Genomic DNA, 72,089 nt, shown 5'->3' on the forward strand with positions numbered 1-72,089 from the left:
ATGCCCAGTATAAGTTTGAGAAAGTAGAATATTGCTTATACCTTTGTGGCATAGTTTAGAAAGCTTGTCAGATTTACTATTAACTAAATTGGGCTGAAATACAGGTCAGTTCAAGAAATGAAGTCTTTCCTAACCCCTTTTTTTCGAATTTTATGAATATAAATAATTTCAACCTATGAAGGCATAAGGATTATTTGGAAAAAAAATTATAAATACCAAGTCCTTTTACCCTATGGTAAGTTATTATTAGGTTGGAGTTCTTTCAGCAATATTTAAACAAAACCAAACAAAAATAAATAAAAAAATAAAAATTACTACTAGTAATCTTCACCTCAGTCCGCCCACAGAATGTCCTGATTGGAAAGGGGATTAACTGATCTATCCTGTATATGAGACAAAGGGTGTAGCCTCCCATTAAATTCTCATATTTTGTTGTTGGTTTGGAAATTTAGAAAATCTCCTCCAGTAAAAGACCCCAAATCATACCTGTCTTGAGCAATTTAGCATTATTTGGCAAATATTTGAATATCAGGTGATAACATTGTTTTCACTGAAATGAAAATGTATATTCTTCCAAGGCTTACTGATGATTTTCTGTTTAGAAGAGAAAAATGAATTCCCAGAAGAGCCTGTAGATTGTGGTTGAAGAATTTGCCTCCAAAACTAATGTTCTTCTAATTCAAAGCAGGAATATGAAGCACATCAACAATGATTACCATGAGAAAATGGTTTCTTAGGATTGCCCAAGATTTAAAACCTGATTTATATTACTAACTATGAATTTAACTAGAATATCTGAACAAAACAAATTGTTCAGATGGACACAGACACATCTAGAATGCTCATCTATCTTTCTGTCTGTTTTTGTGGACTCCGGGGTATTTCCCATTCTTTATTGCCTTCTTACAAATGGAAATGGGAAAGATTTCATTCAAGCATAGAAAGATCAATATTAGAATAAACATAATCAATAACATAAAATGGATTTGAAAGCACAAAAAGTAGATTAATTTTTTAAAAAATTAAAAAATAAATACAATTTTCTAAAGAGTCCATGTTTGCCCTTCCATCCATGCTCCTAAGCTGTTCAAGAAAGTATTGTTTACATAAACTAAGAATAATTTTCTTATTTAACTGTTCAGTGCAATGGCTCCTTCTGATTGTACTTTTAATGTACTCATTGAAAAATTTCGTAAGAAAAAATAATGCAAATTAAGATACTGAACTATAGTTCACCAACAAAACTTTAAAAATCCAAACAAACAAACAAAAACAAAACAACAACAAAAAAGGAAATTATCCTATTTAAAAGCAAAGACACATTACTCTCTTTGCCACCACATTTTCTGGGTCTGACACAGCACTTAAACCTCTTGGGGAAATTCAATACATAGCAGCATGCACATGAGAGCACAGCCATCAGGATGGATACCGTGCTTCACTTTTTATGTAACTTACTCTGGATCTGCCGAAGCAATTCTCATTATCTAATAGTGGTATCTGGATTGTGACTATTCAAAGAATGTAAGAAAATTTGATTCATAATATTTTATATAAGTATGTACATACAAGTCAACCCCCTGAATAGTTCTGAAGCAGCTTAAAACTTCAATATTTGCTTGTGAAAAATTAACATTAAATTATCAGAAAGGGTTTATTCCAAGAAAATTAATTTAATTATTATCTAATGATGTAAATGTAGCAACAGACTCATATTGCCTCCAGTGAATTTCTACAGCAGGAGATGGAGCAGAGTTACATATCAGGACTTTCTAGATTTTGAGGAAAAACACAATTCTCATTTTGCTTCAATACTAATAAAAGCTGAACTAAGATTAAATTAGAAAATAATATAATAGAGTATTATACTTACAAGTTTTGCATAAAACATATTTCCACTTAATGGAATGAATGCACTACAGAATCAACCTTGGCCTTACTTTCTAAAAAGTTATGATCAAAGATTGTGCAGCAAAAAATAAGGGCCAGATTCCTCTGGATAAAATACACAAATATAAATTAACAATAATAGCTTGGTTTGTGATTCTTACTGATTTATGTTAAGCAGATTATTCCATCTGAAGGCCAGAACAGACATCTGGTCCATCTGATTTAAAACAACTACACTAATCAACATAAACAGAATATTAAATAATACATTCTTGAAAGCAAAGGAGTGTGTCTAAATCCCCCTTGTGCAAAGGAGGAGCTGTCACATCCCTTGCACAGGTTTCTTCTAAGTGTAATGAGGAAGCAATGGGTTACACCACCTGAGGCATCCTTCATGTAACGTGTGAATCCAGGAATAAGAAAAATCCAGAGATGCCTGAAAGGGAGCCTTCATATTTTCTGATATTTCAAAATAATGTGATCAAATAGGAAACACTGCAACAAACTAGAATAGTATATAGGATTCATTAATAGTTTCACAGCAACCTCAAGCTCTTAATGAATGCACTGTTTTACCTGGAGTTCCTTCTACTTCAAAAGGACTCTCAGAAGACGTGTAATTAGCTAGGAAAATATTTTCAAAAAAAAGAATTTTAAATAACCCTATTAATTTTTTTTAAGAATTAAAAAAAAAAAGTACGGTTGGATTGTTATGTTTTAAATGTAACTTTATCAGTTCTTTTGTGATTGAATTCTATCCATTTATGAAACCAAATTACCAGAGCTAGAAACAGGATATCTGCAAAAGATACAGAAGGGTAATGAAAGTATCCTTATAAATATTCATACAAAAATTTATTTTTATCCAGTCATGTTACAACACTGTACAGTGCTACCTCTTGGCAGTTGCATTTAGGTTATCCATTTTACATTTACCACATTTAATGTTGTAAATAACAAGGATGTTGACTTTGCTATGCTTTGCCATTTTATTCAGAAAACACATGCCCATTCTAGAAAAGGTTGATCTTTTAAAAACATCACCATTTCTCTCCTTTGACTTTTTTCTTTAGGTCCTCCTATGCCATATTACATGTTCACAGCTCAAGCCTATTTCAACTACAACATATCTGAAAAGCACTTCTCAAGTCCATGTCTGTCCTCAGTACAACTCAAATTACTTGAAGGTAAGGCATACAGAAAATATTTCTTCAGGGAAATTAGAATTTTGAAAGACATCACCACTATTTGTTTTCCTTTCTAGGATTAACAATTACTGGTCACTTAGATGTACTTGCAAATATACATAAGCCTAATTCTTGAACTGTCACTGAAGATTATTGATAAACATCTGAAAAGTTTGCAATTGCATTTTTTGTCTCCAAGAAATTTTAATTCCATGAGAACAAGACAAGTTTCCCTAAAAGCCAGAAAATTCACTTCAGTAAAGAATGTATTATACCTTTTCTGGCTTAGTTTATGTAGTGGTACTTCAGCTCACAGTACCTTGGATGACTTGCAGTCAGCCATGCTATTGAGGGGAGAGTTTTATTCTTAATTTGCCTTTTGAGCAAACTACCTTAGTGGCATCTTAGAAATGAACCCAAGAGATATCTACTTGTTATTTATGCAAAGTGGAGCCAAAGAAAATGCTGTGAGAACTGTTTTACATTAGAGTTGATAGCTACCTAATGAGACCAGAGAAGAAATAAAGCTCATTAATTGAATCAGGAATAATCAGGGTTTGCATTCCTGGGTGGTGCACTGGCATTACAAGGAGAAATGCTCTATCTCTTACATTAGCCAGGTACTCCATTTTATAAACTGAGAACTGCAATTTTCTTGAGTCTGTTACAAGCAGACTTGTTTTTCAGAAAGTTGTATTTTTCAACTAACTTAAATCTTCAGCTTTAACCTGCTTGTGGCATTATTTTTGGCTCAAAACTAGCACTGAAAATTTGCTGAGTGCCTAATAAAGTCCTAAAATGCACTGCAGATGGGCTAAAACTCACATTTTTTAATAATGCCAGACAATCATTCAGGCATAACAGCAACTATTCTCAATGCTGAGCCCTTTCTCTCAGCTTGGCTTAATAGATACTGAGAAAAAGTAGGAATGTAGTCCATAAGATCATCTATCCTTAATATTAGTTTTGCTCAATATCAAATAGGATAAGCTCATTAATTCCTTACAGGAATTAAGACTACATAATTGTTGCCATAACCCCATTTTCTCCTGATTGTCTTATGTTCAATAATCTAGCTAGAAATGTAATGTTTCAATACTTTACCATAGGCTAAAAAAACTTAGTCACCCTTTAAGATGCATAGGAACCTGGCATAGTGCATGTAATATATGATAAACAATCTATTATACCAGTACAGGCTACTGCAATTATTTTTTTTCCCTGAAAAGGATTCAAAGCAAAACAATTATTACTATCTTTTGCTAGTTTTAGCTAGAATTTTGACTTTTCCGATTTTGTTACCTGGTGCTTGAGCAACTTTCATACAATATTTTCTTGCCTACTCACCCCATTCCTTGTAAAAGTCCTTCAATTTTTTAAATTTTAAAACATCAGGAAGCTATTTGCTTGGGCTTCCTTCATCTTCATAAAGACTTGTCAGGGTATTCTGCCTAGCAATTCCCTGAATAAGCTAAAGTCTGTTCTCCACAAGTCCTGAGTCCTTATTCTCCAGATTACCTTCTCAGTCTTTGTGTTGATCTTGAAATTGCTGCGGCTCAGCCATTTGTGGCCACATTTTTAGCCATTTCATTCCTATTTTTGAGCAGAGTGAAATAGACCATTTATCCTGGTCAACCTCTGTAGCACTCACATTAAGGAGCCCTCACCAGTGGTATCTAGAGCACCATAACTGCATTGCAGTTAACTTCACAGGAAAAGTTTGTGCTAACAAAATATCCCACAAAAATGAATTCCTTTGAGCGTAAGTCAGCCTTTGGCTACTTATTTCTAGAGAGCCTCATGTACTACCTCCTCCTACCTCCTCCTGCACAGATGATCTGATATGATCTCCCAAGTGTTTTTTCCCCTTCTTATTATGATTTGGAGAGGTTCAAGAGACCACATCTCTGACTTCATACTTAATTCTGCATAGTGAGGGAGTGCTGAGATCATTCTCTTTGTCTTTCTTATTGTGCTGCTTTTGGCTATGAGAGAGTTAATTTTCTTCACAGTAGCTAGTATGGGTTTGTGCAGAAAACAGTGCTGATAACACAGGGATGTTTTTATTGCTGATCCGTGCTGGCACAGAGTCAATGTTTTTCTGCTCCACACCATACTTCAGTACAACAGGGAGGAGGCTGGGGATGCACAAGGAGTTGGAAGGGGACACATCCGGGACAGCTGACCTGAGGGCTATCCCATAGAGTATGGGCTTGTGCTCAGCCTATAAATCTGGAAAGTGGAGGACAAAATAGGGGATTATTGTCTTCCAAAATACCCTTTCACACATGACAGAGCACTGTTTTCCTGAAAGTAGCTGAGATTCTTCCTGACAATGTGAAGTAGTGAATGTTTTGCTTTGCTTGCACACATGGCTTTTACTTATTTACCCATTAAACTGACTTTATCACAAACCACAAACTCCTTTTAACTCTTTTTAATTGTCTCCCCAGTCCTACCAGAGGAATGTGAGCAAGTGGCCATGTAGGACTTAGCTCTCGGGTGGATTCAACCAAAACACCTATTTAAATATCCCTGCTTCAAATACTTGTGTTGTCCCTCCAAGTCTTCCTGACATCATTTTTTCAATCATGACATCATCACCAATATAATGTTCTAAAATCATGATTAGGCTCTTCATTCTAAACAAGGTAACATCATGGACAAAATAAAGTTAGTTTTAACATCAGATGCATAGTCAATCACTTGGATACATCTGCCTTTGGTTTTATCTTAATCAAGAGGGCTGATGAAAATATTACTGGGGCCTCTGTACCCCTACTCTCACCCATAAAGTCTTCACACAACTATGGTCATGTTGGGACTTTGGCTGCATCATTTGTGCCGTGGTTGAGAAGCAAGGTAGAGTAGTGAGAAGTACATGAAACAGAGTGTTATGCAATGCTACATGTCCTGATGGAGATACCTTGCAGCTTCAAGTGGTGCTAGACATACCTGGGAAATGAGTGCTTTTGTCCTGGGTGAGGGGTAGTCAGCAATCACTAGCACCTTTCACTTCCTTTTGTATAAACTGATCCTAACTTGAAGTCTGCCCCAGGATCCTCATGTCTGAATTTATTTTTCTGTGCCTTCCTCTCAAGGCTGTGTGTTTAAACACTTGTAGGGGGAGATGAAGCCTTGGCTCTGCCACAAATCCCAAGCTTCTAGTTTCCATGCATCAGGCAGTTCATGTCCTCTCCTTTCCAGTTCAACAGTGACCGTACCAAACTTCACATCTGTGGTCCTAGACTCTTGCCACTGTAGAACCTTTGTGAAGGTCTTTTGTTCTTGTTTATCATTCCTGATGCAAAGAAGGCTGCTGTTCCCTTTCTCATATACCTCCCTCACCATCCACTACGCCATATCTACCAGATCATACCTTCCTGAGGGCGAAACACCCTTTCCATATCAATCTTCAACAAAAACCTTGAAGCTCTTTCTGCATTCTAATACCTAGATGGTGAAATCCATCTTCAGGAGTTACACCTAAGCAGTGAGGGTTACAATACTTAAACAGGTGATTGCAACAGCTGAGGCAGAAAAGTTCATCCTCTGGTGTGTTACTGTGATTCATGATTAATATTTTCTTACAAACAGCATATCTGGGACTCCAATATGCTTTTTGAAAATCTTGTCTTATTTTACAGCCCACTCAGAATGCTTCTCATCTCTTCCAGACAATTTTGGAAGTAAAACACAAGTCTCCTCACCTTCAAGTAATTCAGGACCTCAAGCTATCTATTACATTCTGGTCATGGCTCACTTATTCTATAAATGTTGGGTCTTCTGTAAATGATTTCCTCCCATGGCATGCCTTTTTTCCACCCATTCTCACAAATGCATATAAACACAGTTCTGTATCTTTCTGCTCAGTACCTTACAGAAGAAAGAAACCTGTTGATAGTCAACCTTTCCTTCAGATCTGAGCAAATGCAGTACTTCAAAAACTGTAAATACTGCATATGCAATGTAAAATTATATGTAGAATTAGTAATTTTTGATATATAATATTGCATTATTTTATTGGCTGAGGGAAGAGTCTGTGGGCATGAGCAGAGAAAAAGACTTATGAAATTTAAAAGGACAATCACTTAAAAGTACCAAGGAAAATATATTCTACATAAAGTTACTGAAACTCTTGCAGAACAACTAAATATTTTTAGCATATTTTGAAGATCTGAACCATTCTACTAAAAGCTGAGATTCTTCACTCCAGTGCAGCTGCAGTTATGTGTTACCTCCCACCAAAGGATTATTTTTTGTCCCACCACATTATGTAATAAAAAAACCTCCAAATTTCCTAGGGCAATATCTCTCTGGTACATCTAGGAAGATGGCTTCATACTTTTGTTATGAACATATATATATGTATATAAAATGGAGAAAAATATGAAACATTACATTTTCATCCAATAAGGTTAACATGCTTCATCATGCATCCAAATATCAGCTGATCATCCCTCAATAGCGTGAATTATTTTCTAGATCTGGATGTACTCTTTACACTTTATCCTTTTTTGGATTTATGTGATTCCTAGAACTACTAGTTATATTTGCAATTCATACCAAAAGATCGTTAGTGAAGGACAATTTTTTTTCAAATTTAAGAATGAACCACTATAAAGAAAGTATCAGTTCACATGTTGACTCCTAAATCTCCACATTTTAGTTGTGCTAGGAGTACATACTAATCTGTATATTAATCTGTACAGTGCTACTCATTTGATTTCAGATTCTAGACTTTTTTTCTCAAATATTCCAAAAAAGATAATTCTAGATCAAAACTGTGGATTAGATTTTATAGTGCTTTGATTTTTTTTTGTTTCGTCTTTTTTTCTTTTTGTTGTTGTTGGGTGTTTATTTTGTTGTTTTGGTTTTTTTGTTTGTTTGTTTGTTTTAATTTCAGTTTGGTTTTTACTTGTTTGTTTGCTTTTAATATGGTGGCAAAGAATGCTTTGTTTTTCAGCTAGTGAACCCTTTTTCCCCAATTACTTTTTGGATGTGTATATACTATTTTTTTAAAAAAGCTATTCCATTTTCTCTCTCTTTTGTATGTTCCATTTTGGATAATACTTTAAATATTTTTTTCTCATCTTAGTTTTGATAAACTAAGTGATTCTGTTTTTTCATTTAGTCTCCCTTAGCATCCTTGATTTTTACTTCAGTCTGTTAAGCAATGTGTCAGCACCTCTTAGCATTTCAATCAGGCTGTTTTTAATAACCTTTCCAAGTTCAGAGTGAAAATAAACTGTTATTAAGATAAAAACACTGCCTTGACCTCTCAGGCCATTTTTATTAGTTCAGTCAGTGTAGCAATACCATAGGTCAATTGTTCTTTGCCAGGAAACTCTGTGGTGTGGTCCTTTAGTTCATCTACTCTGAAGAAGTATTAGAATGAATGGAGCTAAATACATCCTAGGCATGGATTCAAACAAAAGGCTGGGAAAACCCAACTTTTTATCAAGCAATTCAATTATAAATTTAAATAATTTAAATAATTTCAATTTATTTCTATTATTTTTATCTTCTGAATATATACCTTCTTAAAATTCTAGTATTAGCTAAATCCTAATTATGAAAGTACATAATGAAGAAATGTATATAAGAAAATTAATAAAATGAGTGGTGGGGTACGTGTATGTGTATATTTTAGGATGGGATATATGTAAGGAAGGTGCTGAGGATTAGAAGTTACATTATTAATTTCCCTGTGGCTTTTGCAGGGTTTTGTTTTTATAATGCTACAAACATTTTCTTTCTGATTCAATAATTGCAATTATTATTTAATTTTTTACCTTATTAATTCACGTTTTATCCCACCTACGTAAACCTAGTGAGGACTGGGGACTCATTACACCTGAATGTAAAACACAAAGGAACAAAACAGAAGAACTTTATGTTAAAATGGCTTGAAGAACTGCAAGAGCTCAAGTTTCATTTGAAACTGTTTATTAATATTATTTTAACTCAAAAACCAATAAAATCATTTATGAAAAAAAACCAAAGAAACAAACAAAATACTTGAAGTCTCTTGAAGGCTGTTTCATTGTAAGAGAATCAGCTCTCACACTTCTTGATCTATTCAACGCAACAAAGATACACAAAAATTGAAAATCAAAATAAAAAATAACTCTTATTATAGATTAGATCTAAATTTAAACTCAAACTCACACTTTAAACTCAATCATGTTGTCAACCTGGTTTTTAGAGAGAATTTCTATGCTCAATGTAAAGTGTGCAGACTTTTTAAATTTTTTTGCAAAACACAGGAGTCTGTCACTGAGATTCTTTATAAATAAGATAGATGACCATAGCCCCTTCTAGTGAGAGAGGTAATTTCTTGGAAAAGTTCAAATAAGAGCCAAGTTTTTGAGCATGGACTCTAGAAATTGTCTATATGCACACATGTTCAATTAGCATGAAATATTGAAGCATGCCTGTGATGGTTTAATCACTCAAGGACAATAGACAATATTTCATTGCCTAAGTAAAACAGATTTAATTGCTAAACAAGATTTCAAGGAACCAAACTTCATTTTAATCACAAACAAGCTGCAAGGCAATTTTCAATTACAGCAAGCTTTTTATTTTTATCCAGCTGTGTATCCCTGCTGATTCTTGAAATTACATGTAAATTGTCCGAGATTTTGAAGTGCTATACCTACTGAGGTTTTTATTTTGTCAGCTGATGAAGTATCTGTGATTAGAAACTCACTAAATTGGCATTTTTAAGACTCATTACTCCACCCTGTATATTTTTGGACTGGATGATTGAATATGAAGAAGGTTTTCTTGTCCCAAGGGACATCATTCTTCCTAATTAGGCTGTTGGTAGTGCAAATCGCTCACCTATCCTTCAACAACTTCAAAAGGTAATATAGAAACGATGCTATAGAGAAGAGTCTATGGGGTATTGAAGAATCAGGTCAATAACTCTTGCCATAAAAAAGTTTTAGATTAAATTTGCCCTGGACTAACTTGCATAATGATGATGCCTTTAAACTTTTACCATTACTCTATTAACTCTTCAGACCTTAGACACAGAGATACACACCTGTCTGTACTATATTTAATTCAATTGTTCATTCAATAATTCCATGATTACTGAGCTGTGTATTTTAGAGTGAAGAGTCTCTATTTGAACTCACAAGGTTGCCTCTTTTCCTACTATCATCATGCATGTCATTAACAGAAAAACAGAATGCCCATTTTTATTCACAGCTAATGTGTATATTTAAATGCAAGTGAAATGGTTTCCAAATGACAGACTTTCAAAATATATTGTGATAGAATAAGAGTTTTCTGTAGTAAAAGAAGTCCTGTTTATCACAGCTATTTCCATGAGAGCTATTCCCAAAGCTACCACAACTGCTGGAAAACACCAGGCACAAGCTAGCTCCTTGTGAGAGAGGTGGGGGTGTGGGCATATGCCTGCTAGGCAAACACAAAGGAAAGAAATATAGACATGAAGTCTGAAAATACAACAAGTGAGTCAACAAAGATGTTAGACAGTGAGAGACTGAACACTCAAGTGTTTTTAAAAACATAAAGACTTTTCCTTGGTGTGAATGACACTGGAAAGAACACAGATTTAAACAAAGATTTTATTGCTGTTGCTCTTTTTCTGTGGTGTTGTTAGACAAAATACAAAACCGCATCGAAACCTGTAAACAGTTTAGATCCCAATCAAGCCACCTTTCCATAGGTCTGCAAAGTTATTTCCATATCTATAAGACTGTAAGGGTATATGTCCTATTTCCCTTGATATAGGATTTGAAAATGCTAACTCTACATTTTCCTGTAACATTGTCTATATGGATTAAGTATTGTATAGAACTGTGGAGACTGGAGTTAAAAAGGTATCATTAAATAACTTTGTACTAATTTAGTAAAGTAGCATGTTGCTAATGCAGTGTTGAATGTGTGCACATAAAAGAAGAGAAATTATCCAGTAATTTTTAAGCAGTGTAAGAGATCCTCATTGGGCCAGAAACATTAATTTAGGTAGTAATCAAGAAACTAAATTAATACTAACTAAGCTTAGAAAAGCATTATACTGAAACAAATATTTGATGGATTTCTAATCATAAATACAAGTGTGTGACTATATTAGCTCCTGAAAAATGGTAACACCTCCCCCTTGGCTTGCACTGAACTTTACTGTCGGTGAAACAAAAAAAAAAAACCAAAAAAAACAAAAGAGCTCTTATGAATCAAAAGGGCAAAGTTCTGAAGTGGGAAATGTTATCTTTAGCTTCTTATCCTGAAATGCCAAACCTTTGGCGTGGCCTTTTGTTGCTTAAGAAGTTCTTTTCCTGCTTTGTCACAATAGATTAAATGGCTTTATGCCCCAAAGCTTGTCCCTTACACTCAGCTCAGCGCTTCTTAAAAGAATTGACAATTTTTTTTTTTTTCCAGGAAACTCTTTGCATAGTGAATCCTGCTCTATTTTAGCCCCATTCCAAACTTCCCTGATTTTAGGATTAAAAAGTCTTTGTTTAAGCTACATATTCATATATATATATTTGTTGTAGTATGTTTTATATTAGCTTCTTAGCAGTTTAACTTACTGACCAGGTAAGGACGAGAAATGACAGAAATAACATCATCCAACCACTGACATGCTGGAAGTTCTGGCAACAGTTTTCCAGTTTTGTGTCTGAACCAAAATAAGGACATGGTAGACACTAGACTTTGTGAGCAACAGATACAATATACACATAATGTAATGGACTTACAATCCATCTGTAGAAAAAGTAACATAATGAACTACTCAGCAGCTTATTTGCATCAACAAATAGAACCAAGAAATTAGAAGCATCTTGGGGAAATGGATTTGGGAACTTGGTAGAAGGAATATTTTCTGTTTAAAGGCTGGGAGTTAAATACAACTCCTGAACTAAATGTGGAATAAATCTTAATCTTCATAAAGCCCTTGTTTCCTTCAGACAACAAATAAACAAACAAATAAAAACACCAAACAAAAAAACCACAAAAACAGCAACAAAAACTCCCCAAAACCCAGTTAATGGAAGATCATTATATATACAAATTTGGGGGGGAGGGGGGACGGAGGGAATTAGATATTTTCATCAGTTGTTTAAAAGCAGCTTTTGTTCAATTTGGTCTACCAGAAATGTCAAAAACATTGTAATGCAACACTTCTCATTAGCAATGCCCAATGCAACTCAAATAACATCTGTAATAGCTACTTACAATAGCTGCTCTTTTATAAATGGCAGGAAAACGGGATAAAGGGAATGCACACTTGGTATTTTACCCTAGTGTCAAGAAATAAACAAAACCAAACACAAATAGAAGCAATACATCAACTGTTTTCCAAAATGGAGAACAATGGAGTATGACAGGTCTTTTCTACTGCCAAAACACTTTGCTCAATGCCTGCTGGAAAAACATTTTTTTCTCAACAGTATTAGGTCAAAAATGGATTTGGAAGAAAATAAAATAGGTTTCAAAGTGCTTCTGATATTTGCTCACTTATTCATTTACTTATTTATACATTTATTTATTTAATTCCTAGTTTTTAAGCTGGTGAAAGTGTATAGCTGTATGTGCTTGCCTCAGGCTTGATGATCTGACAGGACAGTCAAGATATCAAAACACTTAAGCTGCTAAAAGACTTGATAAAAAAATAAATTTGTTTAAATTCCAAAAGTCTCAGTTCAGTTAAGAGCTTCTATATGTATGAATGCAAACTGAGAACAATTAAAATGGAGATAAAATATCTTACTCTGCTACCCACTGCTTCCTAATGTATTATCAGTTTATGCATAACACGCATAAGTCTGCATTTTGCTTGAGATTTTTATTAAGCAATTAAGTAATTTTATTAAGATACTCACAGGCTACAGATCAGATTACACTTTCTTGCTTTGTTTTTTTTTTTTTGTAGTTTTCTTGTTGTTTGTTTTTTTTCCTCTTTCCCTCACTTTTCATACTTAAGTACTGCTCTCCCTGTTACTCTTGAAAATGTGCCCCTTTGTGTCCACTTTTTATCTTCTGATTTTTTTTCCTTTGTAACAATAAGAAGCATCCTTGGTGCAGAGGGTCAAAAGAAAGATATGAGCAACATGATATTAACCCCCAACTTGGACTCTTTTTGCACACATGTCCAAAATTAATTTCATCCATCTGTAAAAGTGATACCACAAGTATATTGTAATAAACTTGTAATTATCTTTTCTCAGTTCACAGTATATCACAGTGGAAATCATTTAGCTTAATAATGAAATGAAATAACAACAAAACATAAAGGCCACACAGAGGGCTAAGAGCAATATTTCTAATTTGTTCACACTTGAAAGCCAGATGTTTGTGTCCAGTTTTACCACTAGCAACCAATCTTCCATTCATCCACACCCACCTGATCTTAAATATAGATTAAATATATCACTTCCCTTTTCCCCTTCTTCCCTTCTTCTCCATTCTTACAACCTAAAAGAAGAAAAAATAAAAAGGAAAAAAAAAACTGGTAATAGAAAATAATCCAGTAGACTTTTGAGACCAGTAAACCTAAATAAATGTGTATCTTGAAAAGTGGAAATATTTAAACATTAACCAATTTATTCCTTTCATGTGATAACAATCATCTCTCCTATTTACTTTTGAGTGTTTTCTAGAGCACTCAACCATGAAATAAATTTTAACAGGTCTTCAAATTATAGTACACGACTATAAGTTATTCAGCTCATATCCTGTTAAAATGACAGGATTGTACTGCTGCTGACATTATGGCTTAAGATGCCTTTAACTTTGAATGCTACTGGAGAGTATAACATACCTTGTTATTTTATACAGCCTAGGAATTCAGATTCTATTAACTCTGTTTTCTGAATCCCAAAAGATCTTATTGCCCTGATGATCTGCCAGTGACCATCATGCCCAGAAAAATAAGCTGAAGAAATTTCTCAAATGGAGGCACCAGAAATAAGCAGATAAAAAGCAATACTGTTTTTTGTATTATAGTTTTGAATTTATACAATAAAATATGGCATATATAGACCTTATTTGCCACTTATGATTTGTGGGTTGTTTCATATAGGAGGAATGTGTATAAGTTTGATAGTTATTTCACATGTGTGTCTTATATATGTATGGAGAAGGTTATTAACTTCAAAGAAAAAGAAGTTGTTATAACATAGCTGACAAAAGTAAACAAACCTTACAATATGCTTTAAAAATTTAAGATTTTATGACTTTTTTTTCATCTAAATTGGGTCATTTTCCTGCTACCTTCTGCAAAAAACATTTAGACTTAATGGGATAATGGATTGAGCAATTGAATACCACATCTGGTGGGTTTCTTGCACATTCTTGCACATTCTTACAACCACATGAGATACTGTATGTGTACACCCCCAACTCTATGCAGACTTCATAGAATTAGAACAAAGTACAGGATTTCAATACCTATAAAAGGTCATCTGCAAGAAGTACTTGATGCACTTATAGATCTAGCTGAGCCACAAACAGAATGAAAATAGATATGCTTTACTTTAGGAATACAAGTAGGGTTTTTCACTCTAGTGTTGGAAAAACTGTAAAGCAGAGTTTGGTCTGTTATGGATATCACATCATAAGCGTAAGTGAATATAAACTGAAAATATTAATTTTCTGTACTGAAGTAATCATAATTTTAATTTCCTTACGCTGTATATTTTGACAAGATTTTCTATAAACTTCTACTATTTTTCCCCTAAAAAATCCAAATAATGAAAGAGTATCTGACACAGTTTATCTAATATGGTAGATACCCCACAATGTTTGAAAATTTTCTGACTAGGTTAAAATTGTGTTTTCAGAGTAACACACTAGAGTATATAGTGTTTATTTTGACAGTGGACTTCAGTCTTTCCTGACATTTGAAGACATCTTATAAGTCCAAAAGAGTTAAAGGATATCCTATTATACACTGTTTTTGTGGTTACCTATTTGTCTTTAAGCTACCTTATGGCTTGTATCTGTGATTTTTAGATACACACTGCAGATAGCTACTATTACAGTGAAGTACTGTCCTAAGACCTACAACAGAATCTGAGGATTATAATAAATGGTACAACTAAGAAATAAAGAATATGCCTTCTCCTAAAAAGCTCATGAAAAGACCAACATCAGAGATTAAGTAATGGAACTGTTGCAACTGTTTACCATTTTTGAGTAAGTAATTATATAAATGTAAAATTGGATGGCTTGGCAACATTTTGGAATTACAGCAATTCTGAAATGAAACGATTCTTTATTTTTCTAAAATATCCCCATGTATAGGGCATGAAACACTAAGTGACATGTGATCCATATGCAATGACATGTAGGAGGGGCAACAACTGAACTGTTGGTGACTGTGGTAGCTCAAAACTGGAAAAGACTGATAACAGCTTTACATATGGTGAGAAACTACTGAAAAAATTATATTCAGGTCTGACACATTTATCACTTGCATGTTTTTCTTTGCCTTTCCTCTGAAAAAGAAAGAAATATATAAAATCCATTATGTTAAGTCTCAACACTGACTGCAGACTGTAAAGACGTTTGTGACACAGAACAGCAACCTGCAGCATACATAATTATGTAGTGTGAGTCTGCACAAGATCTACAGCTCTCAGCTGTTATCTGCTCATGATAAATGATGTAATCCATTACATGTAGGAAAATAATTCTGATTTGTAAGAGAATCCAAAATGTACTTTTCTGCCTTAGGTATGCATCAATTCACTGGGCATGCTTGGGAAGCTACTACCTCAACTTGAGTCCCTGAAGAAAAAAAACAAACCCCACAAAGTTACATATAGGTCTCTATAAAGTAAGTTTTCAAAGGATCTTGAAAATATTCGTCTATTCCCCTCACCCTTAAAAAAAAATCCCCAAACAATAGGCTTCTTATTTGTTAAAACTGAATTTTTCATAATAGAAGTTGAGGGATCTTGGAATTAACCTGAATACTGAAGGCGGCTGTATATGGAAATTAGTAAATTGGAAACTAACACATGGAGTTCAGTTTTTCAGATTAGACAGAAAACATTTTTGCCTGTGTTGTGATGTTGGCTGGGTGCCAGATGCCTCATAAAGCCCCTTTACCATGTCCCTTGTCAGCTGGACAGGAGAGAGAAAATATAATGAAACTCTCACGCGTTAAGATAAGGAGAGGAAGTGACACTCTAAAAGTATCTTCATGGGTAAAACACTAGGGGAAATTTCTTGAATTCCTTGCCCATCATATCTGACTATGATAATGAGAAATCAACCCAAATCCTAATAATATCTTTCTCCCACAACTCTCTGTTTCCCAGCTTAAATTTATTCTTGATTCTCCACCTGCTTCCCCTCAACAGTGCCCAGGGATGGGAACAGGGGTTACAATCAGATCATCACACATTGCTTCTGCCTCTTCCTACTCAGGGGGAAGACACCTTCCCATGCTTCAGCCCAAGATTCCTCCCACAGGAGACAGTCCTGCATGAATTGCATCAGTCTGAATCCTTCCCATAGACTGCAGTTCTTCATGAATTGCTGCAACGTGGGTCTCTTCCATGGGGTGCAGTCCTTCAGTGCTCCAGTGTAGGTCCCCTATGCAGTCATAGGTCCTGCAAGCTCTATATCTGATTTCCAGCAAGCTGTTATTTCTCACTGTATCAAACTGTTCTAAAGCTTTATCATGTCACTTCAGACCTATGTCTTATGAAGGTTTTGATACAGGAATGTACCTTAGATTTTCCACAATATACATCAATGCAAAAAATTAAATTAATTTTTCCACTATCATCTTGTCTTTTTTTCAGTATGACTTTGACATGAAAAAAGACTGCAATTGTATTTCTCTCCATTTCTGGTTCTCTGAAAAGACACTCATTTAATGATGCTTTTGAAATTCTTATTATTTATTTCTATTCATCATTACCTTATACCTCTAACAAGATCCTCAATATTCCTCAATATTTTCATCAATGTTCCCCAATATTTTCTTCCTGCCTTATTATGGATATGTATATAACTACTGAGCCATATTTTTTTAAAAAGCTGAGTTTTCAATGTTTGTTTTCCTTACATTGCTAGACTGATGTGGAATATATCATGCAAACTACAGAGAAGACTTTTCAGCCTACCATACAAATATCAGTCAGAATCCATAGATACTGGTTCCCTGACAGTTCCTAATATTTAAATTAAAAAGTAAACTTTCTTTCACCAACATTACTTCTGCTATGCTAACCTAATGCAAGTACTATTAGAAAATACAAAGTTTATTGATATAAACATTAGTAACTCTAGTCAAACGTATGTAAAATGAGAGTTTCCTTTAAGCCTCTGTTCAGGTTTCTTTTAATAATGAAATAAACTATGGAGATATAGAAGGAACATAAATAAAGTACATCCCATTGATAGGTGTATGTTTATACTGATAATTACAAACCCTTCCAAGCTGGGACATATTTTAGTTGCCTGTTTATTGCAGTTTTAAGTGCACTTTGTGAGACAAAAGTACATAGGAGACAATACTCAATATTAGTGTCTTTAGCTCTATAAAATTTAATGAAGTAAAACATTAAGGTTATATTTCTAAAAGTCCACAGTACCAGCACAATTAAGGAAGGAGCTTAAGGAAAAAAATGCTGTTTAAACATATAAGCAACTCTCTGAAAAAGCAATTTCTATTAATCTAAAATGCATAATTGCTGAGATAAGTCTTTCTTATGAATGAACTATCATTAGTGTAAAAATCCCTTCTTCTATTTAGCATAATTATTCAGTTAAAACTGGGATTCTCTTCTTATTAACTAGAGATTTGTTAAGGAAAAATATTATTTTATAGCAGAGCAATAAAAATAATTGTTTTCATCTAAAGATGCTGAAGAAAGAAATGTATCAAATACATTAAAAATGTTTATGATCAAAAAGTACAAACCCGCTCCCTGATACAGTTTTGCAAATAATAATGATATTGTGACGGCAGAGAGAAAAACAATGGGCTTAAAAGTTACAATTCCTGTAAGTTTTTTCATTACATTTTCTGTCTGGTAGCTAATTGTGTGTGAAAAAACAGAGGTCACCCTGAAACAATCTTTCTAAGGCCAGTTTACTGAACTATGAATCATTAGCATATATATTTTCTTTTTGTTGTTTTTCAAAACCGATTAATTTTGAACTGAAGCTTCAGAATTATGAAAACAGAAATATAAAACATAATTTTCAATGGCAAACAGTATTTGTTGCCAAGTTTTAACCAAAATAAATCTTGTCACACAGTATTTGTATGATAATACTTGAAACTCATTACTAGAAACAGAGATGCAGTATTAATGAAGGCATTAATTTCTATCAATAGCTAAGAAACATGAAGGTAAGTCTGACAGGTAGCATGACAAAAAAAATAAGATATAAGAAGGAAAAAAAAAGAGAAAAATGTTTGGAGAAGGAAAAATATATGGGGTAGTTCATGTATCTGGACAGGTACACAGGGAAAGGAAAATAAGATGGTTGAAGGTAAAGGAAAAGGAAATAGAAAAATGAACTGAAAGAGACTGACCAACAGCCATATTAATTAAAGTAATAGTTTGATAACACTTTCTCTGGAAAGTCAGTAATGTTGATATTCTAATAAGCAGAGAGATGTTTGAATATTTATATATTTGTGATATTCCTACATACATGAGCATATACAATAGGTCTGAATACACACAGGCACTCATCATCATACACCTGGTTCCACAGGTACTTAGTTACATGCAACAAAAGTGCATTGGAAAAGAAATCTAACCCAGAAAGTAGTCAGGGTAGAGTTATTATGAGAAAATAGAAACAAAAGTAAATGCAGTCTAAAGTTTGACTTGATGATTTTGGAGGTATTTTTCAACCCTAATGATTCTATGATTCTATAATAATGAAAAATTGAATCTCTCATATTGTCAGATCAACCTGATATCTCATTATGCCTAGTTTGTCATACTCTTCAACCTTAACTCTACCCAGTGCTCACACCATGTAGATTTTTTGGGTGCTGTTCAATACCAGAAGAGAACCTGAGAAATATTCCTTTTCAGAAAGTAATTTACTAGGACTGAAGTAATTTTCTTTTCATAGAGCTATGGGATTACCTGTAATGGAGCTGAACTTTCTCTCCATCAGGACATAGATGTTACATAAAGTTTGTGTCCAAACTGTAAGATTAGGATTCCCAAGACTTGAAACCTAAGAGAATACATATGGAAATCAAAGGAATGCCTGATGCTTTGTGCTATTTCTGGCCTTTAACGTAGCTTAGGAAAGTAAAGAGCTGATATCCATTTCCTTTCTTTCAATTTCTTCTATTTACATTTTTGTTATTTCAAACAGAGAAATTTTTACATCCATTTTTTTCGAAGGAAAAGAAAACATGAAAAGGAAAATCACAGAGTTTTTTTCCCCAAAATGCTGTCAACACATAGATATAAAAGATCAAAATATTTAAGCGTACCCTTAGGAGAGAGAGAAAATATTCTGAAGATTTCACCCTTCTATATTTTTATAGGTTAATATAAATCTACTTCCTCTTCTTATTTTCATTTGGCACTTCTGTCTTCAAAAAACCTGTTCTGCACATCAATTGCTAATGCTAACAACACAGTAACAAAAGCTTTTCTTTAATGTGCTGGCCTTCTTGAGAGTTGTATTGAATCAAAGAGTTTTGATTTGCCCTCTTAACAGTTCAGCTGTTTCTTTTTCTGGGCTTACTCTTCCCCTGCATAGACAACCCTTAAAATTTGCAATAGTTCCAATAGGCCAGGTAAAAAGCTGGGAGTTAACTATATTAATTGAGCTAAGTGTTAGACATTTTTCCTTATCGCAACCACAACTGGCATATGTAGACTGAAGAGATGTCTGAGTCATTAAGCAGTTTTTCTAGCCAGCTATAACAGCACAAATTCTACTGTAGTGAGCATGTAGGGCTAAATTCAAAGCAAGATTCAGCATTATTAGTTTTTATACTAGAGTAATTTAGGTCAAAGTAGGGACAATTATTATCACAAGATTAAACAAAAGTATCCATCCTGCAGTGTGATGAGGAGCAGCTACAGAAGTGACATGATAGTCCTTGACCATGACATCTAGTCTTTGTTTTTACAATTTTTTTTTAAATTCAGATAAAAACGGGAAGGAAATGTCTGTTTTCTGAAAATTTCAGAAACATGAAAATATTGAACTTACATATAATTTTGTGGCTGTTGCTTAAACTTCATGATTTTTGCAATCTGCTCACATCACATTAAGTATTACTTAATTTTCAGTTACAAGAAAGGTTTCCAAGTTCACTGGGTACAATGGTTTATAAGATTCAGGGCACACTGACAATGTCTTTAAAGACATTCTTTAAAGGAATATAAAAACTCTGTGAAGTAGAAAAGTTAAAATTCAAGCATTATGGGTATTTGTGGGCAGAAATGCTTTGTAAATTAGATGACAGAAAAGTTTTACCTCTCGTAATCAAGTACAAAACAACCACTATTAAATGAGCTGCAAATCATTAAAAATTCATTTCTTATATCTCATGCAAATTGACTACAGTAGTTTTAACCTGTATTATTGTGTGCTGTAGGGATTAAAATTAGTCACTTTTAATAAAAAAAAATGATGAACTACTGAGATCCTCATAAACATAAAATACTTCTTCTGTCTTGAGGTCATCCCTGTTTCCTTGACAACATAAATTAACTAAGTGAAAGTGACAATTTAGATGTTTTTCTTATGAATTGAAGTAGTTTCACTTATATTGCAGGCAAAACAAGCAATGAAAACCCTGTTTAAAAAAATTATATACCTATTTATTCATCAAGATTTATTTATCAAGAGCGTAAAAATTAAATGGCAAAGCCATGGAACAGAAGGCTTTACTGAAAGAAGTAGAACTTGCACAACCTAATGGGTAAACAATTTTTAAGAGAGAACCAGGATGGGGGTAATAGATCCGGACAGAATAAAGCAAGAATTATGGGAGACAATATAGTGATGCTTTCAGAGGCTGAACATGAGTCTTTGTTATGAATGACTCATGCATGAAATTAAGTTGAAGAGGAATTTCCACGCCTAAGGAAAGATTTTTTTATAAATTCATCACAGAGCACTGAGTGGCACTCCAAATAAGATAATGTTTTCTACAGAATTTTTCAGTACTTAATGGCTTCCAAATATTACATCATACATGTCTCAAAAATACCTCCTAAATATATAGAAATGGACAGCAAAAATAAGTCACAAAAGTTATAAACCCCTTGGACCCTACCCTGTATCGTCAAAATAATACAAGACCAAGAGACATCTCTTTCAGTCTTTTTACTTCTCCCTACACTTCTAAAGGAGGACTCTCTGTGCTGTACATTTTATGGCATTGACAGAACTATACAGTGCCTGAAAACTGACATTTGTAGTATATTAGATGTGTATTTAATTATTTTTTTCTCCTATTACATGGATACACACTTTTGCTGATATTTCTGGAAGATTATAGCTGACTGAAGTTTGGAGTTTCTTTCTTTTTCCTGAGAAGTACAATATGCATTAAAGAAAGTATGGATATTCTTGGAAAAGTTTGAAAAAAAATAGGATGCAAATAAAATAATAAAATAATTTTCTAAGTTTAAAAATTGGCTTCCAAACAACCTTCCACCTTTCAATACTGATCACAGCAAGTGATTTCAATCTGTCCTAAGTTATTTTGCAACAGAGTTTCAAGAAAATAATAAAATCACATTCTACACAGTTCTATACAAAAGACTATTTGAATGAAATTGTAAAAACATCGTTTCAATTTTAATTTTTTTTCATATTTCTCTCTATCCTTATTTTCTTGTTATTATGTGACTCATTTTCATTATCATAATTCAAAAACATAAAAATCAACTGAATATTTGTTCATTTCATTCACATAGTCACATCATTATTGACATAGTACAGACAATTTTCTTAGCATTTGTTTCTTTCTGAAAGCTGACAGCATTTCAACAGCAGATTAAAATATATTCAGTTGTGAGTCTTAATAAGAATCTTATGCACCTTTATTTATTAAACACAAGAAAAACTTTAAAGTTCTTAAGTTTGCAGAGCTGAATAACCAAAAGAAATAATATTGCAAGATGAATGTCACTGTATTATACAGATGCACTGAAACTGTCTTCAGTATTACATTAGCATCACACTGTAAATACTTTTCTGCTACATGAAATGTGTGGTGCTCATAGAGTTTACAACTGTTTCCTCTATCATTGTGTTTCCACAATATTTTAAGCCTTTTCTGAGTACAAAACTTTTGTTCACCAACTTCTGCAACAACATTTGCTAATATGCGATGTAGCAACACTACTACTTGTATGCATTCATCCGACTTGGTAAAAAATGTATTTAAAATCACATGCAACCATCTTCTTAGTGAAGAGACTCAGTAAAGTAGAACTGGCACATACGTGTGACATGCTATATAGCCAAACAGCTTTTTGGACAAGGTCAGGATGTTGTAAGGAGGAGCACAATTTCCTGAGATCTTTAAGACAAGGGAATCCCTAAAATGAGGTAGCACAAGTAATATCTGTTGTATTAGAAAATGAAGGATAAGAAAAGATATGTGAAGAAAGCTCCTATGCTCCTACAATACTTTATTCCACCACAAAATGTTTTGTTTTCGTATCAATAATACAGAAAACTTAATGGTAACTGCCAGCTTCTCCAACACAAACTGATTTTTGCAGTACCATTATATGAGGGAGGTTATCGTTATTATTTATGTCCTATTTAATTAATAAAACATAGATTGAGAACAAAGACATTGAGATAATAAGGTCAAAAAGAGTCACTAATTTTATGTGCCCAATTTCACATAACCTGGATCTAGTTCTTAGAGAATATAATTGTATATTACAATTTATGTATTCAAAGCACAACTCTAACTAGCTTATGCTGCAGTTATGAGTACCCAGTTGTTTTGTAAATCAGACCACAGGGAATAAAGTCACTCACCCAGAAAATGAAGAATGCATAATCATTGTCCACCTGTGAAAATGTGCTTTAAGTGACTGATCCAGATTTACACGGGAAAGCTGAGTAGAGACCTGAAACCAGATCATTTCTCTGGGCATTCTTGGCTGCCTTCTCCTTAACTCCTGCAGGCCTCTGCCTCATTTACGTAATGGTTTCCCATGTTTAGAACAACTGAAGCAGGAGTCCTGAAGAGAGCAGACTCTCTTATATGTCCAAGTTTAGGATATGTGGCTAAAGGGAGCACAGAGAGACAACAGCAGGCTCTGAGTTAGACCAGAAAAATCAGACCCTGCCTAGCAGTTCCCATCACATCCCACAGCCCACTGAAAGCCATCTCTGCAGCACCAGAGAAACACGGGTGTATGGTGACAGACAGGAAGCCACAGTAAAGATTAAGGGTGGCACACACTGTCCAAGCCTTGTCATCAGTCCCCTTCTCGAGACACGGAACCCATGAATAGCACTGGCTCTCCTGATCACCTTTCAGATTATTTGCTGCCTAAAAATGGAGGAAATGTTATGGGATGCTCAGGAAGAGCATTTTGGTGTTCCACAGGATTTGTCATGAGGTATTTAGAAGAGAAATCAAAAGTGGGAAAGGAAAAGGGTTTTTGTGCTTTGGGGAAGAATAAATGTGGGAATTAGAAGGACAAGAGAATAAACTTGTCCCTTCTCATGTAAGCAGGGACTGATCAATAGGCTTATCTGGCCATGCCCTGTACCTGAATCATTGTGGTCTGTTCTATAACTTACTAAACTCCACCATCAGTTATATTCTGGTAAGGATCCCTTTACTCTGTGCATGTATGCAAGTTTAACAAGGGCAGGAGCTGGATTCTGCTCTTGAGACAGGGCAACCCTGAATGTAATGAAAGGCTGGAGTGCAGTGCCATGAAAAAAAAGTATTTAAGGGGATCCTGGTTGATGGCAAATGGAATATGAATCAGCAGTCCTGGCAGCGTCCAGGAGGGCAAACCATGTCCTGGGATGCATCAGGCACAACATGATGAGCCAGGCAAAGGAGGGGATTTTCCTGCTCTGTTCTGTGCTGGGTAGCCTTACCTTTAATACTGTGTGCAGTTTGGGGCACCAAAATATAAGAGAATTCAAAGAAGGGCCGTGAGGATGGCAAGAGTTTAGAGGGAAAGCTGTATGAGGAGCAGCTGAGGTCACTTGGTCTGTTCAGCCTGGAGCTTCCTCATGAGGGGAAGAGGAGGGGCAGGTTTGCTCTGCGGTGACCAGTGACAATACCTGAGGGTGTGATCTCAAGTTGTGTCAGGGGAGTTTTAGGTTGGATATTAGAAAATAGTCCTCCACACAGAGAGTGCTTGGGCAGTGGAACACACCCTCCAGGGAAGTTGTTACAACTCCAAACCTGCCAGAGTGCAAGAAGCTTTTGGACAACTCTTGCAGACACTTGGTGTGATTCTTGAGGGTTCTTTGCAGGATCAGGAGCTGGCCTTTGATGATCTTTTTGAGTCCTTTCCAACTCAAGATGTTCTATAATTCTGTGTACAAGCATATCAGCTACAAGAATTGAAGTGACTGTTCGGATGCAAATGAGGCCAATCCAGATTATCCAGTAATCGTGTTATCAATATCCTATTGGTGAAGTGTCCTGGGACCATGGACTTGCTCCAGGTGTGAAAACATTTGTGTGTGTCTAAGGGTGAGAGCACAGCAGGTTGGCTATGGGACCAGGGAATGCCTGGACATCTCTTTGTGTGAGTGAAATAATCTACACCAACAAATGGAGTAGCACTGTGGCCTTGGGCACTTGTAAATTCAGAAGCCAGCAACTCAGGATGCTGGGATCCAGGCAAAACCACTGGATGTCTGAACTCACCTGCTTCAGAGATAAGCATATTTCATAGGTATATTTATTTCCACTAATGAACTCTGTTATGGCTCAACCAGAAAGGGCAGCAGGATAAGCCTATTGATGCTGTCTGTGTTCCTGGGAATGCTCTGTGTGTGTCTCTGGCTGTGTGGACAGCTCTCCATATAAGTGTATATACAAATGTTCACTGTCTGTATGTGTCCACTGGGAACATATTTTCAGCCTTGTTTCAAGTTGGACATTGGGGCAAGGAGCTCTAGCAACCTCGCCCCCCTCAGGCTGTCAAATTCAGCATGAAATATTTTCCTCTGACAACTGGAATTTCTTCTCAGAATTATGTGGTTTGTAATCTTGATGGATCAGGGAATCCATAGTATATGAGTTGGGTCATAAGTAAAACTGTAACAGAAGGTGTGCACATAAACAGTTCTCATTAAGTTATGATTAACAATCTTAGTCATAGCTTCTCCTAAGCTTTTCAGGTTTTGGCTCTGTAACACCTTAATAACCTTCTGCTAGGACTCTGCAATATTTTTTAAGCAATTAAAGTAAAATTGATCTTTGTCTGTGCAGCTGCTGTTCTTATTAATGTCATATTTTTATTATTTTGAAATAATTCTAATGTTAACTTCCATAATCTCAGATTCCCTGATGTCACATGATCATTACATGGTATTAGAATAATAATGTATGCAAACCAGGTTTAACAGTTCATGCTGTGACTGAAGATCCAGTGACTGAAAAAGTTCCTCAACTACAATTATAACGTTTCCTGGCAAATTCCATGCTTAACATTTCTGTATGCACTAAACAGATTGCCACACAATTTTTATCATACATATTTTTAAATACTACGAATGTCCTTTAAAGGAAAAACAAATCAGCTACTTAATGTTCATTGACTAGTTTTTAACCACTATTAAATTGTATGAGTTAATGAAGGTCATGAATTACATGTTTCTACCCACATTTTTTTTTCTCTGTCTGATACTCAGCACCTCTAATATGCTCAAAATAAGTTTGCTTGCTGATAATGCACCATACAGAGGTACTCTGCATGCAGAATAGGCTGACAGAGTTAATGCAGAATTAATCCAGTGTATCAAAGACAGAAGAAACTACTTCCTGCTTATTTTGCAAAATCTGAAACGGTTCTCATGAGTGCAACATTTCCCAGGATTTACTCTTAATGTGGAGCAACCAACCCATTGAGATAGCAAAACAATAAAAACACGGGCAGGATCATCAAACTCAGAGACTAATTTAGAGAACTTCCTGTCCCAATAAAATTTCTACTGCATTGCACAGTGTTGCATATGTTTTAACTTTTGTTATACTGGGGACCCTCCTCTTTCTGTTCTATAGCCTGCTGCTCACTTATACTCCTGCAGCCTTTCATTACACATTTGAAGCTGCTAACAGTGTCTTTACCCAGCACCTCAGGAACTGCTATCCTCACAACCTACAGTGTCACACTCTGAAGGATAGTAATGTCTGTTAGCCCAGGTTCCTTGTAGAAAGTTAATACCATTATTTTTTAAAACACTTTTTTCTTCTTCTGTTTACTCACTCTTGCCTTATAGATTTTATTGTCTAACTCCATAATAAAAACTCATCATCAATCCTCTCATATGTTTCACTTGAAGATCTAGTAGGAAACATAATAGACAGTTGTTATTAATACATTCAAAAAGTATACATTAATTGAGAGAAACATGTTTCCCCTCTGTTCCCCCCACTACCCCATAATTATAATTTTCTTTTCCTAAAGTAACTTTGAAGTCAGAGTACGCCATAAGTTATAGACCCCACTAATAAAGCTTTGTTCATTTAAATTTGCTTCAATTTTATTTGTACCCTCTAGAAAAAGAGAGTAATTATGCTTGTTTGCAATTTTTTTCACTGTTTGTGACTGTCTTTATGATGCATACTGCATTAAATGAAATTCTGTTCTTAAGATTTCTTTTTGATTCTTCTTATTTATTCCAGAAGTAAGGCAGAATATATTGAAAAATAACAGTCCAGGAGCAAATCTATAAGAATTCTTTGCTTGCCCTTTTCAAGGCACACAAATAAATTGGGATATATCTTACAAAAAACACTAGGAAAAAAGTTGCACTCTACATGTTCTACTGCAGCACATTCTTTAGCTTCCTCTACTTTGATTATGATTTAATCCTATGCTAGCTCCTTTGTGATAATTTTGCCCTGGATTTATTTATTGTATTTTTTTTTAATTTTTAATATCTAGTCTTGGGGCTTCTGCATCTAAAACACACGATCCCACTTTTACCACTGTAAGAGAATGATGGTAAAACACTAATTCCGGGAAAACAATATAATATGCAATTGAGTTGAGCTAAGTACTGTCAAAAATCTAATTTTCAGGTAATTAAAAACCAGTGCATTATTAAGCTTTAAAATATAACTGGAAGCAATGCTATCAAATCTAAATCCAAATTCAGTAGAAGCCTTTATTTATCCAATTTTCAGGTTTGGCAGAGAGTAATGTTTAACAGGGTTACTTACTTAACTTTCTTTTTATTTTCCCTATTAGCAACTATACCTTTGCTTCGAGCAGATGTTAGGTTGGTGTAAAATGCTTGTCTCGAAGTACTGCACATTTAAGTAAATTTAGGCCTGCTTTTTGATATTTTTTGTAATAACCTTGATTATTATAATGGAAATTCAATGCTTAGTTAGCATTATTTACCAGTATTCTCCAGCTATACATTAAAAAACGTAGGTAACTGACTTAATTTCTTATTTCTTTTCCCACATATGGCAGACTAAGTGTTAATCTTCTTTTTTTTCTCTCTAGCACAAACTACAAGTTTTTTCTTTTCTCCATTTTTATTCAGGTGGCTGTCTAGCATACCAAATTTTAATCTGATGTGGTTGGATTTTAACTTAATAAATTCCAAATATAGTATGAATTATTGCTTCTGATTTTGGTGGGTTTTTTGTGGGTTGTTGTTGTTGCTTTTTATTTTGGGGGTTTTATGTTTTTGCTTTTTTTGGTTTTGTTTGGTTGGTTTTGGGGGTTTTCTGTGCACAGTTTTCTTTTAATACGGCTGTGTTTTATTTTTTTGTTTAATTTCAAAACAATGAGTAAATTGTTTTATACTTAAAAAAGATATGCTGCCAAGCTTACTGATTCTTCTTCAAGGCTTAAGTAAAAACAATTATCAACAAAACTGGGACTAAATAAAAATTAATATTTTTTTCTTTAAATAATTGTCAGACCATCTGAAAAGATGGCATTTGAATTCAGGCAGGAAAATATGGTATTATACATAAGAAAGAGAAAAAGTGAAAGGTAATTTTTGTGTGGAATAAGACAATGATGTAAGGCAGTGCATCACATTTTTTTGTAGCTATTCTGTATTAACTAAAAAACATTGAGAAATGTTTTAGGATCTGTTATTACAGAATCTGTGATTCCTGTATCTATGGTACTCTCAAATACAGGGTGAACTGTTATTTTTTATCCTTTACATGTCTTTCGCGTTTATAGAGAGAGCTGCCTCTTTTTTCTCTCTCTTTTTCAGCCAGGTTATTTTCTACAAAATTTCCACTGACATGAGAAATTCTTCCTGTTGATGATACTTTTCAAATGTAACAAGAAACCTCTTTTAATATAGAAGAATACTGAAATATAGATGATTAACTCTAGTCTTCTAGCCAAATTCATGTTGGGTCATCTACCTTTTGAACTTTTAAAGATGTCTTCATGCTTCCATGGGAGAAGTTATTTATCTTTATTACTGGCCTAAGGCAGGACTAATATGATTTGTTGAAAAACTGTTGCATTTCAGTAGCAGTAAATTGATTAGGCTTCCTCAGAACCCTTGAAAAATTTGTGAACACTGGAAGCATCGGAACGAACTGCTCTTTGCTCACAGACACGGCTATATATTTGAGTCACAATTATCTGAGTTTCCTCTAAGGTCCATACAAAGGGTTTTTTAGATGCTAAATATGATTTCTATACTTAAGACCAAATATGGCAGAGTTTATACTCAGTTTAATGCTAATAAAAATTATCTATAAATTTCATTTACAGTTTCCAAATAATTTTAGTCTCATTTTAAAATATTTTAAGATCTTCTGAAAAGATACTTTGCTATAAACTCTATTAAAATTTTTAGAATTATAGATGCCTTGTCTTGGTGATAGGATGCTGAATAACATGAAAAAGCAAAGAAAATAACGTAGCCTCTCAATTACTTTCGAAAAAACTGCCATGACAGGTCATATAAAACTAGTGATCACATGTTTTTCTTTACACATAAATCTAGCTCTGCCTGCCACAAATAAATATTAACTATTGCAACTTCACATATTCCTGCCAAATGCAGGTTTTTAATATTCATATGTCTTACAAGCTTCAATCTATTTGCAGTGTAAAACTCTCAAAAACTCTAGAGAAACAGAAGACATATTTAAAAGAGGCTCAGATAATTGAAGCCATAATAGATTTTTGTTTCAGCAACAAATTAACTAGGGGTCTAGACAAAAATGAGTCACAAGTTATGATTTTTTCTCATGTCAGAGGGACTCAATACAGAGGGTCACTGTATCCATTGAATGACTTACCTACAGTTTTGGAGATGCAACTCCTGATTGAGAAACTCCTTCTGGCATTATGCCAATCTTCAGGAAAGAACTGAAAAAGGGACTGCATATCACACTATAAAGTTGAGGATGAAGACATGGATTTGAATGTCTTTTGTAGAGTGTAACCTGAAACACCTTAAAATGTTTCCCAGTGGAATCCAACAGGCAACATGACAAGACTTGGAGTTCTATATTTAAAAACCCTGGAGCATAAAGATGTAAGACAGAGGAAAAAATATTCTAAGTTAGCTCACTGTTTATGAATAAAATCACTTTTACTTCTACATTGATTCATTAGATTGATGTAATCTTTTCTATGAGGTTCATTGGAGCTTTGCTAGCACTGTCAAATTCATTGCCTTCTCCCTCCTGCTGTAAATTATATCTGAAAGGAAATTTAAATCAAGTAAAGGTTGGTGTAGGAACACGTGCGGCGGTCACCTTGTCTAGTCCCCCTGTTCAGGCAGGGTCAGTTGCAATATTTTGCCCAGGCCCATGTCCAAATGACTTCTGAGCATTTTCAAGCAATCTCCATGCTGTACAACCACTACTCCTCTACCATCTAATATTCTGCAGTCTCTATGGGCAACATATGCCAGTACTTTAAAAAACTATTTCCTGATGCTCAGAAGGAACTTTCTATGTTTCCGTATCTATATATTTTCCGTTTGTATATTTATTCCATACTGTAGCCTCTGCATGCTTTGCTTTTACTATTCTATTTTTATATGCAATTGTTAGTTACCCTGTTTAGTTGGAATGTTTTAGTCATTATTTAGACAAAGAATGCTGAATGTGGCTGTCAGTTTACCATGAAAAATGAATCTAAAGAACAGTCATAATAGCCCACAAGATAAAGTAGCCACAAAACAGGATAACAAAATAGTCAGGGTTTTTCTGTTTTGTTTCTCTTTGTTTATGCAAGCACATAAATGAAATAGGAAAATATGCTTCCACACACTATATCTATGTTACAGGCATTTAAATAGAAATTCAAATTACTGAAAATGTAAACAAAACAGGGATAACAGAGTACACAGTGAATGTTAGCTACATGGTTAGAAAAGGAAAGCAGAGTGAAATATTTCAAAGGCAACATACCTGTGAAATAGAGAAATATGAAACAAATTCTGTCAGTCCCAAGCATCTGAGTATCTTCTAAATATTTTCAAAATGGAAATATTTGCAATATCCCTTGCAAGGAAAAATGCTTATATAGTCAATTTTCTGGAAATATTTATAATTTCACATCCCAGAAATTTACTTGGGTAGATAGTGGGGTGTACAGTCTCATGAGAAACAGAGTTCACTAATACTGTATGTATCTTGCTTCTCAGAAGAATAGATTTTATTTTGTGAAAATTCTCTTTAGCTGTAACAGCTCAAATTGGTTTGGGTGTGTAAGCAACACTTGACATTATATTTTGCCAACAGTACTGACACTGATAATGCTAGCCAGATGAGGGACTCTTCAGTTAAAACATATACAGACAGATATCAAGACAGCTTAAAAATTTCAGTTCCTAACATCAAAACATTTTGAGAAGGAAACTGTGACTGACCAATAGATCCCTACAATGACAGAATGCTCACAGGAAAATTGTGAGGGAGATTAGCATATAAAGCTCTGGGAGTAATGCTGGCTGTGACTGCCCACAGTTGCTGTAGAAGCTGATTGCATCTCAGGGCACAGGGCTTCGGAGTGGATCAACAAGCAGTGTAAAAAATGTTTACCCCTGAACTCATTATAATAGTGCAAGTGTGCCCCTGATTTAGCTTGACAAGCATGGAAGCAGGAGGAGGGAATGTGTGGCTCAGCCCAGCATAGTTTATGGAAACTAGAGAAAATCAAAAGTATTTTGAAGGGAGCAATAGGCTTCAGCTGGCTTCAGCTCGTGTATTCCTTCCTGGGGGTTGGGGATGCTCAGCATTGTGGTGATGAGCACGTTACAGACACTGATTTTGAGAATGACAACGGCATTGAACTGGGTGTTACAACTGCTATGTATTCTGTTAGACATAACTTATATTCTTATTTTGCTATGCAATATAGTTTGCATCACTCTGCTAATTTTGTACATCTCATGCAAAATCAGGTATTTTCCACAAGTAAATTTGCTATTAAACTACACACTGCATGTGGACAATCTAAGATAACCCTGTTTGGCGTAGTAGAACAGAAGAGTCATACAGACTTGGGGACTCTGGTAGAAGAGTAATAGAATGTGTTCATATGGACATAATAAAAATCTGATTTAAAATCTTGCTGGAAATGTCATAATAGCATTGGCATCCTATTCTAACAACCTCAACTAGACTCAGTGTTTTCTTGTTTGTTTCTACAACAGCAACACAAGTGACGAAATAGCAATCATAAATGAAAACAAATGCTACGCAGTATTTACTTTTAGTTTATCTTTTTAATGTTCCAAAAGATTTTTTTTTTATTTTAAGCAAGATTATTAGAAGTATCTTCAAAACTCTTTAAATGAAAATAGCTTTTAATATATGTAAATCATAAAACTAAAACTTACGTATATGGTTATTCATACTGTTAACATAGCTAATGGTTGAGATAAATAAAATATTCTTTATAATGGAATATACAGAAACTAATATTAGCAGTCACATTCTTACCTATTAAAATTGGATGCAATTTTTGTGGAGCTAGTGGCAGTTATAAAAGCACAGTGGTAAATTTTAAAAGCTTCAGGTTTTTTATAGGAAATACAATTGCTTTTATTCTTCCCGATTGCCACAGTAAACTGGTAGGCTTTTCATGTGTACCCCTTTATTTTGAAGTTATATATTTAGTTATGAGACATACAGGAGACAGGTACACCTCCCCCTCCTCCCCCCCCAATCTAATATCACTGTTAATAGTTTTTTATGATTGTTGGTTTCTTTCTTTTAAGTTTTCAAAGCATTTTCAGAAGCATTTGGAATACAGTAGTATTGTCAGTCTCTGTCAGACTTCTGTTTGGAAGCTATTAAATTCTCCTATTTCATCTGTGTTTTCTAAAGATTAACCATGAATAGCAAGAATTGCATAAAAATACAAACAGCAGATCAATCCTAATCAGTGTTCTTGATATTTACAAATAATGCATATGCTATTTTCTTTCACTTTCTTTTACCTGTAAAACTATAAAGATAATATTACTATTCTAATTATCTTCATCTAGATTTTCCAGTTTCATGTTTTTGTGAAATATCATTGATTTTAAGAGATTATTTTAAACAATTTAAACAAAAAAAGGAATCAAACCTGCCGATGTTCGGGTATTGTACTCTAAAGAATAAACCACATCAAACAGCATAACAAATTTTAGCATGGTGCTAAATAGCATTATTCATATTGAGTTATTCATATTGAATTAAAATCTGAACTATAAATCTAGTTTTGCATTTGGCTTTTACAAGATTTGCTTTAGCCAGAGAACAGAGTATGACACGTTGAATTACTTGAGAGTTCTCCATGTCCCTTGTTGCCCTGGAGCATTTTGTGCTGCTATGATTCAGTCGACAAGACAGCGCAATAGTGCAGTGAAGTTCATGGATCAGTGGCATACAAGCACCAGTGGTCATATGTCAGCAACAGGGTTTTAATCAGGAGGATTCTTCTGTGGTGGAATGGGGAATCTGCAGCCTGGAGAGCACTTTCTGTGACCACTGGGTGATTTACTTCCTCTCAGACTCGTAGACAACTGTCAATTGTCTAAAGAAAATATGAATTAACAACTCTTCCTTCTCCCAGAGGAATAAATGAAGTAATATTATTTTTAATCCTTCCTTGGCTAATTAGCTTCTGGATCTTTGTATGGTCACTGCTGCTCGAGCTGCTTTTCTTTCCTCTCATTCTTCAGCTCACTTATCATTCCAAATATTTTCTTTTATACTTCACTTTATCTTCACTTCTTTCTACATACCAACATATCCACCAAGTTTAAAGTACCAAACAAAAAGCTAAATTTCTTTCAGAAGAACCAGTGTATTATTTTTAGTATTATACCCCAATTCTTTTAATCTGAAGTTATGATACTTTCTATTATCTTTTGAAGTAAAAAAGTATAAAAAAAGGATAAATTAAAATTTAACTGGCAGATTGCATCTCATAACAACCCATTATAGTATCACCCTTGTTCACAATCCAGCCAAGATTTTGAGATCTGTGAGCCTAAATCAGGAACCTGAATAGTTGGTTCTATAACGTACTTTAGAACTTGCTGAGTATTTTAAAAATTAATGAGATTAATTTAGTTTTGGATTTTATTCCTGTTCAGTCTCTCTAGCTTCAAGAGCAACAGTCGAACAAATAAGACTTTACAAAACTCTGTTATTGGTCTCTGATTAACTTACTCCATACTGATATCCTCAGAGACAACCAGCCTGTCTTTGGATCATAAAATGGATATCACACCATTTCTCAAAAGTCCATCCACAGTCACTTGCACTTCTTTGTGACCCTCACTGGTTTTCCCACTTTTGTCAAATTGAACTCTTCCAAGTATTTGACTATAGTAATAGCAACACTTAATTACATGCAATTAATCTTAATTACATGCAATAAAACTCCAACCACAATTTACTGAAGGTCTTGTTAGGTAGGCATGTATTTATCTACAATGCAAATAGAAATATTTTCACCACTACCTGAATAAGGTGCAGTTAAAGTCAGCTATATATTCAGACGAAATTAATAGAAAATTCTCCTTGAATATTTTTGAATACTTGCTGTGAACACAGTTCTATATAAAGAAACAACCCATGAATACTGGAATCTAGCCTGCAGTAAGAAATGGAAGCAGGCACTTGCTACCCTGCATTCAGGTACTTGACACTTTCCCTCTCATTATAAGTGCATAATTTTATTTCAGAAATATTAACTGTTATTCTCTTTTTCTTTGTGTTAATTTTAAAATTTAGCCCTATATTGCCAATAATGGGTTGTGAGCCTTGTTCTGAAGTCAAAGGTGTCACAACTGCTGTTTTTCAGATTTGCTCTGTTGGAACTTTTTTCAACTTTCCTGTAGCTTTGCTTTTGCTTGGTTTAGCTCTATCAGCATCTTCTCTAAGAGACAAGCAGTCTCTGACTATTCCATTTTATTTTTTTATCTGTGTATGATATAACACAAGTTTTAAATAGACATTAGTAACAAATAGTATAAGACATTTATAACTGTAATATGACAACTTAAAGAATTACTAGCTCAATTGAATAGCAGGTGCTTTGAGAAGTGCAGACAAAGACACTAGAAGAGTGCAGCTATAGGGTAAGGGATCAGCTTTTGGTTGTGGCACAAGAGACCTTAGGGCTATAATCAGCTCATCCAGAGTCAATTAAAGAAATAAAGATCTGGGCAAAACTATCTAAAAGACATAAAAAGCACATATATCATGTATTTGGAGTAATGTGGACCCACAGACTAATGAAGAAAGATCAAAGTTGTAAAACTGTGTTATCAAACATGTAAATGTTATTCCTGGAGCAGAAAAAAGAAACCATTAACATGATCATGGTATTTCTCCAACAGCTGACTGCAGACACTGACAACTTGCTATAACAGCCCCTGTTCCCACCATCTTCACACAGCCATCAGCCTTTGAACACAGAAGAGAACAGTAAGTGGGAGAACAGCACCAGTAAAAGGGGTAGAAACAAAAGGGCAATTTTAATTGCACTTATACTTCCATTTCCTGTATATGGTGTGTTGATCCAAACTTCTGGGCTGAGACAAAAGAAGTCTAATACATTATGGGGGAAAAAAAGCCAAATAACAGCCCCCACCCCCAACCCCCCCAAACAAGGAAGCAGAAAAAAAACCTCAAACTGAAGTAGTGCAAAAGCAATTACTGCCACCTGCAGAACAAAGGCCGGCCAGTCCATGGCCAGTGGCTACTTTGGAAATACTGCAGCCCCAGTTTTGTTGCTGACCATGACATCACAAAATATGAAATTCCCTTTGGCCAGCTTGCTTGAGGTGCTCTGGCTGTATCTCTTTGTAGTAATGACAGTACAGAGAGGTATTGTTTAGAAGGAAACTTGCAGATCACCTAGTTCCAACCCTGCTGCCATGGACCAGGACACCGTTCACTAGAACTTGCAGTTTCTTGTCCACCCCTAGCATACTTTCTGACTGAGGCAGAAAAAGAAACAGACAATGTCTTGACACTGTGCAAGCACTATTCAAGAATAGGTACAACTGCTGTGCTATCAACAATTTTGCTCACCAACCTAAAATACTAAATTGCCAATCTAAATACAGACTTCTATGAAGGAAATTAACTTCCTCCCAGCCAAATTCTTTACTATCTCTATGCCTTTTTCCAAGCCATTCACATCATACTCCGGCCCTATATTTTTCAATATATTTTTATCAGCCACATCAAACCCATTTTCTGTCCTCTGACATATACACAGATAATATTCTGATAGTATAACGTCTATTCCCATTCAAATGTCCGTTCAATTCACTTCATTCTTGACTTAAACATTTTCTGTTGTGATGGTCATTTGGGACAGATTAATGAACCAAATTCCATTACATCTGAACATATCACTAATATGTCTCAGCCATGTGTTGCATCACTCTAGCCTTCCTCCATAGAAAACACAGTGAGCAGTTCATTTAAGTAGTCACCCTAGATATAGATTTAGAGCAGAAAATCAAATGAAACTGTCATTGTTCATGCTTAATAGGGGAACCAAAGAATTATCATCCATGATACTACCATTTTTACGACATAGAAATGATGAAACATCCTATACTGGATGCTAATATAGCATTATAGTAGTGATGCATCTCTTATCTAAGAAACTGCATTGACTATAGAGAATATGCGCATCACACTACTTTAAAATTAATCACAGCTTTTTCTCTCTTTATATTTATTTCCAGTTTCAGGAGTGTGCCCCCTACATTTTGTGCATGATTTTATCGTTATTGCTAGGAGCAATGAGCTTGTTCTACACTTTTCTGATTCTTTCTTCTCAGCCTCCTTCAGTGAAGAAATTTATTCTTAAGACGTCCTGGGGGAAAGAAGTAGGGGGTAGAGCAGCACATTCTTTATCTCTCGGAACTTCTGACAATGTCCTTTTAAAGATATATTAATTCACTATAAATGCAGTTAAACCTTGTCATAGAACTTTCCTTTCTTGTTATTATATTTTAATAGTTTTTAACTAGTATAACAGCTATGGTAGAGAATGTATACAAAATACACACCACATCACAGGCTGCTTTCCAAAATATTCATCATTCACCTCCTGCAATAAAGTTGTCCTACTTCTTAAAATAAACATTCGTCTCTTATTTGGCCACCTCCTACTTTGGCTAAAAATTAAACAAACTTGTTTTTTTTTCAGGTTTTGGGCCTGGGGTCGAGCAGCAGATTTTGTTTGGATGTTTGGGGGTTTGGTTGGTTTTTGTTGGGGTTTTTGGTGGAAACACTTTTATTTTGAAACATGTTTTCCTTTCGTCAGCTCTAGATGACATCTCATAATTCATACCCTACCAACCTTTGACTCTGAGAAGACAAACCCTATACCCTCTCATAAGTGGAAAGGCTGAAAGTCACAGTACTAGCAGGATGTTTTCTTTCTATAGAATTGGAATCTCATTAGTTGTGACTTTGGATTGTCTATCTAATCATTGAGTATGGCACACCCATGAGAAAATAATTATAAGAATCTCTGTAGTGCTCAGATTTCTCTTTTTTTCATGAAGAAAACACTGTGAAAGAACAGAAAGAACTGCAGAAAATTAAATCAGGCTTGTTGCTGAGAAGATAGGATTGGCATCTGCACTCTCCTGCAATCAGTATATTATAAAAATCAAAATGATTTATCAAGAGTGTGGGTTATCTGAGGATTTGTTTCCATGTACAAGTACTTTAAATAAACAGTACCTTAGGTATGTGAAGCCATTATGAATGTGGTGGAATGTGTGGTTCCTGACCAGTGTGTGGTTCCTAAGCAGATGACAAAGTAGCAACCACAGATTTGCAATAGGCCTGAGATAAAGCATGCTTTGATAGAATTTACTGCTTAAGGATATACATTTAGTAAAAAGCTTTGCAAACATAGGGTTAGACAAAGTAAAGAGAAAGGAGGTATTATTATAAATAATAAGACTAATTGTCAGACTTTCTTTTTACTGACATGAGTATTTGGTTGATTGATTAATATAAACAAATTAATAAATAAAATGTTACTCAATCTTATGTTTGTATTTGGATACAGAAAAAAAAAAAAGAAATTATCTAGCAGGGAACTTATATTTCACTTTCTCAACGTATGAGTAGAACCAGAGAGAAAGGCATTGTCTTTTTTCATGGAGTTAATTTAGCAACCGAAAAAAAAGAGTAAGGACACTCAAATATCATTACTGCATTTTTGTACTTGCTTTGTTACTGCATTCACATCTTATTACTGAGTACTCCTCTATGTTTTTTACACTGATTTAGAGTTACTGGTATCAATAAAACTATCTTGAGGTCCTGGATTTTTCACCTCAGAGTGTCAGAGAACTTAAATTTCTTTCATGCTATATATTCTTTTACATTTGAAAGCACGATATTTAATTGAATGTATTATTTAAAATTAAACAGTTCAGTGATGCTGGACTCTTACTGGGAAAAAGTATTTGCACTTAATTAGAGAGCGTTTATTGGATTGTATTTTATCCTTTTTTTAGCAAAGTTTAAAATAAAGAGAACATGCAAGAGAAAACCAGAAGGAATGCTTTTGATCACATTCTGAAGGTTATACTGCCTGATGAGCAATTGCCTAATATTTCTTTACTGCATGATTACCTGCCTTCCCCATCTAAAAATCCCAGAAGTATTCAGAAAAAATGCCTGAGGTACCACAATAATGCGCAGACACAGCCTGTCAGACACACATGAATTAAACCTGACCAGAAGACTTCCATATAAATTGTATTTCCCTGAGTTTGCCAGTCCTTCAAAATGAAAATTTTCCATGGTGCTGAACCAGTATCTGTCATCAGTCAGTACTGTAAGTGCGGCTCCAAAGGAAGGATCCCAGTGAGTTCAGTACTTTCCCAGCACATTTTTCAGTTCACAGCAGTTGATACAATAAGGAATGGTACTCAGCTAGAAAACTTGACTGACAAGAAACTGAATGTTCTCTTCTCATTAATACGTGAATTTGACTTTATTTCTTTCAGTTCCAGGTTCCTTTCTAAGAGGATAGGTTTTTGTGTGCTTTCACTTTCTGAGTTCTCCTTTATATAAGTTTAAGATCTAGCATATATCTGAAGATTTTTTTTCTTCCTTTTATCTAGTTTTCTCAAAAAAAAAAGGCTAGAATGACTAAAGTTTGTGTGACTCACTCTTGTGAACTGCATGATGTCCTCAGTGAACATTAAATTCAAGGTGCCCTGTTATAGCAGTAAAATGTTCTTTGTGTAACGAGCAGTGTATGCGGTACTTCCCCAGCAGCTGAGCAAAGAACAAATTGTCATTTAGAAGCATAGACTTCCTTCAGGCTCTTAGCTTACCATGGAATGCACAACACATGGAAGAGCTTGGTTTGCCTGCCCTTTCCTGACCAGCTAGCATTAAGCAAATATTTTTCTGCACTAATGCGAATAGATATCTCAGTCTGAAACTGGCTGAGAATTTTGGTTTGGAATTACAGAAAAAACAAAACCCAAACAATACCCAAACAAAGTCCAACTTTTTAAATACTTATCTTGCAGTACTGCAACATCTGTAGGTTTTGTGTGTTTTTTTCTCTATGTTGGTTTTTCATTTAGAATTCATCAGATTACACACTTGGTCTGTAATCTAATATGAAACTATATGTCGAGTGTATACACGTCTTTTGTAATTTCATAAATTGCCCAGTTAATATGTTTTGAAAGAATGTTAAGTTACACATAATAACCATTATTCTTATTCTTAAATTAAAAAAAAAAAATCAAATGAAACTGTTTCCTAATGCTTAAAGGAAAACTTCGAAGTTAGGTACTTTATCTAATGAACACAAATACAGTTTTCAGTCTCCATAGCATGAAATTCATTAAGACATTTGTTAATTGCCTGGAGATGGGATGAGAAGAACCTTATTATTTCAAAAATATCTGCACTAATATTAAGCAAAAGGATAATAAAAAATAATTTCAAAACCAATCCAGACTCAAATACCTGAATAAATAAATGACTGAATTATCATGTGATTGAAAACTTCCTCTGTTCATTGTCCAAAGAGATTTCTGTCTTCAGATTTTCCATGGTATTCTAGTCATTACAGTAGGTAAGCTCTTTAACTTTGACCTCCCATGCTCATTCACTTCAACTTCTATTACACAACTTCGGTTGTTAGAGTACTCACATTAGATTTGTGTATAAGCTGCAAAAGTATTTCGAAGGTGAATTTTCTTGCAAGATCAGCATTCTCATTCCATACTGTACAGCTGCATTCAGAAGAAGAGTAAAGCAGAGATGTCAGGATATACTGCAGCATCCTTCAGTTTTCATCAACTGATCTGTCAGTCTTCTTTGTTAGTTGATATTTTAATTAGTTGATTAATTCATATTCAATATACAGTATTTTAATGAATATTAAATATTAGGAATGCTGGAAATTATTGCTTCAAGATAAATTGAAATAAAAGAAAGTTGTCCCTCTCAAAATAGGAAAAAATATTCAGTTAAAACTGAACAGTGTTTACAAATCATTTACATATTTCCACTGCTACATTGATAAACATGGAAGGGATTAGAAATTATATTATCTTCTCTCAATTTGCCCTTCAATTACTCTATAAAAGCCCAGAAAATAAACAAATAGACAAAGAGAAACTGTAAAAGGATGTATGACTCAGTTTAAAGTCTCAGGTTTTACCTTTACACTGCAAGATTAAATATATTTAACTGCTGACACTCAAGAAATAACTGAAGCATAACAAAGACTTACCTCATAGTACATATCCATCCCTGTAAACATATGTATAAAGAATTGTTTATTTCCTAGACATCCTATTATTGTCATCCTTATGTGATTTGACTGTACGTATGTCAGAAATAAAGCTTAGTGTTGCCATTTGAATGTCCAAAATGGAAAAAAAAAATCATGACCCTAAGGATCATTCTAAAAATATATTCTAAAATACATTACAAATAAACCTTGCATGCTGGATCATAAACATGCTAAGTATTTTTTACAACAAATTGTGATTTATAAAAGTAAGGTTTTCTATTCCACTGAGTATCTGGAAATGTATGAAGATACTCTCAGTTAGTCATTTGGAGACTAAAAAGATGGAAAAAAATAAAAACTTTTTAAAGTATGAACATAAGGCTCAACTCAGATCCCAAGGAGGCAGAAAGGCTTCTTCTCAATTTCTTCACTGGGCCTGTGTGCTGAGTGACACACTATTACCTGTGACTAAGGTACAAAATTATGTGACAAATATTGCTACACTATGGATATTGCTCTGAGATTAAGAAACACACTAGATTTCATTTAAATATTATTTTTAAATGAAAGGAGCTTATTGATAGTCAGAAATTTTATTTATTGCCCATTGCTTTTTTTCTGTTGTCTTTCACAGTTGAAAAATTCTGAACAACAAAGTTGAGTTACCGTGAAAAAAATGCAAAACACTATGTATTTGTTGTTTATTATATTTTAAAAATAGTTCAATACACTTTCAGTAATTTTTGCTGAAACTGTAGAAATATAGTATTTTAGAGAAATCCTAGTAATATAGAGATGAACAATATGATTTTTTTTCAAATAGCTAACTATGTTATTCCATGCCCAAATAAAATTAAGACATATATTAATATTTAATATTTAATTTAAATTTAGAGTATCAACAGTTAGAACTTCATTTACTATGCAGCTTGTTTCTACACACATAGAATAGGGGAAGTTTGATGCATACTCAGGTTCTAAGATTTTTGCCTGGCATTATAGACAATATATCTGATAACAAAATTAATTATTTTAATTTTATAGAGTAGGAGTAATACTGATTTTCTTTTTAATCTGACTAGAGTCAATGTCAAAACACAACATAAAATTCTCATCTTAAGTATTTCATTTCCAAAATACCATTAATTGTAAAAAAGCTATTTTATAGTACATTAAGAATTCAGGCCTATAATAACAAATAAATTTAATACTAGAGAGAGATTTATTATTTTATTCTTGAATTTCTTTAAATTTATTTTAATATGACGTTATTGGTGTAATAATTGTATTGAAAGCACTAAATGTTGTGATATATTAAACATCTTAAATTTTTACTACAAAACAAACCCTTGCCTCTGATCTATAGGATAGTTACTTTTTAGATTTGGGTTACATAAACTTCTGAGAAAAGATATTAGAGCTGAACCTCTGTTCCCTCAGCCTCAAATCCATGTCTAAACACACGGGTGGGAAATATATTTTCAACAGTTCTTGCATTTCATTGAACAAAGATAATTGCTTTAATTTGATTATGTGGTATTGAATTGGGAGGGGAAAACTTGAGGAAGGAACCATTGAGCATCCAGTTAAGGGGAGAACAAATTAAGGGGAAACAAGCAACAGAGTGAACCACAACATGATATAACTATGTAAAGCATGTATTTTTTTCTCTTAAAAACTACAGTACTTTTCCCAATCATGCTGAATGTGACAGCACATATCTAGAAAACAAGACCTACAGTGAACTCAGAAGACAGCCACCATTTATCTCTGCTCACCTAAATACTTTCTGTGTTCATATTTATAAACTGCAGAATTTACAGCAGTCTGACGCTGAAAAACAAAAAATAAACCAAATAAAAGTGTATCTACCCTGTTTTCTACTTATGTTTATTTTGATCTAAGCATGTAAGGTTGGAATAAAATGACTTAGTAATTAAAGCAATCTTTGAAAAGTAATAACGAATTACATCCAGAGAATGATAAACTGTGTTGTAGTGTGTTATACTATATTTTATATTACAGATACCAACAGTAGATTGGTTTAGATATATTAGGATATGATGTTCTACTGACAGCATTGTTTCTATGTAGTACATTAAAAAAAAAAAGCCTAGCAGCTCTACCAGATCTGTGTCTACAATGAGAAATGTCAAACATAAACCAAGCTATTTTTTAAAATTGCTTAGAGTATGAGGAAACAAAATTAAATTCTTCCATCTTTGTTACATGGGTAAGCTTTATACTAATTTTCTATAATTATGATGTGTAAGACACACGTATCTGTATCTATCAGTCATTTTTAACCTAATATTTTTTGTTCTAATTTTATCCCTTAAAATTCAGAGTAATTTCATATATTAATTTTACATTTTTTCACAAATAATATTGGCAGAAAAAAACCCCAAAAACTAATTTGTTTCAGACCACTTCTAAAATCAACATTGAAGTTCAAATACATACAGAAAAATGTAAAACTAGATTGGTTTAAGGTGATATTCATTAATGAGATTCACATTTTGGTTTTTATATTCATTTTCGGTTACACCTTGAGTAGCGAAACTTGAAAACTGATTTACAACAAACTATCACACAAAAATTTCTTCACCTAATTAGTTTTAATCCTCTGAAGAACTTCCTCCAGCAGAAGATTGCAGGATTATTCTATTCTATTCTATTCTATTCTATTCTATTCTATTCTATTCTATTCTATTCTATTCTATTCTATTCTATTCTATTCTATTCTATTCTTCCAGCAGCCACTATCTTAATGTTCCTCTTTGGACTGAGGCCAACTTTTTCTTCACTATTAATTCCACTATATATAATTCACCTACATAGAGTTTGCATATTAGAGAATAGTTAGATGCATTTTGAGAAAGATACATGTAAAAATAATAAATTTAAATATAATAATAACACAAATGTAGGACTGAAACCTTTAAAGTGAATTCTCAGCTGATTCTTAAACCTGGAAATGCCCAAATGTTGCAATTTTCTAATGTTTTAATCTAAATGTTCTCTAGCTAACTGAAATGCTTGTTGCATGTGCTGCAACCTCTAGTCTTAGCAAGGCTAAAAGTAAATCCCATGCTTATTGGCTATTTGTACTCTTACGTACTGATGGCCACAAGTAAGAACATGCATGCCTGATGTTCCTAAGAGCCTGAATTGATAGATCAAAATGAAACAGACCAGCACCTGTTGCTTCTTTCAAACTTTATTCATAATTATGAAAATGGTGCCAAAACTCTGCCTCAAACTTCTCATAAATATTCATTTCTCTGTGATATTTGCACTTGAAGCTTCAAAAAACAATCAAAAGAAGGGATTTTACTAATACTAAGAAATAACAATTATTTCTGGTTTTAACTCATTTGCAATATACCTCAAAATATACGTTCTGATTCATTTTTGTTTCATTCATTATATCTCTTTAAGATAGCTGCCTTAATGCTCTAAATGTGGTCTGGGAGGTTTTTTGGTCTTTTGTTTTGGTTTGGTTTTTTATTCCTTTAAGTGTGTGATCTTGGGCTTTACTGACTTCATGTCATCAAAATCTTGAGCTTTTTGGAGAACTTTTAATTTCATTTTGGTTTTCCTATGGTATTCTTCCAATACCTTAGTGTTTTGCAAATATCACTTGATTTATCTTTATGACACTATTGTGAAATAAGCTCTTACCTCCCAGCAAGAGGAAATTGTAAATACTTAATGATTTTACAAATCATCACACATTCTACAAAACCAGTTCAGTGTTTAAAAAAAGAAGGATCCACATTTATTGGAAAGCTGTGAAATTATTCTCTTATGTCATATGCTACACATTTCAAAACAATTGTGTCAGAAGTGCTAATACAACACCCAATTCAGTGGATTATTCTACATCAATGTTATGATTTCGTGGCCTTATTTACCATATGTTAATATATTCTCTTGGAATTTGCTACAAGTTTGATTTTGTCCATGTAGAAAGAATCTTTTGGTCACGTGATTTAAAAACTCTATCATTGTGTTAATTTAAAGATGGCAAAATTAAAAATAGACAAGCATCATAGATGCTGTTATTTCCAAGATTTTAATTATATGTCTTTTAAATTTATTTTTTTTCATTTAACCTTAAATTTTATAACTTTTTTGTTCATGTCCAAATCCTGCTTAAATAACTATAAAATAATACCACAAAATAAAAAGCAAGATTTATCTAATGACAGAAGTAGGCAATATGGACATAGGGTAAAATAAGTTTTTATATGCATTAATGAAGCTTTTCAAAACACGAACCATAAGTCTTATTATCAATGAGAATGTATCAAAAATGTGCAGACAGTGATGATCTAAGTATTATCATTTCAAATAGTCATTAGTATTGTAAGCATTGTTGAACAATTCCCACAGCTGATTAAAAAGCATCAGTTTTTGCAAGACTAGTAATTGTTGACATGAGCCTTATCAATTTAGGCTGATAATAAATACTTATTCTAGCTAGACCATCCCTCAATTTATACTTGTTTATTATTATTATTATTATTATTAAAAGTGAAAACCAGTCATCTCTGGTCCCCAGAGGTGTGTTTCAAAGGACTGAACTAGTAGAGGCAGGGAGAAGAGCTAGATGGAAACCAAAGACATAGCAGACACCAGAACAGCACTGACTGGTAGGTTCCAGAGGGACCACAGTACTCTTCTAATACTGCTGCAAAATTATATTGGCATTACAAGTATTTAAAATCATGGTGTCAATATTGTAATAGTCTATTTCTTTCCTACTGCGTAAAGCACTATGACATACATGGAAAAATTGAATGGCTGGGGGTTGGAAAATACTTTAAAGATCATCTAGTTTCAACCCCACTGCCATGGGCAGGGAACCTCCCACTAGGACAGGTTCCTCAAGGACTATCCAACCTGGCCTTGAACACTTCCAGGCATCCACAATTTCTATGGGCAACCTGTTCCAGAGCATCACCATGCTCAGAGTAAAGAATTTTTCCCTAATACCTAAACTAAAATCCCTTGTCTTATCACTACATGCCATTTTGAAAAGCCCCTCTCAAGCTTTCTTATAGTCCCCCTTTACCTACTGAAAGGTTGCTATTATATCTCCCTGGGGCTTTCTCTTCTGCTGGCTGAACAACTCCAAGTCTCTCAGCCTGCCTTCACAGGAGAGATTCTCTGATCAAGTTTCTGGCCCTCATCTGTATTCAAAACAGTTCCACATCCACCTTGGGTGTCCCAGGGCTGACACAGTACTCGAAGTCAGCTCTCAGGAGAGTGGAGAGGAGGGGAGGAAGCCCGTCCACCTATCTGCTGGCCATGCTTCTTTTGATGCAGCTCAAGACGCGGTGGCCTTCTGGGCTGCCAGCAAACATTGCCAAGTCATATCAAGGTTCTTGTCCAAAAACCCCAAGTCTTTCTCCAGAGGGCAGCTTTCAATCCGTTCTCCACCCAGCCTGTATTTGTGCTTAGTATTGCCCTAACCCAGGCACAGATCTTTACACTTGGCCTTGTTAAAATTGATGAGATTTACACAGGCCCACCTGTCAGGCCTGTCAAGGTGAGAGTATCCCTTCCCTCCAGTGGTCAAGTTGATCACACAGCATGGTGTTGTCAGCAAACTTGCTAATGGTGCACTCAATCCCATCATCAGGGAACTGACAAAGATTTTAAAGAGCTGCGGACCCAATACTGATCCCTGAGGAATGCCATGTCACATCTCTGCCTCTCCAATGTAGGCACAAGGATATCATGCCGGGCAATGTCAAATGATTCCCACAAGTCCAGGTAGATTATATCAGTTGCTCTTCCTTATGTATCAGGGCTGTAACCCTGTTGTAGGCCATGATTTGATGAGGCATGATTTAGCCTTAGTGAATCCCTGTTGACTGTCACCAGTTTTGTTTTTGGTTTTTTTCATGTACTTTACCATACTTTCCAGGAGGATCAGCTCCATGATCTTTTTGGGTACAGAGGTGAGACGATTGGCCTATAGCTCCCAAGATCTTTTCTTTCCCTTTTTAAAACTGGGAGTTATTTTCCCCCTTTCCAGTCAGTAAAAGATTCATTGGAAAGCCACAACTACTTAGATATCATAAATAGCTTAGCTACCACTGGAGTATGTGGGATACTGCAGCTGGAGCTGCAGCCTTTGCTCTCAGGTGAGCATTGCCGTTCTGTCTTGAGGACCATGTCAGACATGTGCCCTTGGCCTGTGGAGATGGTCACAGGTGCCTGGTTGCTGCATTATGTGTGCTTCACATATCATAAATGCCAAGGTCTTCTATTTATAACAACAACAAATAGAGTAAATTTGTAACAAATAGAGTTTTAGGTGATACAAATCAACAAATTATTGGCCCCTTATTGTTAAAAGTAAGGGTAAAGCATATGAGAAAGTCTTCCCCTTTCCTATATGCAGAAGAATGAACTGTAAATTGAAAAGTCACTATTTATTTTTCACTATTATTTATGGTTTACCTGTATCAAAAATTGTGTCAGGTCCATGCCAAGTTAATGTTCACTGGGAAATTTCAGAAGTCTCTGACCTAATGCTGCTGCTCTGAAGTCAATGAAGCTTTCACTACCAACAGAAGCAGATCTAGGGCAATGGTGAGTGCTTTAGCAGTTCCTGCATGAGAAGATGCCCAGGGAACCAGCCTGAAGGGTTTGCAACCTACTGTTACAAATGATGAAACACCTGGGACTGAACAGTAGGATGAATTTGATGATGGCCATGAAAGAGAAATAGAAAGAGAGAAGGCATAATTTAGTACATCAGCTAGTGTTTTCCTGCTCTGTATATTATTATTGTTATTATTAATTATGTTTAGAAATTAAAAATGTAGACTGAATAGTGAAACACAATGTCTTTGTTAACACATCTCTTAAAAGGGCAAGGGCACTTTGCATTGGCATTTCAACTCAGACAAAGGTTTAGAATGGTTAAAAACACACTTCCTTAAGAAATTGTCACAGTCTCTGGAAAGATAAAACACAGCTTTATAAAACAGAACATTTAGATCTGAATAGAAGGTATAAAATAAATGTCTGGATTTGGAACTCTGGTGAATACTGTCAATGTTAATTGTATACAGGTAAAAATTACTTAGTGTTTAGGTTGTATTTTTATAGACTGCTATAAAATCAGAAAATATAATTCTTATAGTTGAAACACTTGTTAACAATTATATTGAAATGTCTAGGTCATTAATGAATTGAATCCTTTTGGCAAAACAAAACCTAGCTTAGAACCTTGGCCTAAATTCAGACAACAGAACACCCTCAGGCTTCTCCATGAGCTGTGTCATGATTAAAGAAAAAATGGTTCAGACATTGATTGCCTTGCTTAAAATTATTGAATGGAGCAGGTTCATTACTAATGGATCACTAGAATATGCATTTACAGATGGATTTTTCTTCTGGGTTCAGTCTCTGTTTTCCCTAGGGTAACAAATGCAGCAGCATATATGTGTAAAACAAAAATCCATATCTTGCATGAACAGATAACAATACTGCAAAGTGCACAGTGCTTGTGAACAGCTGCTGAAAATCATTAAGCATCCTTGAGTGCTTCATTATTAGAAAGTTCTACATTTGTTACCATGTTTTCTTTCTTCAGTTAATCACAAGTTCCTATGTTTGCTCACTTTATCAGCTAATATAAATTTCCTAACCAGTATTTCTCCTTCCACGCCATTATCCCTTTCTGCTTTGTTTCACTATTTTTCTTGTAATTATTTAACTTTTCTATAATTAAGGCTTAGTTTATTGCTATTTCTACTACTAATTTCCTAAAAAAGAATTTGGCAATTAATCTTCATGTCAATGACACTATAAATTCAACCTTCATAAAAACTTATAGTAGGGACAAGGAAAGGAATGATCTAAAAAATAGCAAAATTTCAGGAAGCTGAATAAAGAGATGTGTCTTAATGTGTTGATTTCCGAGTAAAGCTCTGGACTTGAAGTCACATTCTATAAATTTCCAGAGATTATGTTTGTCAATTTAAATCATTGGCAGAATAAAGTAAAGAGAGTATTTACCTTAGACATACATCAAAGTGACCTAAGCAGAAAGTGGATCTTCATAACTTTGTATTCTGTCACACAGTGATAGAAAAATAAACGTAATATAAATGTAACATACACTTGATTTTCAGTCTTTTGGTTTACAAAAAATATTACAATTATGCAGAAATACACTAAAAATGCTCCTGCTATCATAATTAATGTTTCAATAATGAAGAATGTAATTTTCATTTATCAAAACCACTAAATCATTAGTGTATTTTTCTAACTTAATACAATTTAGACATTTTAAATACCTGTTTATTCCAGTAATTATATTCACTTGTTTTGGGGGGGTTTCCTGCATTGCTTTTCAGTTTAAAAAGCTTGCAGTTTTGTAGTGTTACAATTGAAGTGTTAAATCACATCTCAGATTTAATTAACGCACAATATTCCAAATTTATAGAAAAATATGTTATTCTACATAAAAGAGGCATCAAAGTGTAGCAATCTGTTTTGAGACACATCATTCCCTATTCTACCTTTTAGCTTGTTTTCCACAAACCTTTGATCCACAATGTTACAGCACACACTTGTCAGACCCTCTCAACAGCCTACAGAGTTTTATCATGGAGTTATGTTAGAAACCTCTATATTCTGAACAGCACATCTGAACAGGAGCATGATAATAAAGAAGAAGAAGTAAAGAAGACAGAATTAGTAGATGATTATATTATTTTAGTAGAAAACTCCAAATATTTTTAAAATGTGAAAAGCTGAGGCTTTCGTGCATCCATTACTCAAAAAATACAACATTAATGTTGTAAAAGATTCGCCTGTTCAGAAGCAACCATATCACAGACTGCTCAACACAGAAGCTGTGGTCTAGTAGCATTGGGTACAATAGTGTTGCAAGTATTCAGGAGTTTGGTAGAAGTCTTACATTTTCAACAAATTTAATCTATAGCTTTATGGAAATTTTAACTAATAAGATCAACCTCATGTATGATGCCCATAATAGAGAAATTAATCCCAGACTGTACTTTTACTGTCCTTTCAAATTGATGAGGAGTTTTGAAATCCACAAAAAGAATGCCCCAAATTTAAAGTCAACATTTGAATATATTTGTCTGTAATTTTAAAAATTTCTTAAGAAATAGCAGATTTTTCTATATTTGCAAAAAATAGTACCTGTAAATGGAATAACAAAATAAGACTTCAATACAGAAATTTAAACAAAAAGAAAATCCAAAATTTCAGGTATTAGCAACTAATAGGAAGAAAGTAAAGATGTTGCAATTCCAGTATCTGAATTAAAAATAGTACTAAGTTTAACTAAACTCAAGTGCAAATATCACAGAGAAATGAATATTTATGAGTAGTTTGAGGCAGAGTTGTGGCACCATTTTCATAATTATGTATAAAGTTTGAAAGAAGCAACAGGTGCTGGTCTGTTTCATTTTGATCTATCAATTCAGGCTCTTAGGAACATCAGGCATGAATGTTCTTACTTGTGGCCATCAGTACGTAAGAGTATATAGCTTTGCTAATTTTTTTCAAGACTTTTCAGCATGTAAGTTTTCATCCTATAGCCTTTTATAATGAGGCATTCCAGATTCATATAAAGAAGGATAGAGAGAGCGGAAGGAGGAAATAGAACTACCTGTAATTGCCATTATTCATTAAAAGGAAATAAAAGGAATAAAAAGGAATTATATATATGCTTTTCTCTAAAAATGATTTTATTTCTTCATTAAATATACATGTGAAGGTCTTTCTAGTTTTGAACACAGTCTGAAAAGAATTACTCTAGTCCTGAAAAAATTGTGGAGGATCAGTTTATTAGATTGGTGAAGAGTTTAGAAGTACATGAAATAATATGTGCCCTGAAGAAATTTTATTATATTAAATGTCTGTGATAGATATAAAAGAGCTGATTTATATTTCAGTGAGTAAGATTTGTCTTTTAATCGATGAATACAACTGCTGTACACATTCCCTGAGGCAGTAATTGCCACAGAGAAACACTTTCCAGCCAAGGAAAGAACTTTAAGCAAGAGTGTATCGTGTGACATTATAAACAATTGTATTAGATTTTATCAGTAAGTTTGTCATATAACACAGTTATGATACAGTTTCCATTTTCTTAGATTATTACTGCACATCCTTTAACTCATAGGAATAACAAAAGACTGATTAATCTTCAATTATGGACAAATCTGTTCTTAGTGTTTGAAAGGTGCATCAGACCACAGGCATTTGCACCTCTCCTGAGCCTCCTTCACAGAGGCAATTTTCTCAAAGAAGGTATTCCTGTCAGTCAGAGTATTCTGAACAGTTTTTGTATGGCAATTTTCCAAAAAAGTTAAGCTACTGTGTTTGAATACAGTCATGATAAATTGTGCAAAGCAAGCAAAATCAGTAAAATATTAATTTACTTGTTTTACTCAAGGCCAATCCTTTATGCTATGCATGAATTCATTCCACTTTCTCCAAATTAAAACTTGATTTTTCCCTTCTGGTAAAAAAATTACTATCCACTTCGCAAAACCATTAGCTTTGTTGTTCATATGCTATCAACTATCAGTATTGGCTAGATCATTGGAACACAGTAAAAATAGTCAGTTGGCTTTTAAGGAAAATTTGATATTATAGTAGATAATATTCCCCTTGCTTTCTCCACCACAAAAGCAAATTAGCTGAGTATCTTTTGTTACGCTGAGTCTCCACCTAAGTAAATTGCCCTTGACTGAATATCACAGTTAATAAAAGATGGTCATCTCATGACCTCTATTTCAGCAAAGCAATTTATCAAAGTATTGTTTTATGTTGATAAGCTTTTCTTTTCAACCTTTACATACATAGTCCATTAAGATCCCGCTCAGAAAACTAAACTTAGTTTTTCAGCATGTAACTTCCATGAACTTTTTTCTTCAAATATAGACCTAGTTACACTTATACTTAACTTAGAAATCACTGAGGTAATTTATGATGGTTTTAATTGTTTTTCCCTTTTTCATCTTAATGGTCCTACCTAAAGCTTAATGATATGAACAGCAGAACCATAGATTTCCTTCAAGTCTAAGCAAAATGTTTATTTAGTGTATCTGAAGGTGTTTTCAGGACTTGAACTCCAAATTTCTTTATTCTAGTAGAGTGTGTCATACACAATAAGCAAATGCAATATTTTTTTATTTGTTTATAACCTGTTTAAAAAATGATTGCACTGCATTGATAGCATAATCCTCTAAGGAAGTGAATCATGCTAGAGAGTCTGTATCTTGTTAGGATTTGTTATACAGTTTTCTTTCTTTTATGCCTTCAAAACTAGTAATATTTTAAATGTAGTAGTAAAACTTCAAAAATATTGTGATTTCATAGAAAGTTTAATTTTAGCAAGTACTTCCACTGGCTATATCCTTGTTAATTTTTCAGCCTATTTTCAATCCTAAACTCAGGGTGGGGAAAAAATGAAGAACACAAATATTCAAATGAAGGCAGAACTGAAGGACAAGAGTGCACTTAAGAAATAAGATGGAGACATAAGGTGTAAGAAATTAGGACAGCATGATAGGCAAGGAGGTAATTGAGTCTGCAATACAGAGATAGGCAGAAGGTGATAAGGCAGAAGATAATATGCCAGGTGAAGATTATTATATATACAAGAACGATGGAGTGAAAGGAAGAAAAAGGCTGAAATTGCACAAACATCTGCTGACTCAGATGAATGTTTCAGCACTCAAAAGGCAAAAAACAGATTTTAACTAGATAAAAAGTAAAACAAAGGTCTAAGAAGTTATTTTGGTTTATTTTACTTAATTTTACTCAATTTTATTTTATGGACTGAGAAAGATCAGATTAGGTGAACTAGAAGAAAATGTTTCTGCGATGTGCACTTTTTACTTAATGATGCTCAGACTTCTTTTCTTCTTTTTAAAGGGATTATATTTTATGTGCTATTTAATTCATGGACATGCATATTCTTGGTCAGTGATGAGACATAACTAATACATTCTAGCAATCTTCTTTTTCTGGTAGTACTGATAACCAGTGCACGAGGAGAGTTTGGTTTTATTCAGTTCTCTATGCAAGTCTCTTGAGTAATTTTGATAGATGTAGCTGCAAGGTGTAAGTGGGTCTGAAATTATTTAGACCCAATTACCTGTGCATTGGGAGCCTCTCATTTCAAATTAGGTGATTCTGTTTCATCACATCCCAAATATAATGCAAGAATATTACACTAGCTAGATCAAAGACTGTTATGAGGCTAGACATGAAATAGCACAAATAATAAGCAAAGCATGAAGTTTCCATGTTCTGTCCTTCATACTTGAATGAAATAAAATTGAGCCTCTCATTTTGTAGTAGAAAGGGTTTCTCAATTACTGAAGAAATGACAACATGAAGGGGATTAAGATCTTTTGAAAGCATTAAACAAAATGAAATAGCCAAGTACATAAAGCAGAATCAATAGATCGTTATGAGGTTAAAGAATCTATTAACTGTATAAATGCCACTATCAGAGGTATAAGGAATGCTTGGGCTGCGTGACTTCAACAGACACTCTTGCAAGCCACTTCTGACAGTCTGCTCCAGAAATTTGATGTGCATTGTAATGTACCTGTGAATTATACATAGAAATTGATAAAGCAAAGAGACAAATATGAAGTGTTTTGTCCAAGATCATGAAGCAGCTGATTGCAGCCAAATCAAAGGCTTATTTCTCTGACAAAACAGAAGAACAATACAAAATATTATCATGTGTTTGACTTAAACACTCAGTTAATATAATCACTTTGTAACATTACAATAACATTGTAACCAGTAACTATTGTTTAACACTAATAACCTTTTGTAACAGCTGAGCATAAATATATTTAAAATGTCCATAGTCCCAAAGGAGAAAAGGAAAACCTGCAGTTGTATAAAAGGATACAGGAAAATGAAGCAAATTGTGTAAGATTGAGCAGGTGAATAGTTAACTGATTCAACCAGAATAATCCCAAAGAATAAGAAAGAGATGTCTGAAGAAAGCAAGACAAGTCCTGAATACAAAAAATAAAATTAAAAACAAATGCAAAGAACCAATAAGATCACTATTTTTTTTTTTCTGCAAAAAGGACCAAAAAAGAATAGGAGAAGATGGCATCATAATTTGTAATTTGTGGAAAACAAAAATAACTATATAAATATAATTTGGAGACTCCTTCATCAGTCATCTCAAATGGAGTAGATGCCTATTATTTGCATGAAAAAATAATGAGAAATGCGTTTTTTATATTTCTTTGACTTCAAGCTACTAATCCTGAAATTGTTTCATACTTGCTGTGATTTTGTATTTAAATTGCCTTATAAACTGGCAATTTAAAAAAGTATGACAATAAACAAACTAAATGGTCTGGCTTCACCATTATAGTACTTTTATTTTAGCTTCAGAGTATCTGAACTGAAGACCAAAAAAAAAAAAAAATTATTGAAGAGGTATAGAATCAATTTTAAATAGTTGTGCTTTAGAAAAAGATAAAAACTGACTACATGTCCTGTTTCCCCATCAAAAGTCAGAACTCATTTTTAGAAGTCACTTTTAACTATGTCATGTTTTGAATTATTTTCTTGATTCTTTAATTTCTGTTTTTTCATATACAAAATGATAAAATTACCACTGGAGTATCAACATGGGGGGAAAATTGAAACTTGAAATTAATTAAAAAGTATTTTATTTATAAGATGTTTTCTCATGAAATTAATTTATAATGTCGAATAATTTAAAATCTTTATATATTGTTTGGTCCTTGGACTCTCATGGTTTGGGTTGGAAAGGACCTTAAAAGATGATCTAGTTCTAATTCCCCTGGAATGGTGGAATGGACACAGACATGGGTCACTGATCGCATTGCTCAAACCCTATCCAGCCTTGCCTCAAACACTTCCAGGGATAGGGCTTCCACAACTTCTCTGGGTGACCTGTTCTAATGTCTCACCATTGTCACAGTAAAGAATTTATTGGTAATATCTAATCTATGCCTACCCTCTGTTGGTTTAAAGCCATTACCTCTTGTCCTATCACTACAGGTCCTTGTGAAAAGTCCCTCTCCAGCCTTCTTGTAGGTCTTTAGGTACTGGAAGACTGACATGAGGTCTCCCTCAAGCTTTTTCTTCTGCAGGCTGAAAGTCCCAACAAGCTCAGTCTGTTTCATTGAAGAGGTGCTCCAGCCCTCTGATCATATTTTGTAGCCCTCCTCTGAACTTGCCCTAACACATTGATGTCCCACCTGTGCTGAAGACCCCAGAGCTAAACAGAGCACTTCAGGTGGGGTCTAGCAAGAGTGGAGTAGAGGGGCAGAATCACCTCCCTCTTTTCAGTCTTCTTTTAATGCAGCCCAGGACATGGTTGGCTTTCTGGGTTGCAAGTGCACATTGTCAGATGTAGAGTTTCCAACATCCACCAACACCCTGAAGTCCTTCTCTCATGGCTACTCTCAATCCATTCTCCTCTGAGACTCTATTTGTAATTTCCCTGACCCCAGTGCAGGACTCTGCATTTGGTCTCTTTGAAGTTCATGAGGTTTCTACAGGCCCACTTCTCGGATCCCATCAAGCTCCCTGGGGATGACATTCCTTCCCTTCAGCATGTCAAATACACCACACAGTTTGATGTTGGCAAACTTGCCAAGGATGCACTCGATGCCACTGTCCAAGTCACCAGCAAAGATATTAAAAACCACTGATCCAAATATCAATCCTTTAAGGATGGTATGTGTAATTTCATCATATTTTATTATCTTCACTTTTGTTCTCAAATTCAACCTAAAAAGTTTTTGAAATCTCAAACACATCCACATTAACTCGTGATGAATCAAGGTAGCTTTTTCCCATTCCCAACACTCTGACTTGACATGTAACTTGGGAAGAGAAAATAGAAGACAAAGAATTAAAATAATCCGAACCACAAAGAATCTGTAGGAAATCTCTTTGACAATCATGGGTATAACACCTATTCCTCAGAAACAACTTCTGAAGAGACATAATTTATGTGAACTAGCTAACGTTTTTAATCACAGATACTCACATTTCCAAATTTTCTACTCTTGGTTTGGATTTTCCAAAATCTTCAGACAAAATTTTGCAGGAATTAATGTAGAGATGCCTTAGATTTTGGTTAATATATGAATTCCAGGAAAAAAAATAAATACTATATGACTGCCCAAAAGATATTAATTTTGTATGTCTTAGATAAAAAACCTAATGGTACAATCATAATTTCTAACATTTTAATAATTATTTAGACAAAGCTATAGTGTAGTGGAACAGGAACTTTGCAGGATATGACAAGTTCCATAATTATGTGACATAAGTTGCTTGTTTATGATTTAGGAGACTGGAAATTGCAATCTTAATACATCACAAAAGAATAATTACAGATGGTATGCACACAATTTAATGTGTAAAGCTTATACTCTTGGGTAGAAATAGTCTTCAAAAGTATATAAAATGTTAATAAAAATGAGTAACATTATCTAACAAGAGGAAGGGGTTCATGATGTTAGAAAAACCAACTGCAATTCTTAATGGAGTCTTCAGTGATGAAATCAATTTTACATTACAATATAGATCTCAGAAATTGCTATTTAAGCTTGGTTCCCTTAACATGTGTTATATAAGCATAAAAATAATTATACAACTGATAAAAGATTAAGGAGATGACCTAGATACTGAGGAATTAGTTTTTTGTCCTGTGTCAAAGCATTAGCTTTAAAGCATTTCAACACAGAATCAGCAAGCTACCATTGTGTTTTAGCAGGAGATAGTCTACAACAGAAATTCTAAATGGAAACTGACAGCCACCATTGTCTCACAGGTGGAAGCTTCTGTCTTAAATTATATATTATTTTTCTCACTAACCAGAAATGTAGTATCTAAACACCATTTCAAAATTATCCATTGCTAAAATTTAATATTTTGGGAATAGAATTTAGAAGAAGAATTGCAAGTTTTTGAAATTATGGTTTAGCCAAACTGCTTCCTTTTCATTACACTGTCAAAGGACCAGGGACATAAATTCTTTCTTTCAGGATTTTGTACTCTGATATCTAGTGGATTTTGTGCTATATATGCTATGCATCTTTATATATATGCTACATATCTTTTATATATCTGTATAGACATATAGATATGAATCTATACACAACTATACTGAAACCACTAAAATACTTGCTTTCCTTCATTTCATACACATAAAAAAAAGATGTTTTGTTTTAGAGAGAAGCATGTGAAATACAGAGCCACCATTCTCTATGAGTTATGTCAAGCAAATTTCTCTCTGCTTTAGGAGCCTCTAGGGCAAACAGAATGTCAGGAAGCCTCAAGAATGGAACAGAATGCAGAATAAGAAACATAAGTAAAATGTGTGGATTCATAATCACATTACACGCAATTCTGGTCACCAAAAGAAGGACATGGTTCGACAAAAGAAGTTAGAAATTATAAAAAATACTGGATACTGGAAGAGAATATTGATAAAAATCTAGGAGCATTCACCTGAATAATAAAAGGAAAGGGCTGAATGAGGACACATATAAAATTATGGAATCCAATATAATTTTATTTCTTAGAACATTAGAAGGGTGGTCCTTAAATGAAATTTTCAGTAGCAGTCTAAAAGAAACAACATGTATTGTTTTTTTCTTACTAAACTGCAGAATTAATTGTCGTTGCATGTCAGACCTAAAGTATCAAAGGGCTTCACATGAATTAGACACTTATTAAAAAAAAAGTCCATCAAAGGCTATTCAAACAGAAAACATTAATCTCTGTTGAAGAAGTTATTAAGACAAAGATTGTAAGAATCTGGAAAGGTGCAATGTGGGGAATATATCTGCCTTGTACCTCTACCTCTGTCCTTCATTGATAACAGTCTCCAGAGAGTAAAATTGTCTCCCAACTGTAGAAACTGAATTAGCTGCTTTTCCATTTCATCTGATCTATAAGAACACATCCCATTCCAGAAATGTTCTAAAATAAGATTGTTGGAGGTTTGTTCTTTCCCTTTTTCCCTCTGTGGAATTTTCCCCCTTGCCATGCTAAGATACCTGTTGACTGGGCCCTGGTGGCAAGGGGGAGGGGAGAGAAGAGGGAAACCCCTCGATATCCAAACATCCAGAAGAGCAGACGGGAGGCTCTGGCTCGGCCCCATTTCCCCCACGGAGTTCAGACGAGAAGGACGATCGCTGCCTGTGTCCCATCCCTGCCATCCCAGCGATGGGAGCCATCCTCACTGCTGTCAGACCCTGCCCTGCTGCCTTCTCGCTGGAACCTGCCACCATCCAGCACTCTGCTGAGCACCAGGACCCACACCGTGAGCGGAGAGCTCTCTCTCCATCTCTCTCTCCCCCTGGGACAGCGCTGCCATCACCCCCAGCCCTCCTGCGGCTCTGCGGGACCCGCCCGCCCCCAGCACCGGGAACTGCAGCTCAGGGAAAAGGTGCCTGCAGCCAAAAAACACTGGGACTGAGTTACTGTTCTGTTTGTGGGTAATTTCATAGCTGTTGTTGTTCTTGTTTGTCGTGTTAGATACACTAGTAAAGAACTGTTATTCTTAACCCCATATCTTTGCCTGAGAGCTCCCTTAATTTCAAAATCATAATAATCTGTAGGGAGGAGCGATCACATTTTTCAGTTCAAAGGGAGGATTCTGCCTTTCTTAGCAAATACCTGTCCTTCAAACTAGGACAAGATTATATTATTTTATAGATATTTGTTTCAGTATGTTACATAGGTTAGTTTTGTGTTTACCAATTAATATTAAATAAACTTTATATAATTATAATAAAAATACTGGAAACAGCAATGAGCTAAGAAAATGGAGAGCAGCAGCAGTCCTAATCATGGCAGTGTATACAAGAGGGCAAAATACTTGCAGAGACTGACCAGTGCCACACGACTTTCTGAGACAAAGAACACCCTGGGCCTTCCACACTCCCTTCCTTCTTGAGAGTGAGAATCCCTTATTTCCACCTGCTGGAGATGGTATGAGTGTTGTAGAATAACAACCTAGGTGCACCCACAGTCACAATATTATGAGGTAGTTAAGGAGTCTTGAAGGACTGTGAAAAATTTCTTATGGGATACCAGAAGGGGCATTATGACAGCCCATAATAAAATTTATTATAAGATGTTTGCTGAAAGGACCAAAGATGAGGAAGGTCTTGAATTGGGGTGGACTGACCAGGGAAAAGGATGTGAAAATACAGAGAAGAAGTCATAAAGCAATTCTCCTCATGTAAGCAGATACTAGACAGTACCAAGCTGTATGCTTGACAACTGAAGCATTATCAAATACTTTTCTTAGCTATTTTTCCTTTGTAATCTTAATCTGTATATGAGATCTGCAAGGTCTAACTGCAGGCAACTAGAGAAGAGTTAATAGATCACATGGGCTGTAATTCTTGGGGCCAACAGCTGGTGAGGCCAGGATGTGTGGTATATGCATGTGAATGAGAGGTTTGAATGGCAGCAATTGGAAAGACTTGGACATTTTTATACTTTCCCCAGTGAACTGAATCATCTATGTATGTGTATATTTGGTTTATGTGAAAAGCTGTGAATAGCAGGGGTGGTCAGCAGGGGTGGTTGGCGTGGGAAGACATTAGGAGTTCTGGTCACCTTTGAGAGGACCTGCTAACAGTGCCTGTAGTACCTCTGATTACGTAACTAAAAATGAATAAGAACCATATGGCAAAGAAAGAAATGGAAATTAAAGGATTTAATAGAATTTGATTTTACTAAGCACTCATACAAAACCAGTTTGGACTTGTTTTGATCTTCTTAATGGGGAGATCCCAACTTTGATATGTGGAAAAGTTAAATCCAACTCAAACTATGTCACTTACTGCAGTGGGAACAGAATTTATGCCTACAGGTCCTTATTTTGGAAGGATTAAGCATGTTCTAAAGAGTTGGTTTCCTGCCAATTTATTTAACACATTTCTTTGCCTGCAAAATTACTTTCAGCATTTGCATCTGCTGAAAAACCTGTTCTAGTGTGCCTGACCATGGCAGGTAGGGTTAGAACTACATGATCATTAAAGTCATACCCAAACCATCCTATGCTATGATTCTCTGAAAATTTGTTAAAGAGAACTAAAACAATTAAAATTCCACATTCTCCTGGAATCTCTTGCAGATTCTTCAACTTAATTTAACTGCCTTTAGGTCTACAGGCAGGAATCTCCTGCATCCAAAATAATGGTCTATAAACTATTATGGAAAAAAATAAAGCATTCTTCTCCCAGTACTACTGTGAAATTTTGTACAGTTGCTCTAAAATTCACTGTTCACTCACGTAAGGATAAAAGCTAAAGTAAAATTAACTTTGTGCCTTGCTGTTTCAACATACTCAAGTATGTGAACGTGACAATAACTTTCACATGACTACCCTACAGTACCTGAAATTTCTGAAGAATTTTTAACATTTGTATAGATATAAATTGAGAATACATTTAAAATCAGGTAAAAATATGTTGCAATTATGGAAGTAGTATGAAAAAGGTACAAACATTTTGTTGTGAAAATTTTTCATTATAAAATATTTCAGTATTACCAAACAAAACTAATTAATTTCCATTTGCTGAAATGGTCAAAATGTATTGAGTAATTTTCAGTATTATCCTCATTTACTCTTGAAAGTGTAAGAAAGAATCTTGTTAGTTGCACTTTAAACCCTCGATTCCTTTTTCAGTTCCATATTAAGGGCTAAAATATATTCTTATATACACGCATTTATGACTAGATGTATAGCTCACATTTATCAACTGGAAACTCATTATGAGTATTTTTCACCCTAAAACATAAGCCAGCAGAGAATGGAAAAACGGACTTGAAATATTTGAAAGTGTATGGTAAAAGGTAAATTCAGTCTAATGCCTTGATGAGCAGGTTAAAAATACTTTATGGCTAGAACAAAAAGAAATTCAGTTTGAAACAAAGATATATTTCTTCTTTTAGTTTCTTAACAAAATATAACTATTTTGCAATACAAAAAAAATAACATTTTGTCTATTAAAATTGTGTCATTAGAAATTTGAAAGTCATAAGTTATGCAAATATTGTGAAAGTATACTCTTCACTTTAGGCTTTGTATTTTATCAAAGAGTTACATGTCAGAAAAAAAAAAATCATGTCGAAAATGTTAAATAAATAAAACCAGCAACAGATTGTTTTAACAATGGAAATTCCAAATTAATACAGTACATATTTTCCATTAAAAACCCCAGATTCTATCACCTGTCACAGAATGTAAACCATTCCATACCTTAATTAAAAGGGAATAGGTACTGAAGGGCTAACCTTACTTTACACTTGTGTATGTTCTGCTTTGCATCTTCAATCCTTTTGCTAGTGGTACTGATTTTTATGGAAGACTGGAAAGAAAGAGAGAGAGAGGCATATTTGTCAGAAAAATCAATGCCAGTTTTCTTATACAACAAATTGCTGTTGAGGAATGCCACTAAATATGTTTTACTGCTTGCTTCTGAAGTGGAATCTCTGAAAAAACGACATTTCTACATCTTATTCTTTAATGTACTGACTTATAGGAAGAGGCATACATGACTGAGCAAAAGTTACAGAGCTGCATTCTTGGTGCATTGACTGCAATGAAATTGCTTCTTACAGTATAATTAACAGTGACAGGACAAAGAGAAACACCCAGTTCTCTCTTGAGTTATCCTCTTTAAAAAATAAGTGTTTCCAGAAAGATAAAAGCAATTATTCAAAAGTATAGTTAGACTTTGGTAGGGTTTCCAGAGGAATAGTCATTATATGTTCCGAATATATTTAAATCCGTCTAAATTCTACCATTTTTTCTTTAATGATGCCACTCTCTTCTGCCTCTTTCTTGCTGCTCTCTCCTCCACACACACAAGTGTACACTTACAAGAAAGCTCCAGATCAGACCAAGTTTCCTCTTCTGTTACTAGAACTTACTTGGATTTCCCAACACTCTTGATAGGAAGGACATGAATATATTATGAAAGGTCAACAGGCATGGGAAATTGTGTGATGAAACTTTTTCTCCCTGATGCTGATCAAACCCTAGAACCTGGAATTCTGTGAGGTTTCAGAATCCCAGTTTCTGGAGGTGCTCAGAAATCACCTAGATGTGACGCTGAGCATCTGCTTCAGATAAACCAAATATGAGGAAGAGGTTAGATTAGATGACCCCAGATCTCTTAAAACAAATTAGCCTGTCATCCTATCAATAAAATAATATTCCTTTTAATTTTCGGCTACCTGTTTGCCTTGTTTCAAGCTTTTCTCTATATATTTTCCTTGTAAAAACATTCAGCAAAAACTGAGTTTATCACAACTTCAAATAACATTTTGTGCTTCTAAAATTATTAGGTTTTACTAATTTGAAATTATTATTTCTTTCCCAATGTGAATACAACACAGAATCATGCACATTATAATTTCTCAGTCTAATATATCTCTAGATTATATCCTTCAAAAAAAAAATCTATCCTTGCTGAGCTTATCTTGTAGGACAACATTCCTTCTTCACTTTCAAATCTCCTTTGAAAACCCGACTCAATTCTTGTGAGACTCTCAGCAGGCCTGGCAAGCATAGGAATTAATTCAGGAACAAAGCAGAAACAATTTGGTTAAGGCAATTTGAAAAAGGGAAGGAAAGAAGTTGTACAGTTATGTCCTCAGAATAATATTGTCGCTATGGTCTTTTATCCCCAATCTTTTCAATTATTTTAAAAAATTGAATGTTTGAAATTTGTAGAATTTTTTTTTTTCTATTTTGCAAGATTTAACTTCAGGTTAGACTTGGATTTTTTTTAGCCCCATCCCTACAAGACAGGACAGCATCTCTAGGCTTCTCCTGTGTCACTTGCCCCTGCTTTTGACTCTTGCATCTTACTTCATACATCTGAGTTCAGTCAGGAGCTTCTTGCTCATTAAAATAGGTCTCCTGCTGCCTTTTTTTCAATTCAAAAATTTTCTTCAAATGCCTGAGAAATTTTATTCATAACACAAACTTTAGGAAAATAGGAAGTAAACACTTACAGAAAAAGATAAACCAAACAAAAAATTCCAACACTGACAAGTAACTGGAATGAGCTACAAAGCACTGTCAGATTCAGTTAGCTGTCCACACAGACAGTAATTGTATCTTAGAAAACAACTTGCCGTTAATTTTCAGGAGACTGGAGAAAAAACACAGCTGTTATGAAACAAACAGACAAAAACAACCACTAGTCTAAGCTTACCAAGTCATTATTTTGATTGCTTTTGTTCGAGTGATGTTAAGCCCTGTTTCTTTATTATTTCTTGATCTTCTGTGATGTGGAAGCATGAACTCGTATATAAAAGCTTGTCATCACTGTTCTCAAGTTTTTCATCAACGTTATACTATTTTTCCAGTTGTTGATTCCAGACTTGCTTATTTTCAGCATTTTTATTGTCTACTATGAATTGCCAGTGCAAACTTACTGCTACAGCTGAAATATGTTCTGCTTCTCTTTGGCACAAAAGCAGAAGAGCACTTAATGAAATTTATGCTAACAAGGCTTAGATTCAGGTGCAAAATGCTTGATACAAATGTATCTGAGGTGAATTCCATTATTAAAGTAAACGTTTCTTCACTCTAATTATTCCTTTTTTTTTTTTTTTTACAATCTCAGAGACACAGTCAGACTACATGAGGTCAATATTACTGCAGTAAATAGGCAGTCGTAATACAGACTATTAGTCACTTAACTATAATAGAACTGCTTGTCTTTCTTTGGTTACACATCCCACTGGAAAAAACACATTGATTTACTATTCTCTCAAGAGACACTTGAATTTGGCATACAGGTAGCAAATGCATAAAATTCTTTTAAATTCCCAATCATAACGCTGAAAAAGCTAGTATTGCTACATACTAATCTATTGAAATTTGGGGTAAAATGATGCAACTTTCATAAATATTCAAAAATAAAAATTGTAATGACTGGAAACTGAAACCAAATTCATGATACTTCATTTACTACTGCAGGTAGGAAACATGTAAAGAAAAGTGTTTAGGTTTACTTCTCATCTTGCTAAAATTAATACTTAAATTTGCCTGCTGTTGTAGTGAAAAATCTCTTACTTCAATGAATTGAACACAATGATAGAATTCTCCCTGAGACCATTCTTTTTTAGCTGAACACTGTCACCTCTTCCAGCCTTTTCCTTTATGAAAGATGCTTCAGATCCTTAATCATATTTGTGGTCCTGTCCTGGACTCGGTCCAGTATATACATTTCTTTCTTGTATTAGGGAACCCAGTCCTAGACACTGCATTCCAGCTGTGCAGAGGAAAGCAGAGATACAGGTACAGAAGTACACTTGCATTCAGCAGCCTCCAGGGAGTAAAAATTTTAAAGATGAGAAATTTCAGAATGTTGATTTATCAATAAGTTGTCTTTAATGAGTTGCCCTCCTTAAAAGTTCTCAGCCTTTTCATTCCCAGTGACTTCTAGTTACATCTCTAGCTTCACTGCCCTCTGTGTATAACATGTTTTTGGAAGTCTTCTCTATCAATAAAATTAATGAACTCATTCAGTTTAAAAATAACTCTTCATTGAGAGTGGAAAGAAGTAGTTTTTGCATATTATGGAATATTACAGTGTGGCTTTGCAAGTAGGTGTGCAGACAGTGGCCAAAAGGAGGCAAATCTCCTTGCCAGGCTAGGAGTGCTTTCAGAGTCTGACAACGGCTTCATCACAGAAGAAAACTGTGTTCTGGAATGCTGCTCTAAGAAATTACTCATCTGTGGGAAGACTCTGCCTAGATACATAACATATATGCGCATCCCAGTTTTCTATATTTTCTATCAGCTACTCATCTACACAGACTGAGCTGTTTGCGTTCATTTCTATTTTCAAATCTAGTAACCATTTCCTTAACAGATCCTATGACTAAGGGAAAATCAGGCTTCAGTTTCCCTGTTATTATGACTGGTAGTACAGACCTTTTGACATAAATTATATTTAACAGGAATGTTAAACATGCCTTCTGGTTTACTCTCCAAGGAGTGCTTAAAGTCAGCAGACTCAAAAGCTAGTGAGTCTAAAGTGACAGCCATAAGAACTGATTTGGCCAGAGAAGTCTCTCTTGACATACATTAGTAAGCAAGAAATTTACAGGAGGACAAGAGGCTGAATCCATCACTTGGGCTAACTGGAAAGGCAAATTGTTGGAGAAGGAAGAAGAATCCTGAAAATATTCAGGAGAAATAGGATTCCTGTAAAAGAACCTCCTGCAGAAAAAAAGAGAGGCACAAGGTAGCATTTTCCAAGATCAATAAAGGAAAATTAGGATTCAATTATGGCTATCTAGATTGCAGTAGTTTGTCTTGCTTTATAGTTACTGAAGCAGGAGATTACTTACTTGCTTACATGGGGCAGAAAAGACAAAAATATATTTTTCATCAGGTTTTGAAAATAAAATGTGTCAGGCTTTAAATAAATAAATAAATAAATAAATAAACAAACAAATAAATAAATAAATAAATAAATAAAAAACTCCCTCTTACTTACAGAAATATATGAGGAAATAGCCTCAAGATATACCTTTTAAAAGTAGTTCCTTCACATATAATGGGATTTTATGTCAGTTAAAGACTCTAAGGCAAAGAACAAGTTCTTCACTGTAGTAACTGAGAGTAGGAATGATGGAATTTATTAAAAAGATCTGTCAAACAATTTTTTCATGCCTTATCTTTTAAAATAATTTCATTTTCCAAATAGTTTATGATATTGAATCATCATAGAATGGTTTGGATTGGAAGTAACATTACAGACCCTCTAGTTCAAAGCCCCCTCTCATGGGCAGGGACATCCTTCACTGCACCAGGTTGCTCAGGAATCCATTCAACCTGGCTAGGAGCACATCCAGGGATGGGACATCACAGCTTCTTGAGCAACCTGTTTTAGTGTCTCACCACCGTCACAGTAAAGAATGTCCTCCTAATATCACATCTAAATTTACTCTTCCCATTTAAAGCCATTAGGCCTTGTCCTATTACTACACACTCCTATAAAAAGTATATCTAAAAGGACATAGAAATTTACAACCAGTCATTCTCTCTTGGTTGTGAATAACACAATCAGGTTGTGGGAAAAATATCTGGACATTTAATTTGCCAGTAAAATTAGCACACTAACACACTGCGAAAATTAAGGGCTTGAATAAACCTTAAAATGCTCAAATGAAAATTGAAAGTGCTTATTAATATTTTCCCCTCACCTTTACATTCAATTTTAAAAGCAGTCTTTGTGAACAAAGCAGTCTTTGATCAGGAAAGGCACCTTTGTTATATCCCACAATATGGGTTATGTTGTCTGGAAATAAAGCTGGATGGGCAAAAAATAATGGATGCACAAAATAAATTCAAAATTAGTACAGGTCAAATAATTTTGTACAATCAATATTTTACAGTGATCTACTATTCGTTTATCTAAATGTTAGATACAAATTTACATAACAGGAAGCATTCTTAAAATCTTTCAGTTAGAACCTTAATGTCAATGGCAATTAATAGTAATACAAATCTGGGGCTTCCTGGATCAGACTTTTGCTGATTTGGGTCAGAAGTACCATTTTGAATTCAATAAAAAGAATGCTGGAATAATGGACTAGTTTGTTATGTTTATAAAAAAATATTTATTTGTAGACAAAATCACTCAGTACAATCTTCATGCCTTTCACTGAAAGTCATCTAGCTTTTATCTCTTTTCTCTTACTTGAATGTAAATTATATTTGTAATTCATAGGTGCTATTATATCCTGGATAGATCAATCAACATCTGCTTTGTTCTTTATTTCAACCACTTTACCCACTATATCATATCTTGGTGGTTTTCTCAGCTATTTGGCACATCTCACTTGAGATGCAAGTTTTATTTTTTTCAAAGTGCTTGGATCATTTCTATTTAGTCTCTTGGCTGCTTCTTAAAATCTCCCATACTTTTTAATCTTTCTCATGTACTTTGTAAACACCTCTGGCTGCCTCACTTATGTGAATAACAGCTATGTCCCTCCCCCATTCCAAATCTTTCCTCCAAACTCTATCTTTTCCTGAGAGTATTTCTAATCTTCTCGCAAAAGTTTCTCAGTTTACTCCAACTTGTATTAGAGCTCCCCTTGCTGTTAGATGCTGTTATGAGGCAGTGAATCTTAATCAAAAGTTGCCAGCTGATACAGGCAGTATTCAATTAACAGTTTACTGTATTTTGATGGTATTATATAACCCACAATGACAGGGCCAATTGGGTAAAATTTTGATTTTTTGGTAAGATCTGAAAAATAATGCTAAGTTTGTTTTTGCCATCCACAATTTTTGAAGAAAATGGTTGTTTTTCAATACAAGTTTTCTTGAGAAATATATAGAAACACAAGTATATCTATTAAAAATTATGCATAAGAAAAATGTTACTTTTGCTTTCAAAATAATTATTTTCCTCTTTAAATGTATGAATATTATCACTATGGACTAAAGCCACAAAAAATTTAAAGAAGTACCTTAATAAATAATTTGAAAAATTTTCATTCAATTATTTGCAGATATGATAAATGAAAAAGTAAAATTCTAGAATATAGTTATGGTGAGTTCTATACATCTTTCAAAAATTTCAGTTCCATTTCTCTTACAATTGGCCATAATTCACCAATCAGTCAAGTATCATTCTTAATCAAAAGGCTACTAAAACCATAGCATTTTAAGTTAATGGAGTTTTTTAAAACTGAAAGCATTTTTTTACAAATAACCTATTCTTTGTCTTTATGAAAGTGTTATAAAAGTTTGTTATTAAGCCCTTTTTATTTAAACTATAGGTGTCTAAAAATGTATTTAGCAACTGTGTGACTAGATAAAATTTATTATTGATACTGTAAATACTAAGCCAAAAAGCCTTCTCTACTGAAAGACACGGGATTTTAAATACAAAACTTCAAGAAGAGTTAGTCATATTTGAAATCATTAAAAATCTTGATTTGTGGATCTAATAATTGGTTATGTAAATATTATCAAATGCTGTTTCTAACAGTGTCATAAGAGGATTGGGTTTTATTAATCACTGCTACAATACTAATGACTACAGTATTAATGGGAGGAATTTTTAATTTATAATTCTTATAAACAAGAGTTTATATCCAAATGCCAAGTATGAGATGCAAGACTGAGCTTTTTGATGGAAACTGCAAGGAGGTTGCTGTAATTTGTTGGACAGTACTGAAGTAAAAAAAAATGAAACACTTTAAACTTCATTATCTATTTTTGAATAGTGACACTTTCAAAACTGTGGGGTTTTTCCCACACAAAATGGAAAATGAAATCTTTTGCATCAAAGACTGGGGGTGGGAGGGAGGGGGAGAGGAGAAACAGAAACCCCAAAACACTATTACTGTTGATAAAAAAAGATTTGAGAATCAAACTTATCTGAGGATCTGGAGTACATAGAAATTTCAGAAAACATAGAACCCAGTATGTAGTACATAGAACACAGTATATAGAAAAAAATTAGTTTATGCTTATAATTCTAATTAATGTATTTGCCTTATAAGATATTTTAAGCTGTGCCTTTGATCTGCTTGGGATTTTTTTCCATCTATACCACGATCTGGCCCTGAATAAAAAGAAACAAAAAGATAGACCTGCTTCTTCTATCCTTACAAAATGCTATCCAAACCAAAGAAGAACCAACCAACCAAAATATAGGATGATAACTCTCATCATATTTTATTCAGATACTGTGGATATAAATGTATTTTAATTTCTCTGATCCTCACTTGCTTTAAAAAGATGTCCTGTTTCTTGTTGCTGTCTGGCAGAGTAGTAAAGAAGCATAAGCAGAAAGGCCCTCCAGTATGAAATTACTTGGCCTTTCTAGTAAAGTAATAAAAAAGTCCTCACTAAAAGCTTGAGAAACAAAACAATCTCACTTTCCACCAAGGATTTACTTTTTCAATAATAATCAGACTTGTCCCAATTCATTTTTTGTATTTGGAAAATAAAACGTTTTATGACTGTAAAATCATACTAGCATCCTCTGCCTCATTAAATGAATGCATTCCTAAAATTGTATGATAACTATACCTCTTTTCTATATTTTTTCAACATCAAAAAATTTTGCTTCTTTTTAAAGGTCTTCTCTGTGTTTCATTCAACTAACTTTTGTCTTTTTATTCTTTTCTTCCTTCTCATTTGTTTCTGAATTGCCTTAATCCAAAAATAAAAATTTTGAATACATAATTTTGGTATCTCTTTTTAAGTGGCATGAATTTAATATAATCTCCTAGGGTATTATTAGTTGTTGTTGTTATTGTTATTATTGTCATCTCATTGTCATTCTCTCATTTCTAGTTGTTCAACCCAGCTGCTGGTTGTGGTCTATGGAACAATGAGCTCTATTTTCACATCCTGAGCTTCTGAAGTTCTGTTTTTATTCATGCAAGTGAGCAAAAGGATCAGATAACTAAACTGTCACTCAAAAAAGACCCCGTTTAAATGCGTCACATAAAAATATCAAGCTGTCTTACTGAAGGTGAAGCCATAAAAAAATTTAGGCCCTATTCATCCGACCGTTATTTTTTTGTCTCTTATCTTGATGCATTTTTCCTAGTTCCATGGTCCATTCTTTCCCAGATCTCTCACAGATCTAAATAATAACCATGATTAATATAATCAAGAGACAAATAAAAGCATTTGCCATAGTTTTTAATACTGTTATGTATTATTAATTATAAAAGGAATAAGACAAAAAGTACCATAAGCATGCTAAGGTTCCTTCTAACAGCAGGAATACTGGGTGACTTCCTCAATTAAGCCCTTAGCAGAAAACTATAAAATGCTGAAACACTGAGTTTAGTGTCTACTTTCTACTTCAGGATTGCAGGATGCATTGCTGTACTCAAAGAACAAAAAGGAAAAAGCAATAGGTCCAGTAGGTATGGTGTGTAGGGTAGGTCCATGCCTTGTGTTGTGGCTGAAGGCTGACAGCTCTACATCATTCTGTACATGTTGACTGAAAATAGAAAATATCTTCTCAGGAGGAAAATTGTGGGCTGTGATTTAGAAATGAGATCAAATTGATGCAGTGTGCAGGAAATCCAGCAGTACTGAGCCATTTGCTGTGAGTACTCCTCTTTTCAACACAAGGAAACTAAATCAATGGTGCCATGCTAAAGGAACTTTCTCTAACAGATTCAATAATAGTGTGGAATGTGCAATGGCTTAAAGCATGTCTTTCAGAAATCTAAATTTTCTGATACTTATTCTTCCAGAGCTACTCACCTGACTCCATTATCCTAATGAAGCTGTACTTAATAAGTAATAGGAAGGACATTATTATGCTAGAGAGATTTGGGGAACCTAATTTATGTAAAAAAAAATCTCTCATATAAGAATTTTAACTGGCACAATCTCTTAATGAAAACTCCATTGAGACTCTTTTTTTGTCTCTCTGGGTTTGATTAATTTGACAAAAAACCTATTACCTATGCAGTGCAAAAAAACCTTCTTGTCTATACAAAATTGAACACCACCTAGTATAGGAAAAGAATGGGTTTGTTTGAGAGACAAGTTCTCAATGCCCATATGCAAAAACAATTTTAAAATAATTTAAATAATCAGAAATACAATGTAAATGGTCTTCATTTACTGCCAAATGCACACTCTTGAGATTAAATTAAACCTATTTGACTTGAAAACCTTAATTTAGTAATACTTGGAAAGAAAATAGGAAGGTGTACCTAAGAGTGCTGTAAACTCTTCATGACTATTTATGTTATTGAGGATACATAGGATTCATGAAAGGAATTTTCCAAAATCAGGGGTGGAGCTGAGGAGAAAAGAGAAAGTAGCACAATAAATCAACCCTCTGGGTAGATATAACTATTAATTGCAGCCACTCTTACATTAAACTGTTTCCAACCCCCTGCTGGTGAAAACTCTCAAAATAATTTCACCCTTTGACAGCTCAAATTATGATCTTCCCACTCTATAAAAGTATTTGACACATTTGTACCAAGTACTGAAATGGCAAAAAAAAAAAAAAAAAAAATAGAAAAAGGGGTTCTGTTTTACACGTACCCAAACCGTTTTGGAAATTCAATCAGTTTTCTTTTTCTTTCTTTTCTTTTGGCAAACATAATTTATCTATATCCTTATTTATATAAGTGCTTATTTATCTGGAATACATAGTGGCAGTGGCAGTAAAAGCTATAATAAAATTTCAGTTATAAACCTCTTAAAATTTCAGTTTTAAGTTTATAATTTTTCTCTTAGCTTTTGTTTGAGGCAGAAAATTCTCACACTTACTCTTTGTTTAGAGAAGATTTTTAAAAGGCTAAAAATGAATCTGGTCCTGTTTGGTAACAGCACTAATTAAAAACACAAAAATATTGAAAATGTACTTAACTAAATTGATGGACACGTTGAATATATAAACAAATGACAGTAGATGTGCATATTATCTATGAATTTTACTCTGGATGTTATTTAAGAAATTTGAATATGGCTTTTTTTATATTACCAAGGAGTACTGAGACATCACGGAACATTTAACCTGTTATCACCCAAAACTGCTGTGACAAAAAAAAAAAAAAGAAAGAAAAAAAAGATAAATCTATTTTCTACAATGATTCTCTTTTGTAAATTCACTCTCACCTCTTACACTTATTAGGAAATAAGCAAATTGTTCCATTATTTTGAATAATAATTTTTAAACTAAATGTTACTAATAGCAAATTAGCGATGTATCAGAATGCATATTTAAAAATAACAAGGCATAAACTAGAGCAGTTTCTCTGGCGACAATACAGTGTTGCTGCAACACTAATGACTCCATGGTTTTAAAACTGTTTGATGTTTCAACGAGTAACAGATCTATGTAGGCAATTGCACGTAGGGAGGCCACGATTAATAAGTCACACATTTTGTGTGGTTTGCCTAACGAGACCATTAGCAGCATGGGAGTGTGTAAGCAGTGAGGGAGAGCAGGCCTCTTCAACGCTGTCTTTAAAGTCCCCTGAGCATCAGTCACACGTGCCACACATTGACACTGATGAACCTTTTGCTCATCTAACACCTGCGCAAAGGAATAGCTTAAGATGCCATGTGAAAAACAGGATTTCATCTGCCAAAGATGATCCAAGTTGAGATATTAATTACTCCTTTGGGAACTGGCTATAGTAAATGCTAACATGAATACATAAACATGATTTTTTCAGGTACAAAGCTAGGTGATTCCACTGAGCTTGTATAAGCAATCAGCAAGATATGAGCTAAACGGTTTCACTTCAAGATAGATTTTTAGGTCTTTGGCTATATTTTGTTGAAAATGCGAAAATAGCTAATTTTGAATTCATAAAACTGCATGCTAATTGTTCAATCAGAAATTATTTCCCTTATAAGAAAGTACAAAGCACTGTGATTTCTCATCTAAAGACATTTACTTGCTTTCATCATCAATTATATATGAATAATTTAAAGTAATGAGCTCATATACGATTCCTACAATTTTTCCCTGGAACCAAGCATGAT

This window comes from Cinclus cinclus, chromosome 5 (assembly GCF_963662255.1).
Source record: "Cinclus cinclus chromosome 5, bCinCin1.1, whole genome shotgun sequence".
NCBI lineage: Eukaryota > Metazoa > Chordata > Aves > Passeriformes > Cinclidae > Cinclus > Cinclus cinclus.